This window comes from Pseudochaenichthys georgianus, chromosome 24, assembly GCF_902827115.2.
Source record: "Pseudochaenichthys georgianus chromosome 24, fPseGeo1.2, whole genome shotgun sequence".
Taxonomy (NCBI): domain Eukaryota; kingdom Metazoa; phylum Chordata; class Actinopteri; order Perciformes; family Channichthyidae; genus Pseudochaenichthys; species Pseudochaenichthys georgianus.
The window spans coordinates 5939332-6011420 of record NC_047526.1 but is presented as its reverse complement, the minus strand read 5'-3'; the positions used below and the strand labels follow the sequence as shown (position 1 = coordinate 6011420).

General features: G+C 41.2%; 3 protein-coding genes across 4 annotated transcripts in view; 1 reads left to right on the top strand and 2 right to left on the bottom strand.

Moving 5' to 3' along the window:
* The window catches only part of cep85l (centrosomal protein 85, like), a 15414-nt gene extending 10226 nt beyond the window's left edge, over positions 1 to 5188 (bottom strand). For both annotated transcript variants that reach the window (XM_034076244.2, XM_034076247.2), the window contains exons 1-3: positions 4851 to 5188; positions 3684 to 3809; positions 2541 to 3388 (exon numbers count right to left, since the gene is read on the bottom strand). In XM_034076244.2, coding sequence (XP_033932135.1) covers positions 2541 to 3388; positions 3684 to 3809; positions 4851 to 4899 — 1023 coding nt within the window. In that variant the 5' untranslated portion in view covers positions 4900 to 5188. The remainder of the gene's footprint in view (positions 1 to 2540; positions 3389 to 3683; positions 3810 to 4850) is intronic.
* A 13748-nt stretch (positions 5189 to 18936) lies between these two features.
* On the bottom strand, positions 18937 to 29729 carry LOC117440139 (B2 bradykinin receptor). The gene is made up of 2 exons (XM_034076406.2): positions 29633 to 29729; positions 18937 to 28326 (listed from the first exon to the last, which is right to left on the bottom strand). Exons 1-2 carry the CDS (start codon positions 29657 to 29659, stop codon positions 27226 to 27228), a joined length of 1128 nt encoding a protein of 375 aa, XP_033932297.1. The 5' UTR covers positions 29660 to 29729; the 3' UTR covers positions 18937 to 27225.
* An 18380-nt stretch (positions 29730 to 48109) lies between these two features.
* On the top strand, positions 48110 to 57879 carry LOC117439483 (uncharacterized protein C14orf132). Its single transcript, XM_034075374.2, has 2 exons — positions 48110 to 48257; positions 57646 to 57879. Exons 1-2 carry the CDS (start codon positions 48231 to 48233, stop codon positions 57877 to 57879), a joined length of 261 nt encoding a protein of 86 aa, XP_033931265.1. The 5' UTR covers positions 48110 to 48230.
* The last annotated feature ends 14210 nt before the right edge of the window (positions 57880 to 72089 follow it).

The window sequence follows — 72089 nt, the reverse complement described above, 5'->3', positions numbered from 1 at the left end:
CACACACACACACACACACACACACACACACACACACACACACACACACACACACACACACACACACACACACACACACACACACACACACACACACACACACACACACACACACACACACACACACACACACACACACACACACACACACACACACACACACACACACACAGTTTTAAGTCATCTTTTTTTTTGAATAATACAGATCACAGTGTATTTTTGTACGGTCAGTTGTCATTGTCGGTACTTCAAATGTGCACACGGTGTGAAGTAAGGGTGAGAATCCTTTTTGAATATGGATGTTTATATTTGTGGCGAGCACAACACTTTGGATTCATTGTGGCTAAACTGTCCACAGTAAAGAAAAGGAAAAGAGAACAACATCAGTGATACCCTCATTTTAAGTTCAGTTGTTGTTGAGTTCCAGCAGTTGGTACGTCGTGGAGCGGACTATTTTTTTCTTAGCCTAAGCAATACAATCCTGTTCAAATCAATATGTCGTGTCAAATGATGGATGTATATAGTAAACGTGTACCTGCCTAAGTACCCGTGTAACAAGCTGATTCGGAAGTAGTACTTTGATGTCTGTTTTGTGTGTTGGGAACTTTAAACTTGGATATTTGAAGGATACCTTCTTTGCAGTACATCCTCTCCTTCTTTGCTTGTCCCTCTTTCTCTATGCTTGTTGCTTATTCTCCATAACATTACATTACATGTTTAGCTAATGCTTTCACCAAAAGCAACTCACGTGCACTTCAGTACCGTAGATATTAGGGAGGCTCCGATCGATCGGCCGCCGGTCATTATCGGCCGATATTCACTCTTAATAAGTTTGATCGGTGCTCTCTATAAAGGCCAATCAGGAGAGCCGATCAGATGACGCAAAATACATGACACTTTCCTCTGTACAAAAGAAGCTCGCAAAAATGGCTTCACCGGTCTGGCAGCTTTTCAAGGAGTCAGAAAAAGACAATAAAATAGCGATATGCAACGTGTGTGAAGCAGAAAGAGAGAGGCATCAGATCTAGGGATGTCCCGATCACCTTTTTTTGCTCCCGATCCGATTCCGATCATTTGATTTTGACAATCTGCCGATACCGATTTTTCCCGATCCGATCTTTATGCAATGCATTAAGAGAAAAAAAAGGTAACAGATAACGGCTGGTCATCCAACGCGATGAATTCAGCTATCTTGGCTGTTATTGTGTTGGCCTTTTCACTGTTCTGGGGCAGTTTCTCTTTCCTTTTAAAAGTCTCTGAAAGTGTCGGTTGTTTCAGTGCCGTTCCCTGAGTGGCCGCTGTGTACTCGTCGTGTTGTTGTTGGTGTTTGTTTCTCAGGTGGCGTATTAGATTGGTCGTGTTGAACGTAGCTCTGTTATTTCCACCACGCGGAACCTCCGCCTTGCAAACATTGCATCTGGCTGTTACACTGCCTTCGCTTTCAATTTCATAATACTTCCAAACTCCTGACATTTTCTCTGCCCTGACTCCCGAGTCACCAGCTGAACGTAGCCTCTCGTTAGCTTACTGCTACTATTAGACACTGCGCCCACTCTGTTGCCAGATTTCAGAGAAATAAGCAACCAGGTCTGAAAACAAGCCCAAAGAAAGCAACACATACATGATGTTGTGTAATTTTAAACCAAAACTATGTCCTCAGGATGACTTTAAGATGTGAACATGGTATTTTTTGTTTTGTAACATTAAATAAAAAAAATATTTTATATAAAAATGTTTAAAAAAAAATCCCGATCCTCGATTTTTTTCTCCCGATTCCGATCTTTTGAAAATCACGTGATCGGCTCCGATCCCCGATCACGTGATCGGATCGGGACATCTCTAATCAGATCAGCTGCTGCTGACGGAGACACGCAGCACTACGGGATCACAGCTCCGCCCGCTGTGACGGACCGGTGAGCGGAGCAACACACACACTAAGAGTTAGACCTAACACACGTAGCTATTTTATCTACCTCTGGGACTAGCTAAACTAGTTATTTCTTCACGGTCGGGTCACTCATTACTGGATCAGCGAGCTGCATGAGTCTGATACTGAAGAGAGAGAGGATACGTTTCTCCCGTGTTATTATCCAAAGTTAATGTAAACTTTTGAATAATATACTTCATCTACTACAAGTAGTTTGTTTGAATGTAATAATTATGTTGTTTGTTGTTTGTGGAAGCGCATCATTTATTGAAAAATGAATCTGAACTTTTCGATTTGTTACGATTATAAACTGAAGCAATATAAAAATGAGCCCCATTAACTGAGTTTTAAACATCCGCGTTATATTACCGGTCATAGTCCGGTAATTACCGGCTAACGGAAACTCTGCTCAACAATTCCCAATACAACACATTCAATGGAAGACCCCCATAGCCCCCACCCACCCTATGAGCGGTCCCAGAAACCCTGATGGGGGCATCCCTAGTAGATATGCTAACAGGAGAAATGAGCATCTTGCCTAAAGACACTAGGAATGAAACCACCGACCCTCTGACAGGAGACACACATTTACCCCTGAGGCGAAGCCGCTTACCTGGTGAAGCCCCGGTTCCTGTTGACATGGCGATGGCCCATCTCCACAGCCCTCTGTTCCAGCAGCACCAATCGGACCCAGTTGACCTCCACCCTCTACTTTGGGCCTGTACTCCATCTGCTCAGCGAGCCACATCTGGGTGCGGACCGCCGGCTGGATGGGGGACCCTCTGTCGGTCTGATGATCCTTCAGCGCTGGGTCAGCTGGTTTGGGTAAGCTGAGGCCATAGAGCTGTGCCCCCCCCCGAGCCACTTTAGATTCCGGCAAGGCGCTGTAGTTCATGTCCAAACTGTTGCGTTTCACCGATGAGGACGGACTCGAGGGCACGGACCGGTTCTTTTCCAAACCACTGGATCTACTGCTGTGGTTGTAGCGGTAGCAGGGCCCGGCCCCCGGGGAGCGCTGCAGGAGGCTGTTGTAGAGCAAGGAGGAAGATAAGGGGAGGTACAGATCCACGTTAGAACCGAGGGGCTCCTTCCTGTACCCATGTGGCAGTCCTCGGTCCAGGGAGCCTTGGGGGTTGTACTGAAGGCCTGATGTCCTGCTGGAGCTTCTGTCCGCCCCAGAGGGCAGCTTGGTGAGAGAGGAGCACCTCCGCAGGGGCTGGTGGTCCTTCATGTCCAGAGAGACCCCCGGCAGGGTCACGCCGGGGGTCAGTAGCTGGCAGGATCTGCTCCAGCGCCCGGTGCTGCTGCTGGTGGAGGCTGGCGTACTATAGCCGGTGTACGGGGAGGAGGATGGGGACAGCATGACGTGGACCAGGGGGACGGACCCTTCATCCTGACTCACGAGATGCTGCAACGTGAGCGGCTGAAGAGACAACGGTGTGGTACTGGAACTGGAGTCATCTGGAAGACACAGAGCATTAGAAGAAAAACCATGTCGGACATCCTCATCGACACAGAATCATAACGAATGCTTTATTCAGTCTGCATAACATTAAGCTGACAAGGCTTTTTCTGCTTATAAAGAAAGATATTACAAATTAGATGGATAGATACTTTATTTATCCCAATTAGGAAATGATTGTTGTCACATCAGCAGTGTGGTGTATACATTACAAGTGTGCAAAGATGTCAGTGAGTAATAGCCTGCTGGTTTTGGAAGAGACAGACAGTCAGATATAAAGATAGGTTAACAGACCTTCCACGCTGTTGGAGCAGTAGGTCCCGATCCCGGTGTCCCCGCTGTCGGACACGGTGCTGTGCCGGCGGGCCCCACAGACACCGCTCCCAGGGACCCATCCTGGAGAGCCCCCCCCACTGGAGCCTGGAACACATTGTAAAAGGCTATCTGTCACACAAGGTATTTAGTGATTATACAGAAAGGTGGTTATCAGATGGAAATATTATTCTTGCAGTATACAAATCAGCAGGGCATAGAAAACAGTCATAAACCCAGACACCCTTCCTTCTCATGTCCTTAATGTATCTATTCAATTAGTAAATGTCAGAGGTGGGAAAAGTACTCAGATCGTGTACTTGAGTAAAAGTAAAAGTACCAGAGTGTAGGAATCCTCTGTTACAAGTAAAAGTCCTGCATTCAAAATGTTACGTAAGTAAACGTAGAAAAGTATTAGCATCTACATATAGTATACATATATAAATATAGTATCCATCTAGTTAAAGTACCAAAAGTAAAAGTATTCATTGTGCAGATTGTTCTATTTCATAATAATATATATTACATGTTTTATAATGATTGATCTAATGATCAATCATTATAACTTATTATAACTATAATTATAATTAATTATAACTTAATAAGTGTTCTCAAAGCTGGTAAAGGTGCAGCTAGTTTGAATGACTTTGTAGACTGCAGGGTAGCTTGTGAATTTACTCCAGGTGGAACTAAAGTCTGATTTAACACTTGCTTATATTTCACATCATTAATCCAGATATGTAAAGGTACTAAAGGTATACATGTAGTGGAGTAAAAGTACATGATTTACCTCTGAATTGTAGTGGAGTAGAAGTACAAAGTAGCATGGAAATACTCAAGTAAAGTACAAGTATCTCAACATTGTACTTGAGTACAGTACTTGAGTACATCTACTTAGTTACTTAACACCACTGTGAAGTATTCCTAAACCGAGACACCCTTCTCCCTCATGTCCTTAATGTAACTATTCAATGTGTTCTTGTAGCACAGCATCACAGAGGCAGATAGCATCGTGCTAGCTGCTGTACTGCAGCTATGGGCCTTTAAATCTCGTGGATGTAGCTAGCTTACGTGTCAGAAACATAGACTGTCTATATAAAGTCAGAAATCATCCTGTACCGTCACACTTTTATCGAATGTGCGTCTCACCTGTTTTATTAGATTCGTACCCATCCTCTAATTCACTTCTGTACCACATCCCGTCTGACTGTGAGGCAGAAACACGGCGGAGTGATCACAAGACAAAAGAAAAAAGGCCAAAGGTCTGAAAAGACGGGGTGTATATGTTAAACTACATTATGGAAGAAAAGATCGAAAGATCTATGAGGAATGAGTTATGTCTGAAAAACATTCTTCCTAATAACCTTCCTAGAAATGACGTCCGGAGCTGAGCTTCCTGTGAGAGGAAGTGACCCCCGCAGACTCCTCGTCCTCTCTCTCCGCAGAGCAGCTCCGCATCAGGAGAACGGAACGGACCGAGGAGAGGTTCACTGCTGGAGCATGGGGACGTGTTTTCACTAGAATCACTCAGAACCGTAATGTTCTGATAGATAGGGCGTCTTTTCTTGCAATTACGGTAACCTTAAAAGGCTTTTAAAAAATATTATTATTATTATGTATTTATTTTATTCAAGAACATATATGAACAAGATATTATATCTAAAAAATAAATCATCATCATATATTTTGTATACAAAAAAGTTCATATCAGGGGTAGACATATAAAGTAATACAAAATGACATTAAAAACAAAAAAATACTGTTTCATATTTCAGATGAAATATCACTATATTTTATATTAAAAATTGTATTAATTCAAGAACATAATATATGCACATCATATATTTTGTATTAAAAAAGTTCATCAGGGGTAGTCATATCAATTAAATAATAAAAGAAAGGAAGAAAGGAAGAAAAATAGAGTTTCATAATTCAGATTAAATATTAGTTAAATGCATAATAGTTTTTATTGCCTTTGTATCACCTCTGAAGTAGGCTATGTTAATGTCTCTATCCTGGAGTCCTACTTTTTTCCCCCCGTTTTCAACAAATATATTGTACCTCATATCAAAACATTTTACAATACATACATTCATAGAATACATGGAAACAATATTTTTCTTATTTATTTGTTTATTTCATGTTTTAATATTATTTTATATTTATTCATTCTGTCCTATGCCTTCCTTTATTTTAGAGAGGGATCATTATTTATTTTTATTGTATTGTATTTATCACTATCATATGTGACCTGCTCCATCGAAATCAGTCGCATTGACACGAAGACACATTTTGAATTGTATACTGTTGGAAAGAGGAGGTTGCTAGCTTTCTAATGATATCAGAATTGTTGTTCTACTCCAAATATTAAGCAAAATATGTCACATTATATAATGACTGTCACCGAGTCATCATTTTGAGAAAAGGGCCTTTAAAGTTTCCTCTTCTCTGGAATCCATCGATCTGATTGATTATTAGCAAATGATCAAAGTAGTACGGAGGGAAGATATTTTCGTTTGGATTACTGGTCTGGGGGAAGCTTGCGAGTGTGTGCACTGTAGCCTACGTTAGGGGTGTAACCAGGGGCAGACTGGCCATCGTGACTTTCGGGACGAATCCCGATGGGCCGGTACTGAAGTGGGTCGGTCGGACGATGTGGGCCGGTCGGATAAGTCACTAGCACCCCCCGTCCCGTCCCGTCCCGTCCCGTCTGCCTGCAGACCTCCACTCTCAGGACAGTTCCGGTGCAGACCTCCACTCTCAGGACACCTCCACCATAGATATATATAAACACTAGATGGCTCACACGCGCTGCTGGCCAATGGAGACCGACGTTGCCACTTGGCCGCCATCTTGCTACAGGCAGTGCTCTCATTCATAACATTATGGTTTACTATTTAAATAACCATAGCTTGCTCAATTTTCAACCGATTTTCAAACGGTTTGGTTTTTTATAAACATCAAAGATGTAGTTATGATACTGCATACTTATAACCATGGACTTTCATATGAAAATAACATTAATCAGATAAAGCAATAGCTATACACACACACAAGGTATTTATATTAAATATTTGCCGGTGTATATATTTCCATTTATTTTATTATATTGTCAATATTTAAAATAAATTATAAAATTAAAATACATTTATATTTTATATATAAAAATCGGTCTCATGTTACCACTCTGTAAACCAAGAGTTGTTAATTGAGCAATGCCTTAGCTTGAAGAACAGGGACACAACTAATGACAATAGCATATGTTGGTATATTATTTAGATATTCACACCTTTATCAGAAGAACCAGACCAACATAAAATGTGCTCACAGACAGGCCAGTTCTGTCTAATTTATCACAATTATTTTTGACATGAGATCTTATCATCCTAGTTTTGTATTTAGTTTCTAGATTTGTAAACAAATCCAGAACCTTTGAAATATGTTATTGAAAAAAGACCAAGAATAATATAAACTGTACCATATGTCCTTCTGTAGTCCATTTGTGGTTTGTCTTGACTCACCCCGGCTGATATATCACAAAATCCACTGTTTAAATTGTTCCCTATATTGCCCCTATAAGGTGTCCTTGGGTGTTATGAAAGGCGGCCCCCCAACATAAATGTATTATTATTATTAAGAAGAACAACTTGGTGTGGTGTGGAGGGGATGTAGGAAGCAGGAGCAGGTGGGGAGAGATGGGGCTTCAAGGTTCAAGGTTATTTGTTTTAAATGTGTCTTGCACACAATAAAATAAAATACAGTATACCACAAGACCAATAAGACACACAGTGACACATGGCACACTAACAATCAATCATCGTCTAGCCTCAGCTTTGGTATTCTTTCACAACCATGTTATGGGTTTATTAGACTGAGCAAACATAAACACATGTGGTGATCCCACGGGTTCTTGTTTGCAGACAGCGGCGATTGGAGCATCCGTAGGCTGCACAAAAGTCCGGCATGGTCAGGTACTTCTGTAAACACAAAGCCAGCAAATTCCTGTATCATAATGCAAGATGTTTTTAACAAGCCAAACCACTTGGAATAAATCATGTGTAACTTAAGTTATGTTGAAAAGAAAGAGCAGTTCTGCCTCTCCCACTGGTGTAAAGTTGCTGGGTGAACTTTGTAATACTAGGTCTCACTGACAGCCTCTTGTTATTAGCCAGCTAATAAATACAACCACATACACAAAGCTGCAATTTCAACATGTCCAAGCATCCTGTATCATAGCCATGCTAATAATGTTTATAATAAACCAAACCGTTTGTAAATCAGTCAAGATTTCAGCGAGTTAAGAGTATTTTTGTGCAGATCACTCAGAGCGAATCAGAGTAACTGTTGACTGTAGCAAGATGGCGGCCAGTCAGCTACGCTGGAAAATCTCCCATGAGCCATCTAGTGTTTATATATATATCTATGACCTCCACTGTCAGTACAGGAAGTGCACGCTAAGAATTCCAAAATAAAATCACCACTATCAGTACAGTGCCACTTTCCAAACAGGAATGCACGCAAATACAAAATAAAATCGGATCGTGACACTTATTATATACATATGTATATATATATATAGATATATATCTATATATATATATAGATATATATATATATAGATATATATATATATAGACACCTTGTATTGTAGTTACTATCAGTAAAGCCGCAGCGCCACTTTCCGAAAAGGAAATGCACGCAAATACAAAATAAAATCGTACTGACACTTATTATATACATAAAGTATATAGATATATATAAAAATAGGGACACCTTGTATTGTTTACTCTCAGTACAGCACCACTTTCCGAACAGGAAATGCACGCTAATACAACATAAAATAGCACTGACACTTATTATCTATATATATATAAATATATTTATTTATTTATGTATATATATATAAATACGACATCTTGTATTTTAGTTACACCCGCTAGACAACAGTGGAAGGTTCGAGAAACAACCGTGTTTGCCGGGTGCACCGCGGCGGAGCTGGGGAGGTTCCAGCTGGGAACCTCCACCCCGCTGCGGGACGTGGGACCCCTGGACGGTGCGTCTTGGTCACGCTTCATATCGGCCGGCGCGGAGGCCCTCCGACAGTGGGTCGCGTTTGCCATTCGATCAGTGAGAGGAGAAAAATGCAACACAAATTGTGAAAATCCGTTAATATATGGATGAGTGTGGGGGGGGGGGGCTGGACACAGGCCGTGGGGGGACACCGGAGACCGGGCAATGTCCCCGGTAGAAACCGGGTGAAATAGCCAAAAAAATAATAAAACCGGGGAAAAGTGAAAAAAAGTCTCCGAAAATAGGCACTCGTGAGGAGGGCAGAGTCCCCTGTCAACTCCCGTTACATTCCTCCATGGTGTCATTTGAGCGAAACACTTTTACGAGAACCAGGCTGGGGGGGTCAAAAGGGCTTGACCAAGGCCGACCCAAAGTACACGGTGGTCGGATTCATCACCTCCGTGATGAGTCTCCATTGTGATTTGAAAACTTCCATCAAACGAGTACTTCGGTGCGCGGGAAAAAAACGCGTCAGAATCGTCACTTCCTGTACTGACAGTGGAGGTCATAGGTAAGGGATAATGTGCTGCGACGCGGTCATTATGGGGAAAAGAACACCGACAGGCTGATCAGGAGCCCGACGCGAAGCGGAGGGATCTAGATCGGCATGAAGGTGTTCTTTTCCCCATAATGACCAAGTCGCTGCACATTATCCCGCTTATTACATGGCCACATTCTCAACAAAGTAACGTTATGACTCCCAATATTAATTGAAATGCTTTTATGGATTTAGAAAATGATTTTATTGATTTAAAAAATAGTTGTATGTATTGATTTAAATTGACATGCATCCGCGAAGAAAAATAGTCCGATGTTACTGTTTGAACTAACGTAGCAACGGCAGGAACTGCTTCGATAGCGTTTTTGAGGAGCTTTCTGATTACAGATTTGAAAACATCGCTGCTTGCTTTAAAAGTAGCACAATTCATTATGTCAAACCTTGGAAAGTATCTCGATATCCCTGCCCTGATGCCAAAGTAACTGCACACTGTATGTTTTGCCATTTGATGTATATGTCTGGACCGCTGCGTAAAAAGGAGGGTTTCTGCCCGTTACTTCTCCGCTGTTTTCTTGTCCCTCTTGTCTTTTTCTTTTCTTCACTGGGGACTCATCAGCCACTAACTATTACTCCAAATTACTGTGCTCTCCAAATATATTAAAATGAATGTTAAAATCCTCCATGTTGCTATCACACGACAGCGGAAAACTAAAGACAATCAGACAGTTTGCTTGCTTTTCAAACTGTTACATCTGAAAAACAGTGAGAGCGTCTCTTGTCAGTTTGAAAAGCCAACGGTAGGACCTGCTTGCGTTTTTGAGGAGCTTTTTGATTACAGATTTGAAAACATCGCTCCTTGCTTTAAAAGTAGCACAATTCATGATGTCAAACCTTGGAAAGTATCTAGATATCCCTGCCCTAATGACAAAGTAACTGGCAAGTGAATATGTGTCGCCGTTTGATGTCTATGTCTGGACCGCTGCGTAAAAAGGAGGGTTTCTGCCCGTTACTTCTCCGCAGTTTTTCTTGTCCCAGTTCCAAAAGCAAACTGCATGCAGTTTGCTTTTCGGCCCAACTGTATACAGTTCAATCGACCGGACTTCTTTCTGAAGATGTGAGCGTCCTTAACAACGGTCAATAAGTCCTTGACAGCGGTCTGTCTGTTCGGTATTAACAACGTGTCACGTGTTCTGAATTGACCAATCAGAATCGAGTATTCAACTAAGCCATGTAATAAATATATATAAACACTAGATGGCTCATGGGAGATTTTCCAGCGTAGCTGACTGGCCGCCATCTTGCTACAGTCAACAGTTACTCTGATTCGCGTTATGGTAGCTGTTGTAAGGTGAGTGATCTGCACAAAAATACTCTTAACTCGCTGAAATCTTGACTGATTAACAAACGGTTTGGTTTATTATAAACATTATTAGCATGGCTATGATACAGGATGCTTGGACATGTTGAAATTGCAGCTTTTCTTTGTGTATGTGGTTGTATTTATTAGCTGGCTAATAACAAGAGGCTGTCAGTGAGACCTAGTATTACAAAGTTCACCCAGCAACTTTACACCAGTGGGAGAGGCAGAACTGCTCTTTCTTTTCAACATAACTTAAGTTACACATGATTTGTTCCAAGTGGTTTGGCTTGTTAAAAACATCTTGCATTATGATACAGGAATTTGCTGGCTTTGTGTTTACAGAAGTACCTGACTACGCCGGACTTTTGTGCAGCCTACGGATGCTCCAATCGCCGCTGTCTGCAAACAAGAACCCGTGGGATCACCACATATGTTTATGTTTGCTCAGTCTAATAAACCCATAACATGGTTGTGAAAGAATACCAAAGCTGAGGCTGGACGATGATTGATTGTTAGTGTGCCATGTGTCATTGTGTGTCTTATTGGTTTTGTGGTATACTGTATTTTATTTTATTGTGTGCAAGACACATTTAAAACAAATAACCTTGAACCTTGAAGCCCCATCTCTCCCCACCTGCTCCTGCTTCCTACATCCCCTCCACACCACACCAAGTTGTTCTTCTTAATAATAATAATACATTTATGTTGGGGGGCCGCCTTTCATAACACCCAAGGACACCTTACAGGGGCATAGGGGCAATATAGGGAACAATTTAAACAGTGGATTTTGTGATATATCAGCCGGGGTGAGTCAAGACAAACCACAAATGGACTACAGAAGGACATATGGTACAGTTTATATTATTCTTGGTCTTTTTTCAATAACATATTTCAAAGGTTCTGGATTTGTTTACAAATCTAGAAACTAAATACAAAACTAGGATGATAAGATCTCATGTCAAAAATAATTGTGATAAATTAGACAGAACTGGCCTGTCTGTGAGCACATTTTATGATGGTTTGGTTCTTCTGATAAAGGTGTGAATATCTAAATAATATACCAACATATGCTATTGTCATTAGTTGTGTCCCTGTTCTTCAAGCTAAGGCATTGCTAAATTAACAACTCTTGGTTTACAGAGTGGTAACATGAGACCGATTTTTATATATAAAATATAAATGTATTTTAATTTTATAATTTATTTTAAATATTGACAATATAATAAAATAAATGGAAATATATACACCGGCAAATATTTAATATAAATACCTTGTGTGTGTGTATAGCTATTGATTTATTTGATTAATGTTATTTTCATATGAAAGTCCATGATTATAAGTATGCAGTATCATAACTACATCTTTGATGTTTATAAAAAACCAAACCGTTTGAAAATCGGTTGAAAATTGAGCAAGCTATGGTTATTTAAATAGTAAACCATAATGTTATGAATGAGAGCACTGCCTTTAGCAAGATGGCGGCCAAGTGGCAACGTCGGTCTCCATTGGCCAGCAGCGCGGGTGAGCCATCTAGTGTTTATATATATCTATGGTGGAGGTGTCCTGAGAGTGGAGGTCTGCACCGGAACTGTCCTGAGAGTGGAGGTCTGCAGGCAGGCTCCCATGTCCCGTCCTGTCCACAATTTACTAGCGGTATTGACTTGCGGCACCGAGGTGGGCCGGTCGGATAAGTCACTAGCACCCCCCCGTCCACAATTTACTAGCGGTAATTACTTGCTGCACCGATGTGGGCCGGCGGTACCGAAGTGGGCCGGTCGAGAGTCCCGGGCTGATTTGTAGTCCCAGTCCGCCCTGGTAACAGTTCGCAAACATTTCGGTTCAGTACGTACGTACCTCAGTTTTTAGGTCACGGTGCGGTACGTTTTCTGTACAGCAGAAAAAATGATCACAAAACATAAAATATTTTTTGGGGGTTTTGAATCATTATTAAACTGTGAATAATGTATTCACTCAAATAAATACAAAATATAATACAATAAACATTAAGTTGCAGCATTTCGATGAACTGAAATAATCTGTATTTGAACTTTACTGTACTAGTAGGCTACTCACAAAACACAACATATTTGTTTTGGGTTTTTAATTATGATTAAACTGTGAATATTCCCTCAAATACAAAATATGATAAAATAAACAATAAGGTGCAGCATTTCGATTAACTGAAATAATCTGTACTTGAACTGTACTGTACTAGTTTGACATTAAGACTTGCTTGCTTGTCATTGCATTTTCATGTTTTTTTTAAAAGGTCCCATGTCATGCACAGAGGGAAAACCCAATAGCGATAGCCACAGAGGGCGAAGCCATATACGAAATAGAACACCGGCTGTTGTTATGCCTGCTGCTGTGACGTTAAATTACTCCGTTCTCCGCTTGTAGTTATGCCGTTACAAGCTTCAAAGTTGTATTTATCATCTGAATTTGCCGAAACAAGTTTAATATTCTGAAAGCCAAGACTTTGTTTATTTGAAACCAGGGGCCTATACTACGAACCTGGTTCAACCTAACCTGGATATGTTTGAGTTAGCCGGTTGGCCTAATCCAAAACATACGCGCTAAACTGTACTACGACGCTGGTTATCAAGTGGATCGCTCAAGCCAGCCGTGTCCTATCTAGTTAGGTGCGCGTTCACATGAAAGGGGTGGTATTTGGAGCATTCGACCAATCACAAACATGGAGAAGCGCACTGACAGCGCAGCGTCATACTTCCTGAATGAAAAGTGAACTTTAATACTAGTCAAAAATGAAGAAGTTAAACTTTAAACATCCATGACTTAAACACTTTATCCAGGATCAAAGCCACAGAGCTGCACCTACAAGGTGAATACAGCTGGAAAAAGAAAAAGTGTTTGAATGAGTACATTAACAGGTTTATGATATCACTGCCCGTCTAAAACACGATCTGACTTCAATTACATTTGTCTCGAGTGTTTCGTCAACTTATGTGTTGCTTAAAATAATACTTCTGCATACAGTATGTGACACTGTGAGTGTTGCACGGCCAGATACGGCTCAGCTGACTCAGATAAGGAGATATATGATACATTATGAAGTGATATGCCGCGGACTGTACTTAATGTTACTCTGATCCGGGTACTTATGTTGTGGCCGATATTTAAGTAAGCTTTCTTAACGCTAATGTTATAATAGTCAGATTGCTCTGAAGATGGAGGTGATATTCTATTCATGTTCACATTCACACAGTCGGTGATTTTTGCCGGCCGTCTTTCCTGCGACGGCAGTTTTTCTGTATTTCCTTTCTCCTGTAATATGCAGTGGCGACTGGTCATTAGGGGCAGGTGGGGCACAGCCCCACCTAGTGTCAGCAGAAAGTATTAAAAATAATGATTACAACAAAATGCAAAAAATAAATTAAAAATATATAAAATATATTTTAAGATCATGTTTAATCATCCGATTAGTCTGTACATTGCTGTTTTAGTATGTGTTCTTCTAATTAGTGTCTACAGTGTGTGCCTATTGAGCTGTTTAGAGCCATGTGGGACAAAACCTGATCCTGCCCCTCCCTCTGACTGTCTAAGTGAACGATGACTGCAAAAACTACACTGCGCATGCTCAGAGTATTTTCCTATTTAATGTGTGTGGCAAAAAATAATGACCATAGGGGCAAAGTGCTGCCATCCCCACCATACGTCATCTCACATAATTCAGAGCTGATTGGCTGTAAGTACGTGTGCCGCGAAAAGTGTGGTGTGTGAAGAGGAGGAGAGAGAGCTGCAGTGAGGCGTCCTAAAACCAGGAAGTAAGCTGCGCATGGCTTCCCTCCACCAAAAAGCAACGAGATTTCTCCATAGGATTTTAGAAAATAGCTCAAAATAAGATCTGTAGGAAACGTAGCTGTTAGATAAATGTACGTTGTGTTCAGCCGGATAATATCCACATGTCTACCCTACTTTTATCATTTTCGAATCAAAAATCTATTGATTAGATTAGATTTATGATAGACTTTTGAAACTACAAGAAGATAAGGAGGACTTTTACAAAAAAGTAATAGAGATTTTTGTCCAGAAGGATAGGCAAATGGACTTAATCTTCAAGTCAAGGTAAGACTGCAATTTTATTGAAAATGGGATCTTACTAAGAGAGAACAATTCAATATTTAAATGATAAAATTACATTTTTTTGGGTATCCTTCTGTTGAACTGTCTGTTTAAAAGTAATTGAAGCATCAGACAAAAAAAGCTTTTGAAAATAATATTATATTTTGATTTAATATATTTGTAAACCTGAAGAGTCAGATTGGACTCTGATTGGTCAGCAGGCGGTGCTTTCACTGAGTTGAGCTCTTAGCCTGCAACCTAACCTGGTCCCGACCAGGTTAGCTGCTTAGCATATATTACCATGGAGATCTAGCCTGCTAAAAAGAGAACCAGCTTCGGATGACTGGAAAGCCGGAGTTTTCCCTGAATTTAGCCGGCTAAGCGAAAATCCTGCTTCGCAGTATACCCCCCAGATGAAAACAAACTAACGGACCCTGCCGTGTTATCTATGATCAGTGGTGTTTCTATATGTACAAAAGTGGTGGGGCACAAAAAACTCAGATGTCTAAATATAAGCTTCTGCAGTGAGGTTCATGGCTGCTGAGGCACTGACTCTTCAGGTTTACAAATATTATATTTTGACCTAAATCAAAATATAATATTATTTTCAAAAGCTTTTTTTGTCTGATGCTTCAATTAATTTTAAACAGACAGTTCAACAAAAGGATACCCAAAACATGTAATTTTATCATTTAAATATTGAATTGTTCTCTCTTAGTAAGATCCCATTTTCAATAAAATTGAAGTCTTACCTTGACATGAAGATGAAGTCCATTTGCCTATCCTTCTGGACAAAAATCGCTATTACTTTTTTGTAAAAGTCCTCCTTATCTTCTTGTAGTTTCAAAAGTCTATCATACATCTAATCTAATCAATAGATTTATGATTCGAAAATTATAAAAGTAGGGTAGACATGTGGATATTAACCGGCTGAACAAAACGTGCATTTATCTAACAGGTTTGTTTCCCACAGATCTTATTTTGAGCTATTTTCTAAAATCCTATGGAGAAATCTCATTGCTTTTAGGTCGAGGGAAGCCATGCGCAGTTTACTTCCGGGTTTTAGGACGCCTCACGCTCTCTCGTCTCCTCTTCACACACCACACTTTTCGCGGCACAAGTACTTACAGCCAATCAGCTCTGAATTATGTGAGATGACGTATGGTGGGGATGGCAGCTCTTTGCCCCTCTGGTCATTATTTTTTTGCCACACACATTAAGGCCCAATCCCAAACCACTCCCTCGACCCTACCCCTCCGTGATGGAGTGAACTCCGTCTGTAGCCACACTCGCAGCTCAACGAGGCTCCCTCCTGTCAGATGGAGGGAGTAAATACAGCAGCAAGCTTTGGGACGGCCTCCCCTCTCTCCGGCAGAAACAGGAAATGCCATAACTATATGTAACAATGGTTTCAAAGCAGCATCTCTTAGACAAAAAGTTTAAATGAATAACTCAAATAAAACTCCAAACATCTTTCATTGTGTTTCAAAGCTCTTTTAGTTTTAAACCTGATGTTTATAAGCTTCTTAGTTTTTGCAACGGTCTGTAAATATACACAACTTTATAATAAAATGCACACATTTACCTTTTCTAGACTAAACACAGGTATGATCCTAAGTTAAAAACATATGAGGTTATCATGAGGTTGTTAACATCGCAATTTATCAGTGGATGTTTGCTGGAACTACTTGTAAACAGCGTGTTTCCTGACGGACACACACAGCGTGACTCCGGTCAGGTAGAGACCGGTCTCAAGTCTGCACCGCTGCAGACTCGCTGTTTGAGGGCTTGATAGCCCACTCCCCCTCCACACTCGTTGCTTTAGAACAGCCCTCAATATGGCGGACCCTCCGCGTGAACGCGCAAACGGAGGGGTAGGGTGTAGGGGTAGGGTGTAGGGGGCGGTTTGGGAATGGGCCTCAATAGGACAATACTCTGAGCATGCGCAGTGTAGTTGTTACAGTCACCATTGACTTAAACAGGGAGAGGGAGGGGCAGGATCGGGTTTTGTCCCACATGGCTCTAAACTGCTCAATAGGCACACACTGACAGTGTGTGCCTATTGAGCAGTGTGACACTGTAGACACTAATTAGAAGAACACAGACTAAAACAGCAATGTACAGACGAATCAGATGATTAAACATGATCTTAAAATATATTTTATATATATATATATTTTTTTTTGCATTTTTTTGTAATCATTATTTTTAATACTTTCTGCTGACACTAGGTGGGGCTGTGCCTGCCCCTAATGACCAGTCGCCACTGTCTATGATTATTATACGCCTTACATTCATAATTTCAGCGGAGGGAGGGGGAGCGGCGCTGCGGAACAGCCGATGCGAGTAATCGTCCCTTTACAAGCTTCAAAAATGTATGTATCGTGTGATTTTGGAAATAAAAGTTTCATATTCTGAAAGCCAATACTTTTTTTATTTAAAATCAAACAAAACACCCGAACCCTGAAAAACTATTTTTTTACTCAAATCCACGTTTATTTTAAAATGATCCGTTGCGACTTCCGACTGATTTCGATAGAGCGGGTCACATATCATGTCCCTTAAACTGTTTTATTTATATTTACCTTGTAATTGTGTGTAAAATGACTCAAAAAGGGGAAAATAGGAGGAATAGTAGCCTACATGTTTAGCCCAGTTTTGATTTTTGTCAGATTTGATAGAGATTTGGCGCCATCTGCAGCCTTTATTCCTTTGTTTGCTTGCCTGGATGATTCATCATGTATAAACCTGTTTTACTTGTGGAACCTTGGACATTAATATAAATGGCAGCAAAAACAAAAGTTTGACTCAGAAATGAAACAGGTTACATTATATCCAACACACTCTCAGCGATACACAGTTCTGGTATTTTTGTTTAATCCTGTATTCAATCAGGTAGTCTAGTTGAGAAAGATCTCTTTTTCAAGACAGACTTGTGTACAATAAAAACCAATAAATATACATAAAATTCAAGCATAGACGGAATGATATTTCACCAACAAATATTATACATTCAAACAATTAAGAAAACAAATGGTTGATTGCAGAAACATAAGTACAACCTTTTCAAATGTTCAAGTAAGAAAAAACACTTTAACTTAAGTGTAAACTGGGAGGTACAGAACAAGTTAAGATGTTTGTAAAAAACAGAGTTTCTGCATTCTGTAACATAAACATTTCCATATTCAAATAGTAAATTGGAATCGCCATTGGATATGCACAGATAATTTGTAAGTAAGGTCAATTAATTGGTTTGCACGTTTTGTTGACCAGGCTTACGAGTTAAATCTCTGAGGAAAAGTAAGATGATTACTTTCCGTGGTGAAATTATGTGTTGGTTTAAGCACCTGAAACTGCAGAAACATTTTATAAACAAGACAATGTTACTGATTATAGATAACATTGGGATCCATAATCAGCACTCCACACACTAGTTATTTAGCATCTCATGTATATCATTGTACATCTTTGACAGGGTATACTTAATATGAGTATGTTAAATATGGTAATAATTCTCAGCATGTCAAAGATATAATGACAAAGACAATAAAACCAGAGAAACAGAAGGAGGGCACAGACACTAATCCAAGTGGACTATGTTGGCTAATAAGTCCCTTGGCATTAGTGGTGCCTCCGGTTATTATAACTCGTTAAGAACCATCTGGAACACATCAATGTATATTTTGTTAGGTCACAAATAGTACACTAAGCTGCACTTATCCTAATTTTTTATATAAAAAACATCAAATCATTTCCCAAACCTCAATCAACTCAAAAGACAGAAAAATAAAAAAACTCAGCTCTCATCAACTTCATTTCCAGCTTTCAGCAAACAGCATTCAGACGAAGTTAGTGTCTAACCTGTGATTTACAATGAAGAATACATGAAGGACAGAAACAGACAGCATGGACAATGTCGCCGATGCACTAAAACCTTATTTCCCCAGCAACACATATATGTGCTAATGATGATCATATTATACTGGGCTGTTTAAAAGAAGTGGACGTCATGGTGACGTCCACCATAGGTTTTGTGGAGACTCAAGTTTAGCATTTTGGTTAGCACCATACCGCCATTTGGTTATTTGTGACCATAGAGTGGAGCTGGGTAAGAGCAAGGTAGAGATTCGTACAGTTAGCTGCTAAAGCTAGCTCTAGCTTGGTTAGCAAGCTTCATCCATATGGGTCGTCAACTGTTCAATGTTAATTGGGATGTGTAGTGGAACATTTTATTATTATCATCCTTATTATTATCCTTATTATATCTTTCATATGTTTAAACCAAATGCTTCTTATTTCCTCTTGTTGTGCTTTTACCATTATTATTCTATTATATTCTCTTATGAGTTTCCCAGTCTCTGCAAGGCCACAGCTGTTTCAGCAGACTGGGAGACTCATACACAGTCAGACACATCACGAACTTCCCTGCTCTGAGAACCGTTATGCTATCTACTCAAGGCCACTGGGTGTCTCATCAACAATCTGACTGTGTGAACCCAGATTGTTCTCTTTCCCACTCCTTTTCTATATAACCTTTGCTTTTCCATTGTTCTGCGCACTCTCGCGCAGACTATCTTATACTCTGTGCGACTTGTGACATTATTATATTATTATATCGTGTATTTGAAGCTTCAAATAAATAACCAAAAGACAGCTTTGCTTGATTCACCATTTATTTGTATTGTTCATTTGACTTGTACTCTCCAGCCGTGTTTGGGCCCTAGATTTCCATAACAAATGGCGTTGTCGGCAGGATCTCTGTAAGTTAGATTGTGAACCACTCCACAGATTGGAACTCTACAGAAAAGAACACCTCCAAAAAGGAATAACTACATGCCCTGCTTTCCCTGGCCAGCTGACCATGGTCCAGGCTATTACAACCACCTGGACCCAAAGTGATGGCCGGGGCAGAGGAGGGGGTTTCCGAGGCCGGAGCAATAACTACAATCGCTGTTTTAACTGCGGACAGACGGGTCATCGGTTCGCTGAATGCCCACACGAGAAGAAGAAAAAGAACTTTTGATCGGATAAATCGGACCACAACAAAGACAATTCTTCAAACTAACAGTCGAGGGAGGGAGTGGAGGAGGAAGGAATTCGGTCGGGGGAGACGGACCCCATGCCAAGCAGCATCGAACCAGGGAAGTGACACACACACACACACACACACACACACACACACACACACACACACACACACACACACACACACACACACACACACACACACACACACACACACACGCATCATACATGCTATTGAGAAATTAGAAGAATTAGAGGACATGTCTGTGGTTAAAAAGGGTACATATTTGAAATATGACAGTGAATGTTTGCATTAAGAAATGTCCCACACATTTTTGGTTGATTCTGGGGCTACACATTCTGTGGTAAAAAAAAAAGGGGCAGATTTGCCTGAATGCAAATTTAGTGATAGATTTATTCATGTGCTGGGTTTATGAAAAGGAGAAGTTTCTGTACCACTTCAGAGTGGAGATAACGGTGTTGACAGTAATCCATTTCCCACATCAGTAAAAAACAGTTATTTTATCATCTGTCTGCCCAACACATTTACTGGGCAGAGATCTGGTTCTCCGGTTCGGCTTGGACCTCATTTTTCCACAAATGAGGGTCTTAAAGTCCGACAGCCATCTCCTACGATGGTTCAAAAAGTGTCATTTGATGATAAAGAACTGGTGAATGTGTATCAATGGGCTGCTGACATATCCTGATTTTCAGGAGTTGTTGCGTTTGACTGGTCAATGTGGTTTTCCACCTGCTGTGTGGAGGCTTCTCATTTTGCATTGTACTGCTAACGTGGTTGAAAGATCCGTGTAAATGCTATGATGAGAGTTTTACTGTTAGAATGTGTGAATGATGAGCTCATATTTAAAAATGTATTGGAATTCGCTGGGTAGCACTATCTCTGTTAGACTCACACACACACAAGACACAACCAGCTGTGTCAAATCCCAGGGGCGGTCCACACATTTCACTAGCCAGGGGGCCCCACTGATAGATGGAGGAATTTGGGTCCAATCGTTAAAGATTGGGAGTCAGTCACTGATTAGGCACCTACACACACAGAATATGTCATGTACTCTATGTCACGTGACATGTATCAAAGGAAAATGTGCACGAACGTAGCCGTTCTGCGCACATTGCTGTTGGTTGAGGATAAGGTAATTCTCATATCTCTGAGCTTCCTGCCGCGCTTTCAGATGTGCCATACTCACTCTGGGCAGCTCACAGATATGACGTAGGGTTAATGTCCACGTTCACGTATCGTACCCATTGAAACGTGAAGCTGTTGATGGCCAGTGTTTACCTCTCTGCTTAAACAAGGGGTCATTATTCCGTGTAACGATTCCAGTGTTTCCTGTCAAAAAGATCAGAGACAAACCTCCTGACGAGTGGAGATTTGTCCAGGATTTACGATGTAAATGCAGCTGTGCATGCACGCTCGTCCGGAATTCTTATCTGATTATTTCCCAAGTTCCAGCCTCTGCAACATATTTACTGCCATAGATGTCTCAAATGCATTTTTCAGTGTTCCGGTACACAAAGACAGTCAATTTTTGTTCACATTTGAATATAATGGTAAACCTTACACATTCACACGTTTGTGTTAAGACTAAATGTTAAAAAAGTCACTAAGCGACAGATGATGTCATTCTTGCGTATGTGTTCATAACACACGGCTGTTGTTATGCTTGCTGTGATGTTACCTTAGTCCGTTCTCTGCTTGTAATTATGCCGTTACAAGCTTCAAAGTTGTATTTATCATCTGAATTTGCCGAAACAAGTTTAATATTCTGAAAGCCAATACTTTGAAGATGTATAAGTGAGGTGTCTTGAGTAGTCAAAATTACCTACAAATCATTGTACACACGTGTACATATTATTCTATTTTTATGCAGCTCTGTGTGATTTTGTAGCTACAATTCAGACTAATATACTACCAGAAGTGGAATAAGTACTCAGATATTGTACTTGAGTAAAAGTAGAAGTACCAGAGTGTTACAGTAACAGTCCTGCATTCAAAATGTTCTTCAAGTAAAAGTAGAATCAGAATATAGTGAAAGTAAAGACAGTAAAAGTAGTCGTTGTGCAGATTGGTCCATTTCAGAATAATATATATGATATGTTTTATAATGATTGATCATGAAAGTGTTCTCAAAGCTGGTGAAGGTGCAGCTAGTCTGAAGTACTTTGTATTCTGCAGGGTAGCTTGTGGATTCACTCCAGGTGGAACTAAAGTCTGATTTAACACTTGATTATATTTCACATCATTCATCCACATCTGTGAAGTAACTAAAGGTATTACATACATGTAGTGAAGGAAAAGTACACCATGTACCTATGACTTATGTTCACTTCCAACCTAAAAGTACCTCAAAAATAGTAATCAATAATGTATTGAAAAGTTATTTGCTGATTGGTTTTTATATCGGCTCAGCCAGGTTATATGGGAGGCCCAGTCTACTTACACTCTAACAACAAATGCCTTGGCTAAACAAAGAAAATCAAGGCAATAGGTTGCATCGATGGTTATTGAGTTAAGACAACTTCTATTGAAATGTTGGTAAAGCAACAAAGTTATTTGGGTTAGGGGAGAAGGCTTTTCCTCTGCAATCAGAGGTGTTTTCAATTACCACTCACTTAATAATTGGTAGCATAAACACACGTTTTTAAGTTGATTACTCCAAAAGTTCCAACTTGTTTTACCGTATGATTTAAATCTAATCTTAAATTGTATGTACTTAATTACCACATGTTGAACATGAACACATGTTTTTAAGTTGACAACTATTTATAAATTAAGTTGCTCCAAATAATATTGTATCAATAGGGTTTTTCTCTTAGCTTTTTCATGTTTTTGCCTTTAAAGAAAGAAATTAATTGATTCCACAACAAAAATATTAGGCAATTCATTTTTTTTTGAACTGCAGGTGTTTATTTCAACACATGATGTTTCAAAAGGAGAGACTTCATTTAGTTTGAACATTGCCTGAAGACGGTTGACGTACTTTCCATGGTGTGCACCTAGACCGGACTTAAAGACAGACAGGTTTTTATTGTTTGGACTTAAAAGACGTTCCTCTGACCAACGCTGACCTCATTTTGTATGTTGATGGGTCTGCCTCTCGCGACCAAGGGGGCACTAATTTATTTGTTTGTTTTTTTTTGTTGGTTTTTTTTTTGTTGTTTTTTTTTCCTGTTGTTTCAGATTCTGCTGTACTCCGTTCTGGACCGCTTCCATGTCACCTCTCAGCACAGGCAGCAGAGCTCATCACACTAACTGAAGCCTGCACGTTTGCAGAAGGCAAAACCGTGACTATTTACACTGACTCACGATATGCTTTCGGGGTAGTACACGATTTTGGGGCTATTTGGAAGTGTAGACAATTTCTGAAATCTGATGGCAAACCAGTGCTTAACCATGTACTGGTTGCAGGCTTACTAGACGCCATTTTGCTCCCATCTGAGGTTGCAGTCTGTAAATGTGCCGCACACGCAAGCAGTACAGACCCAGTTTCCCTAGGAAATGCGTCTGCTGACTCAGCCGCAAAGGCAGCTGCCCTGATGATTCTCGCACCTCACGCACACTCATTTGTTAAAATCCCTGTCTCCTCCTTTACTGACAAAATGTCATCACTGACTTCCATGCAGCAGCTAGCTACGCCAGTTGAGAAGGCTCAATGGAAGGCTGCTGGGGCTGTTTTTGGGTTGGCCCAAATTCCAATCCATGTCTTCCCAGACATTTTTTCCCTCATTTCGCTAAGTTGACACATGGGTGGGATCATGTGTCAAAAGGGGGGATGTTAGAGTCTATAAATCAGGAGTGGTTCACAAGGGGGTTCACAGTAACAGCTCAAAAGCACTGTGAAGCATGCTAATCTGCATTATGCAAAATTACAAACTAACAAAATGCTGTGCAGACACAGGTCTGTCATGGACACAAGCTCTGCCCATTGTGCTGATGTACATGAGGATGCGGAAAAGAACACGGAGTCAACTCAGCCCATTTGAAATCCTTTTTGGGGCTCCTCCACAGATTCAGGCTCCAGGATGTCCTCTTCCCTCCACAACTTTGTGTGAGGATGCTATGTTGTCATATTGTGTTAACCTATCATCCACTTTAGCGACTGCCACTGGTCCGCTTCACCGCCTTCAACCGGGCGACTTCGTGCTGGTCAAGGATTTCCGGAGAAAGAGCTGGAAACCCAATCGTTGGCAAGGTCCCTACCAGGTGCTTCTCGTCACCCAGACAGCAGTCAAGGTCGCCGAGAGCTACATGGGTCCACGCCAGCCACTGCAAGGTCGTAGTCACAGGAAAGGAGAAACGATAGGAACAGACGACAACAAGTGACATGTCCAAGTCACCAACAGATGACAACAAGTGACATGTCCAAGTCACCAACAGATGACAACAAGTGACGTGTCCGAGTCACCAACAGAGATGACAACAAGTGACGTGTCCTAGTCACCACCAGCACCACACTTGCACTACATACACCAAAACACACTACACACAAGGTGTCACGAGCGAGTGCCAGCTGAGCGGTTCCATATGCTCTCTGGTTCCTCGTTTGTGTTATCAGTGTGCGGAGTCTGACGGTCCGTGTCACGAAATCGACCGAGAGAATACACTCACACACTCCATGGAACATTTCCCCCTCGTGATGAGGGCTCGCCTGGAGAGACGACAACGCAACCGTGAGCAATGTGAATGCTACTGGAGAGCCTGGACACTCATAGAATGGTTCCTCTGCATACATGCCATGATAGTTGTGTTAGGACTAGTCCTATATTTTATGTATCTATTTCAGCATACAGCATGTCAGCCAAAATCGAGGTATCTAAGAGGTACATGGGGAAAGCAGGGCGAACCACATTTATTTTATTTTGTTGTCTGTATGTATGTATCCGGCGCCGACCCGTGTGGCACATTTTACATAGACATCGCGCCCAAAACTCAGACCCGGAAAAACGTAAGCAACCTTTGACGCCACTATTGACATCCATAGGTACATCTACATTTAATCTATACATAGGCGATAATGACCATAGCAACATTGATGTGGGTCAGACCAGTAATGGGATCACCGGTAACGTCTAGTGGCACACTCTGAGATCATTCTTGCAGGCCGCAGGACAAAATGGGTCATGTTATGCATGCACCCTTTTCAACCAGGACTCATCAATGTCCGTGCCAGTTCGTCCGCGCTCTCTGACCCAGGTTGAACACCTCTGCGCGTTTATGGCTCTGACAAGGCCCATCAAGGGTGAAGACAGCGTAACCGAGTGGCGTTATGCTAGGCAGCTTCCCCCACCATGCAGCAATCGGTCTGACTCCTCTTTGCGTGCATCCACGCTTGACACCACATACGCAAAGTACCAACCCGTCAGCCATGTGCACCCCAGTCATTTGAGAGGGATGAAACACAACCTCTGCATCCAGAGAGTGTACCACAAAACGTCTCTTACACCACATTATTTTTTCCTAGGCACTACTACTGGTTGTACTCGCATCCTACGGAACACATGCGGTGACGGTGCTTACAAAATCTCGTATTGTCACATATCTGGTGCCCCTGAGAGAATCCTTTCTAACGTAGCATTCCCAGATGTTGAACATATTTCCCTCCAACTGGCCTGGCCCAGTGATGCTGGGTTTAGCGCGCCAGAAGATTACGTTTGGTTGTGCGGCAACAATCTCTATCAAGTTCTGGCTCCCCTTTGGATAGGGACATGCACTCTAGTGGATTTGAATCCAGCAGTCACTGTACTCACGTCCTTAATGCACACGACACATCATTACCCAGAGTTCCAACACCCCGACCACCACAAGGTAAAAAGAGATATGACGTCCGCTGGAGCTAAATTCATGGGTGGCCTGTTCCCATGGTGGGGTACAGTAAACAATGCCCATAAAATAGATACCTTACACGTCCGGCTAGAGAACCTCACTTAGGAGAGGACGCAAGGCTTCCAGGCTTTGACCCCATTCATAATAGCCTCTAGGAACATGCTCATGCAGCACCAATTCGCTCTTGACCTTTTGTTCGCCTCAAAGGGTGGCCTGTGTCATGTGATCGGTGACTTCTGTTGCACTTACATTCCCGACGCCACCAAGAACATCACTGACACCGTGCTGCATCTTAACAACCTGTTTGATTATCCCAATACTGAAGAAGTGCGTTTCCAGCATGGTGTCCTCAGCTTTCGTTCAGTATACTACTATTCCATTACAAGACAATCCTTTGCGCCACAGTGAGATAGATCAGCTAGAATCAGAAGAGTCTGATTCCGATTCATCAATATAATCATGTGTGTATCTCCTCTTTTATGCTTACATTATATTGGAGTCTGTCCTCCACAAAAACAGCCAGTTTTCTATGATATATTTGTGATGTGTTTACTTAAACCAGCGATGGAGTGTATTCATTGATGTGTTATATCAGTCTATCCTATCATTTGTTTTTTTCTATTGATCAAGTATGATCAAAAGGGGGGAATGTAGTGGAAAATTTTATTATTATCATCCTTATTATTATCCTTATTATATCTTTCATATGTTTAAACCAAATGCTTCTTATTTCCTCTTGTTGTGCTTTTACCATTATTATTCTATTATATTCTCTTATGAGTTTCCCAGTCTCTGCAAGGCCACAGCTGTTTCAGCAGACTGGGAGACTCATACACAGTCAGACACATCACGAACTTCCCTGCTCTGAGAACCGTTATGCTATCTACTCAAGGCCACTGGGTGTCTCATCAACAATCTGACTGTGTGAACCCAGATTGTTCTCTTTCCCACTCCTTTTCTATATAACCTTTGCTTTTCCATTGTTCTGCGCACTCTCGCGCAGACTATCTTATACTCTGTGCGACTTGTGACATTATTATATTATTATATCGTGTATTTGAAGCTTCAAATAAATAACCAAAAGACAGCTTTGCTTGATTCACCATTTATTTGTATTGTTCATTTGACTTGTACTCTCCAGCCGTGTTTGGGCCCTAGATTTCCATAACAGATGCTTAACTTAGCTGAAAAAACGACACGTGAGTGATAAGATTATAAAAAAAATGAACAGCAGACTTCTTAGTGTTTCTTAACTGAAATCTTAATGCAATCCTGCTCTATGCTCTATTTCACTCAAAATGGGACGATAGCAAACCAAACATCATGCTGTAGTGAAGACGTTTTAGAACTAGCAATTGAGACTGCAAATCCATTAGTAAAAGTATTACTAAGGTAATGAATCCAGTGAGAACAGGTTCATTTTTCCTATACATTTCTTTATATAATCTTACTTCTATCAAAAAAACATCAGAGACTCAGACAAACAAGAAATAATGCAACTGCTCCTATGTTCCCGCTGGATGTCGTATCAAGCCGCTTTTTCCAAAAGTCAGCTTGTTGTGCTGTCTCCAAATGGCCAAAGAATCAATGAGCCATCAGCCATAAAGTGCATAACTGCAGGCGTCCCTTCAGCCACCGGTCATGTTATCATTGGTTTTAACCCAGAGATTTTCAAATGGTCAATACTTATTCTGTGCTTTTCATTCAGTCTATGTATTGAGGTGAAGCTCACAGTCAGGTAGGACATGTCTTTTGACCAGGGGCTTAAAGTCTTTCCAAACACCTCTTTTGCACGTTTCCTGAAATGCTTCCCTACAATGACAAACAGGAAAGGGTTCACTGCGCTGTTGCTGTACGCCAAATATGTGGACAACTGTATGCCGATGTCCAGGACGTGACCCCAGAGGCATCCGGGTGTGACCTGGAAGTAATCCAGAGTGTCCAGGATGCGCATCACCTGGTGAGGTGTCCAGCAGAAGAGGAAGACAGCGAGCACGGCCAGAACCAATGAGGTGGCCTTCCTCTCCACCTTCACCCCAGGGAGCCAGAGGACTTCCCGGTCGCTCAGCACAGAAACAATGTGACGAGTGCAGTACCCCACCACGAGGACAGGGATTAGGAAGCCCAACACGTTCCTGGTGATGTTGTGGTGCAACCTCCATGCTGGGTGGGGGTAGGCTAAAATGCAGGCATCCACCCCGGGATCCTCTACGTACATCATTGTGCGGAAGAACAGTGTGGGGAGAGTGAAGAGGAAGCCCATCGTCCAGACCCCAAGGCAGATACGCTTGGCCCAGGAGGCTCTCCTTAGACGACTGGTGCTCATGGGCTTCACCAAGGCAAGATATCGGTCCACGCTGACCAGCATGAGGAACAGAACACTGCAGATGTAGTTCATAGAGATGGCCACATTGACCAGCTTACAGAGGACCTCTCCAAAGTCCCACTGGTAGCCCCGGGCGATGGTGACGGCCCAGAAGGGAAGGCAGGTCATCATGATGAGATCGGCAGCTGCCAGGTTCCCCAGGTAGATATCTGCCACGGTGCAGGGCTTCCTCTGCAGGCAGAACACACAGAGAACCAGGCCGTTCCCTACCAAGCCTACCATGCTGATAAGAGCCAGGTAGGCCGGCTGCAGGGAGGACAGCCACAGCCAGGCTTCAGTGTAGTTACTGCAGGGGTGCAGCTCTGGGGCCAGCGTGGGGAAGAACCAGTCTGAGGCATTCACACCCATTGGAAACTGGGAATGATAGAAGTAGTCATATTGAGTAAGTAAAGAGGGGAAACATCTGCAACGGGTGGTGAAGTGCATTGTCGAGACATGTTGTTACCTAAATACAACTCAGGACAAGGTTTTAAAAATCAATAAGTCCATACAAATAAATGCCATAAAATAAAATATTAAATTCAAAAGTTTTCACTATTAAAGTTATTATTTACTCAAACTGCAGCTCCTTAATGAACCTTTTGTCTTGTAAACGAATGCATCTTTTGACATAAAGTATGACTTTTCAAATTGACTCTTGACTTACATTAACCAAAAGACCTGGAGGAAATCGTGTTTACATTGTAAAAATGCAAAAGAGTTCCAAACAAAAAACTAAATATTATACATGCATTATGTAATAATCAACCAAATGGATCTAATTTATCTGTACATATCTGTTATATTCTTATTTGTATTCATGAACATTTTAGGAATGTAGCAACAATTGATGTTTCTTCCACTGAAAGATAATCTAATAATTGGGGAAAAACAAGTCATGAATCTCAAAGACTGGTTATTGTAGCCTAGCCCCACTCTTACATTCCTCTCAGGATTACATACTGTGATGAATACCTCTGCCTCCCTCACAGTTAGTGTGGAAATAAGCAATGTTTCATCACTTACGAGAAACAGATCGCAGAATGGATCAGCACAGCAGTGTACAGTACTCCCCCTCTACTGCTGGAAAAGCAACCTAGCTGTGTCAAACCTTTGTAGTTTTACCAGAAATCACTCCGCGTCTATTGTACATTACATTTCATTAAGCTGACACTTTTATCCAAAGAAAACACAAACAGGTGGTATTCCAATGCCCCAAAATCTGGTTTACTTTGGTCAATAGTGTCAACAAATGTTTTACCGGACTCCACAACTAGTCCAGCATTCAGCACTCAATACCAGTCTAAAGGTGTGCTCTCTTAAGCTATCAGTACATACAAGCACAAAGTGTATGAAACTGTCTTTTCTGTACATCACATATTAAACGTAAAGTCTAATCTAAATGGAAACGCTCGTAACACTTACTGTTTTCATTTTCTAAAAATTCCAAATAGGCCTATATAACTTCAATGTTCATCATCCTGGAGCAGATTAAGGACAAAATAAAAGCTTATTTTTGCATCATACTGCAATTTTTTAAAAACATTTTCCTTGACAGAATCCCTGGCTCATCTTGTCCCTATCCAGGCACTGAAAAACAAAAGGCCAGAAACAGCCGAGAAATATAATTTATTTTATTTATTTTCTTTATCTACTTTGTGGAAGCTTTTGTTACACTCACCTTATCTCCGTGGCTTTGCCCTTCCATCCAGATGTGCCTCAGTTCATTCCCAGCAGCTAATCGTCATGGTGATGTATAGCCTCCGCTGGAGTGAGCACTTGAAGACCGCTCACTTTTATAGATGCAGGCCCAGAGACCAACACTGCGTCATCAGCTCCCATCTGTTTCCCTCCGCAGCGCCTCTGTGTGTTCTGCCTCACCTAAATGGTATTTACTGTCCTGTCCTGCTTTCACTTCAACCTGACTCAGTGTTTGGGTTTAGTAATGCATAAGAACACACGTGTGCTGATATAAAAATAGAGTGACTATTTTTATTTTATTTTATATTTATGCATTTGTTATTTTGAAGTCCTAGCCTTTTTCTAGACATTTGAGTCACCACCCTAATTGTAGTATCATACATAATTCAAGATATGTTTTCATTTAATTGAGTTTTAAAGAGCTTATTCGGCAGAATAGTAAAAAGTATGTATAATGTCAGGTTTTTGTGCATGTAAATGGTCTGCAAAGACTAACATCCCAAAGTTCCCTCCACGGGGAGTTTCTCCCACACACTCAAATGCGCATGCTCTATGTGCCAACTACGGGTACTTTTGCTCTCGCAGGCAGGCATGATGGGTAATTTGAGATGTTTTGAGAGCATCAGGCCATTTTGTCTTCATGCGCCACTGAGCAACTCTCATAGGAATGAACGAGGCCCTTCCTCCAACGCTGTATACAGTTCTCTTAATACATCCATGCTGGTCATGTTGGCTTCATACGCCAACAAGCAACTTAGAAATGAATGGGGTCCCGACTCCAACGCTGTTTCCAGTTCTCTTTATTCATCCATGCCTGACCTCAACAACCCCGTCTAACACCTTTTGGGTGAACTGGAATTCTAAATGTCTGATCTTATCTTTCAGTTGTGGACCTCTGTCTCCGAATCCGAGCAAATCGCTGCAGCCAGATTCTGATTATTGATCTTATTTAATTATTTTTTATTGGATTTGAAGCTATTATAGATAGTCATTAGTGCCCGGTGTGTACATATAAAGTTGTCTCAATAATATGTCCACTGGCCTTATTATTTGTTGAGCTTTCAGAGTTTTTAGAACACTGTTGGACACATTTAAAATGAGCAAATAAGCACAAAAAGCCACGAGCCCACTTAGTGATGTCAGTCTGCAGTGCACAGGATAACAGTAACAGACCATAGAAGGGCTCAGTATGGCTAATACAAGATATTCCAGATAAGAATCTGACAGCAGTTCCACAGTTTTAAGTAAACTCTTGAGTAAAATATGCTAAACAAATGAAACTTTATAACAATAACACTAATTGAAACTGAGGTCCAAAATACCAATAAACCATGCAGAGTGACCTCACACAGAAGGCTTGATGTTTGACCGGAGTCCAAGTTTTCATGCGTCAGATTTAATTCTTCTCAGTGTTTATGCCAGTGTACCAATATTCAGACTTGGCTATTTATCCAAGTTTATTTTTGGAGCTTTACTGTTAATGTTACTGTTTGATGGTCTGAAGACAAAAATAAAACATTCCTATATAACTTAGATGGCCAAATGTATCAGGTTCAAATCTATCAACACCGTAGGTCATTTTCCATCCACCTCCAATTCAGAAGGGTAGTTGGACAAGCAGCCACAGTTGTCATAACAATTTAGATGCTGTTGAATTAAATGAAAAGAAAATGTCACACTCATGTATACTCTTGTATCAAGATGTAAAATAATCTGGCACTGAGGACAACACAATCAGAAAACAAGACATTTTATTCATGTTAAAAGTGATACCTTTTTTGCACACATGCAGTGCAATTAGCTAATAGGCAAGATAATCAACCTGTTAAGGCCCCAAGCCTGTTTTTCAGGTTTCAGGCTCGAAAATGACATTCCCAGAACAAATGACCACATCTTCCCTTCTAAAAGGGTTAAATCAATAATCTTTTTTCTCAAAGTAATGATACACCTGTGAGTTGGATGTAGAAAAGTCAGAATCAATATAGATGTTTTTTATTTTAAAGAAAATTCAGATTGAACATGGTAAAAAACTGTAAATTATAGTGTCCGTCCAAAATATATTTTGTATTTATAGTAAAAACTAACCTTGGATGATGGATTAGTATAACAAAAGCTTTAGAAATCCAAAGTACAACATATAATAAGTACCCTGTATCAATATTGATGCAAAACAAGTGATATTTGACCTTTTTAGACAGATTTAGCAAAAAAAAACCTCTTCTGGGGCCATTTGGGTTGGTTTTCCATATCTCTGGCCCCCCTTGTTCAATTTTGACATGTGACATCTCTTTCTGACCGTTAGAGCCAATAGAATCCAAGGGAAATCATCCGGCACACACTCATGTTAAAAAAAGGTAGCTTCTCTGCACATGCTAGCTTACAGCAGAGGGGAGAAATATCGCTGCACTGATATCAAGCAACGGAAAAGCTGTTTTATTGCTTATGGATTATCAGAACATTTAAAAGGGGACGCAGTCACATTGGATTAACCTATGGATTAACTACACCATCGTTTTTATCGTTTTAATGCCATTGAAGACCAGACAAAGACGAAGGTAAGCCATGTTAGCATTGTGGGCTACCTAGCGCCACTTGTTTTGATGTACGTTTTTGTTGATAACGTTCGAGTTTGTATCTTTCATTGTTGAGGTGGGCACCGTTAGATTCTGTGTCTCCTTGCGATCATAAACGATGTGTTGGATGTGCACCTAGGATAAATAATAAGGGAGCTAGGAGTGATTATCGGTAAAGTAATAGGTTAGCATTTTTCGCTCAGGTCATTTAGATGCTTCTTATGAGACTTGTGTTTTGTTTTGGTAAAAATGGTTTATATCGTCAGTTAACTGAGATTATTTGCGTTAATCTGGTATAACACATTAATAGGTTCTTAAATATTAAGATCCCCTGAGACACAGTGTCGTGAAAAAAAAACTAAGGTACCCGCCGGCGGGGACCTTCGGGCTTAACAGGTTTTAAACAAAAATATAAATAAAAAATATATAATAATTAATTAATAAAATAACATACAATATTATTTCTTGGGTAAATAAAGCCTAAAAATACGGATCATACATTTTTGGGAATATTGAATAATTGCGGCTCTAACTTCACACCTCTCATTTACTGCTCTCCACATACATTACAGACTACCACATTTACGAACATTTTCTTTGTTTGAAAACGTTGCCTTGAAGGATAATTCAGACATTTGTCTCTTTGGAACTTGGAAAATAAACAGATCAGTCTGTACATATCACATACTCACACACGAGGGGGGAGAGGTGATTAGCATGATGACACAGCAACAGTTAATGATCACTATCTCCTTCATTTCCTGCAAAACCAAATTATACAACTCTTCCCTGAGGAGTCAGAAGCATTCCTGGAAAAAGTAGGTATTGAAAAAAAATGAACCCAGTTAAAGGCCATCCAAAGCAAAAACAATAACTAGATGACTATTAATCGTTTTAAAAATATCACTCTAACTCAAGAAGATGGGCTGACTCCAATTAACAGAACGTTACTCTTTGTCAGTGTGAATCCTCACATACTTATATTTTTAGTTCTGGTTTAGATCCGTCCAGGTCAATGGCCCTCTAAAACTTTAATCTGGGCTTATTTTTTTAATTGACTATTAAGAAAACCTTTTTCACACAATGGCAATATAGGCAAGAACAAATTCTAGCATGCACAAAATTGTTGAATAAACATGGGTTTAAGAATTCTGAAGTGTCTCTTGGTGTAGATAGCTCCTTCCTTCTATTAAAAGCACTGAAGAATATAAGCACTCCTAGTGTAACTAGATTGAATCCGTACTAAAGCAAGTTGACAGTGTTTTTGTAATAACATTTACGGCATAACAAGCTGGCTAGCTTGAGTGAGCTGTCAAACAACCTAGCTAGGGTTGGCTATCTATCTATCAAGACTAGTGATCAATTAAATAAATTGTCAAGCTAATGCTAGATAACTAGCGCGCCAGTTATGTTATCTAACTAGCTAGCTAGTAGGGTAGTTTCAATTCGATTCAATATTATTGAACTCACTATATGGTGAAACGTAATGTGTGAACCTGTGTCAACCACTCAAAACAAAACATTGTCAACATGTGATAAATGCATGCTGACCAGCAGCTCTCAAACAGCCAACAGCTCCAAACATCAGCGCAAATAAACACATATGCATTATTATGATAAACTAAAAGCAAATTGTTAATATAAATAGTTATTTTATGTCTGATAAAGTATTACAACTAGATTTCCTTTATTATTAATTTAACAGAACAGAGTGAATAGTTAACTTATACAGTATTCGGTTTAATTTTGTGACAAAATAAAGCTTTTTCATTTTGAGGCCTTGCCTCTTCTGTGGGCCTGTTTGACTTTAAAGCCAACAATACTGTTTTTATCAAACTTGTTCCAAGCCACAGCAGGCAGCTACTAACCGACAATACCAGCCAAGCAGAAAGACAACGCTAGCCAGATATTTGCTTTAGGAGTTAGTGGAGACTAAAAGAGGTGGGACTATGTAATGATTGGTAGTGTCAGCACTCAATGATCCTATTGGAGTTTTCACGGTAAAAACTTGGAAAGGGATATATTGGGCCTTTTTTAGTTCAGAGTAATCTTTTATTGTGATACACCTGTGCAGGAAGATACAGTATACCGTTTTTTAGCATTGGCATCAGTGGTCAAAATGACTAGGACTAAAAACAGAGAGAATTCTTACCAATATATGACCAAATATAAGTTTAAAGGGGTCAAAGAAGTGTGAGGAAAGCCCTTAATATTGAATAAGTGTACCTTTGAGCGTTTATTCTCGTCACAATCTTATTTCCAAAGGTCTTAAATAAACCTCTGTGCACATATCAAGGTTTTCTGTTTCATGTCACAACTGTGAACTATAACAGAAATATGGAACACACAAAGAAAATCCCCGTTAGTCATTCTGATTTGGACTTCCTTCCCTTACTCACCGATGACGACAGATCGTGAAAGACAGGGAAGCAGACTTGCAGCAACACACATCTCTGGCTAATGGCTTCTCTGATAATCACCGGAGGAATTTTCTCTCTACTCCCCTGACAATTCCAGTAACTGAGTCGCATTAGACTATTCGAGCAGGCCAGACCTCCCCTCTGTTTCAAAAAGGAAGAGCTGCAAGGTATGGTGATGCACAGCAGGGACTGAGAGGAGACGTAGCACACAATGTACAGTCAGGGTTGGGAGGGATGTAGCCTATACACCAACAATGAAACACATGAGCACATTCTACAGTTTAAAAAAGTATAAATACAAATCCATGCTGACAGAAAATGCTCCGTTTAAGTTTAATTCATACAGTTAAGCTCACACACACTACTTTATGAACATATAGGTTCACCTACTGAATTAAAACCAGAACAAATGAAGCAAAGAAAGTGAAAACCATAAAGCAGATTCAGGCAGGAGGCGTATAGATTCACACTTAACGTATTAGCCTACAGAACAGAACAGCTCACAGAGAAGAGAGAACATCTGATCCTTTACAGCAAACACTATATGCTCCTTTTAGTTTTTTACTAACATTGTAATATAGACATTTTAAGGAATATTAAGTCAAATAGATATTTCTTATGTAACTGTAAGGGATTACAGTTATGTTTTTGCTTTCTGATAACGTAATCCCATTGTATGTAATCCGTTACTCTCCAAACCTGTGAACAATTCATATTATTTAAAATGATCTATATAAACATGGGTATAGCTGGGTATACATGTATATGTATTTATTTGTTCAACCCATGATGAAGTATGAACTACTAGAAGACATAGTGAGAACATGTCTGTCCCCTCTGCATAGCCCTGCTTTGTAATCAGCTTTAAATGAACTTTAAATATATTACTGTATTACATGTTTTTTTATTTTTATCATTTAAATGTTTATGTTCTATTACATTTTTGCTTCTTTGTTTTACTTATACTTTGTGTAAAAACTGTGGTTCTGAGCGAATCACATCTAGAAAGTATTATAACAAATACTTCCTGTGATTACTTTGTGTCAGACTCAGAAACAAACATATTTAAAGATGTATATCATTAGGAAAGCTGTAGGGCCTCTTTGTACTGCAGCTTGATCTGTTTACTAAACGCCTGCTCTGTGCAGTGCCTCCATAACCTGTTTGCATCTTACTGTTTATTTATCTAAATATTTATCACTACAATAATAGTATTTAATATTATTTCAGTGTACAATATTTAATGTTACATTCAGTTATTGTACATCTTATCTTATTTACATGAATATAGACTCCTGCATTTACTTGGTCACTTAGAACATTCTCTGCAACATTTAAATTATTGTATTTATTTATTTCTGACATTTCTGACATGCACCCGCACTGCGAGGGGGACCCAAGTTCCCATCAGCAAAAACACGTCGGTTTGCTATCCTAGCTCCAAAATGGTGGAATGTTTTGGAACGCTCTGGGGGGCCAAATGTGTCTACGACCTATAGCCTACGATAATTCCCTGATAATGAAAATACTAATGGGCTTTCAGGAGAGGGGGAGGAAAAGAGAGACTCCGTATTATTCTTATATTATTTTATAGAGTCATTATTAATTTGTTTTAAAGCTCAATAAATAACAAAGTAGACCTTTGACCGGCACTTTTATAATTTTGTCGGCGGAAAAAATTCTAACGGAAACTCTGCCGCACGGTTCCCTCGTCCCTTGCAAGAGTCGGAGAGGTGGGTGTTTTTCATCTGCTAATGGACTACCGGGGAGATTTACAGCAGGAGCACACGCTTGCCTCGGGGAGGGAGAAAAAGAGCCAGATCCCTGCCTCTCCCCACCTCTGCTGCTAAATCCACCGCGGAGAATAAACAGAAGGGCAACCATGGCAACCATGCATGCTCGTGAATAGTGCTGCGTACCGGTACGCCGAACCGGTACTGGACTTGTAAAAAGTTTCGGTTCAAGTCCGGTTAAAACCGGAACGTCAGGAACCGGTACTTGGACTCGCAAAAAAACTAGCACTTACGTATATTCTGGTGTCTGTGGTTATTTAAACATTCCCTGATGAACGTTATTCAGCGTCAATAAATGAGTGCTAATCCCAGTGTGCTCAGTGTACAACATCACATGTCATTTCACCTTCGACTCACGGTTTGAAAACGGAGCATTTCGCCACATGCTAATGTTAACCGGAAGTGAAGCATTTTCACTTCCATAAGTAAAAGAATAAAAGTATTAAGTAAATAGTGTGAACTTCCGATTTTTTCAGAATAAAACTGATTTAAATTAAATAGTGTATTTAATTCAAAATTAGGCCATATCAACATTGATTTTAATTTCTAACAGTATGTATGTACATCACTATGTATGTAGTATGTACTGTATAATGTACACATGTAGAGTTGTAGAAAATACATGGTGTACAGACAGTACAGTACACTCACAGTGTAGCCTATACTGTATAGTAGGTGTGTAACAGTGTAATGCGTATAGTCTACACTCTACCTTTCAGCAACGTTTTAGGGATTTAGGCTCAGTCAGCTCAGGGACTGTTTGGTTACTTTAGTTTGGTAAATGAAATAAATGTTTGAACTTTGTAGTAGTTCACTGTAGTTGCTGTCATAAGTCATTTGTAGACTAAGTGGCAAAAAGTGTTATTTTTACATTTGTACTTTGTAGAGAAATGTAGACACAAGTTGGAACGGAGCCCAATAAACCTGACGAGTTTCAATTTGAGTTGATTATGAGTTAATTTTCAATTGATAATTAGCTCACAATAAGTTCACTTTAGTTACTCACACAACTTGACACAAGCCATGGGTTCAGGTCCGGACTTATAAGTCCGGACCTGAACCTGAACCTCTGGACTTGAGTCCGGACCTGAACCTGAATGTGAGTCCAGGTACGCAGCACTACTCGTGAAGTCTTCTTCACTGCTTTTGGTGTATTTTGTTGCAGAAGTACAGCACCACTTACAGGCCCAGCATATGTAGCGTCTCCAGCGGGTCGAGCGGTCTCGTGCGGACGGACACGTTTCTGGTGCCGATTGTGGACGCAAGACTTTTTTGATATTGAATTCAGTCGGTTTTCGTTACCGTCTCCGTGTGGCTAGGGCCACAGTGTGAGGGTTTGTCTTACAAACTGCTGTCCTCCCACTTCTTGATCTCTTCTGTTTACTCAGACACATTCTCCAGACCGTATGAGGACTTCCTGCTGTCAGCCCCCCCCTCTGATCACAGCTGCAGGAGAAAAGAACAGCCAACTCATCGCTGTTAGTTCACTCTTTCTGGAAACCACAAATGTATCCCGCCCACACATCCCTGACAGGATTTGGAGAACTTCCATAACTTTGTTTTCATTTTTTTCAATTCATTTCCAGTTCAAGCAGCCCAGAAGCAGGAAGCATCATTTAGTTTAACGCTGTTACTATAATAGCTTCTGTGTTTCTTGATGACCTGCATGTCTGGAGGAGAGGGGGGGGGGGTAACACTAACAGAGTAACAAGGATGCTGTGAGGGGAAGCCACCTGTGGAAAAGCACTCCTGTCAGCCTCCTGGTGGATATCACATTGAACTGCACATGCAGGGTTGGGAGGGTTACTTTGAAAATGTGCTTACAATAACTAGTTACATATCAAGAAATGCGATCAGTAACCTAATCTGAGTGTCAAAATAGAATTGATTTAGATTTCTTTCCAATACTTTGGGATTACTTCAATATCAAATGCAATGCAAATAAAAACAAGACAAAATAGCATTAAAATGTTTTTTATTTAAATGTATGTAACAATGTAACCTTAGAAAAGATTACAATATATTAACATATTTAATTAAAAAAAAATTAAGTTAGAGTAATAGTTTACAAATGCTGTTTAATAGACCCTCCAGAAAAACGCGGGCAAAAATCCTTGATTATGTGATTAAACATGCGGGGTTTTTATGTGATTTTATGTGGTGAAATTGCGGGAAGTTGAGAAAAATGCGGGCTGTCTTATTTATTCTCTCTCACACACAACCTGCCACTAACGTTAAACCCCTTTACTATTCAATTAAACACATTCAATGTTTATTTATTGTAAAAGCAATTGGGCTATTTTAATCACACTCTCTCTCTCTCAGCAGTCCCTCCTTCACCTTCACCAAAGTGTGTACAGGAAGAGAGGTCCCCATCAGCACCTGGATACACACACACACACACACACACACACACACACACACACACACACACACACACACACACACACACACACACACACACACACACACACACACACACACACACACACACACACACACACACACACACCAGGGTTTCCGTTAGGATTTTTTCTCGCCGGTCAAATGTCCGGGCAGAATTCATTTTACCGGACTCATTTGAAACTTACCGGTCATATTTCAATAATAATAATAAGAGTTGTGTAGCAGAGTTTCCGTTAGCAGGTAATTACCGGACTATGAGCAGATATGCTTCAGTTTAAAACTCAGTTCACGGGGCTCATTTTTATATTGCTTCAGTTTATAATCGTAACAGATCGAAAAATTCAGATTCATTTTTCAATAAATGATTCCACAAACAACAAACAACATAATTATTACATTCAAACAAACTACTTGTAGTAGATAACGTACATTATTCAGAAGTTTACATCAACTTTGAATAATAACACGGGAGAAACGGATCCTCTCTTTCCTTCCCTCTCTCTCCCTCTCTCTCCTGACAGCCCGTCAGTTTCTCATGCAGCTCCTGCAGCCCAGAGGGCGGGGCTTCAGGTGATTATGCAGAGCTGCGTGTCTCGGTCAGACTCAGCAGCCGATCTGATCTCTCTCTCGCGTCCGGTTACACTTCACTCGCGTTTATGTCCATATCGATCAGATCCAGCTCTCCTGATCGGCCTTTCTAGAGAGCACCGATCAAACTATTAAGAGTGAATATCGGCCGATAATGACCAGCGGCCGATCGATCGGAGCCTCCCTAATTATTACCAGACATTTTGACCGTCAGGTTTTGAATATACCGTTTTTTTATACATTTTACCAGCTAAAAACCGGTAATTACCGGCTAACGGAAACCCTGACACACACACACACAGGGGCGCCGTAAGGGGGTGAAAAGTTAGGACGATTCTAAGGGCCCGGGCCGTGACTGACAGGGGCCCCAAAATGTTCAGAACATTAAGAAAAAATATGTAAGTAACCTTTCATCAATTCTCAATAATTAACATTAATAGAACGTTATATTGATAAATTACTCACTAAACTTTCGATTCATTTAACTTATTCTCTACCAAAAGTTAATTACCCAAAGCCTCTGTACACCCCCTTCTATTTACGTGTAATGGTTTGGTCCTGCCTCCAAACGAGGTGCGGCACCGGCACTTGCAGAGAGTAGGGCTGAAGTCGAATAGTCCATTTAGCGAACCTTCCTAAAGGAGTGAAATGACCCGGAAGTCCCTCAGTGGCAGCCATGATAAGTGCCGTTCGAATTCTCTAGAATGATGAGAATGAAAGGAAAGGAGGTTTCAAACTTCCTTTATAACCTCCTTTAGCTTAGGAACCACTGGACCTCCCTAACCAACAGGAGAAGCGAAAATGCTGCCCCACAATGCCTTGCAGCCGCAGCATTTGCCGTCACTCAACAGTCGGCCGTTCACGGAAACAACCGATTATGACCGAGAAATTATATCATGAAAGTTACGGTGCTTATTAAGCATTTTAAAACATAGGTGGTAAGTTGCCAAAGTGCTTTGTTTTGAACGTTCATCAGTATTATAATCAAAAAGAGAAATATGAACGTTAGTTTTCACTGAAATTATCAAATAAAGTCAACATTTCAGTCTTCACTGAGCTGTGTGGGGTTTGTTCAACTTCTAAAAGATGTTTGAATGGTGATATACACAGTGATAGATGGTAAGGACTAACGTTTATAATAAATACATTTGTATTGATTTTAAGATCTTTAGTTCATACAATCATACGTATTGGGATCATTTGTATTAATGTGGACCGGAGGGAGAGGGGGACGAGCAGAAGTTTCACTTTCCTTTTGTATTTCAATTCCAACTTTGGTCCTGAAGAATATGTTTCTCTGTTGTCCCCGTTCATAAAGCAAAGCAGCAGCATCAGAGCACGGTGCAGAGTCTCTAGATGAGTTCACAGTAGTCCCTCGTTCTTATTAAACATCCATGTTGTAGTCCGCTGTATAGAAAACTGTGGTTTCCATGGTTTCCCCACAGCAGCAGACGCACACAATGACGTCCGCTGGCGCATCATAAACACGTCGGATAGTGAAAGTGCATTCGGATTTTCTAAAGTACCGCAGTCTCTTCTCCTAAGTCCTTTTGAATTCTCCTATCCACTATCCCTTAACCCCGTGACGTTTCACTCAGAGGTCAAGGAATAGACGATAGGGTTAGAATTTAGGAGCTGATTTTTAAACTATCCGACTGCAGCCTAGGCTTGTTTGAGACACATTGCGGCTCGCCTCGAAAGTAGACGAGAGTAGCCGATCGCAGCCGGGGGAGGTGTCAAAAAGCTCGTCTTAAGTCGGACAGCTCGGACTCGGAGTCGGCTTGACTGGTTGGGTTTGCAATGGCGGAAATTAATTTAATCTTGCCATTTTAAATGATGTATTCAATAAATAAGGTTAAACCAAATCATTACATTAGATTTTATTTTAATGATTTGGTTTAACTTAAAGAGAAACTTTATTGTTATTGCACATATTACAGGTACTGAGACAACGAAATGCAGTTTAGCTTCTAACCAGGTGCAACAAGCAGTGAAGTGGAAGGTAATGTACACAATCTACAGAATAACATATAGAATGAATTGAATGATGAATAAACAGTGGGGTATGAATACACTAGATATCAGCCTGTGAGCAGTATGAACATGGGCGGCGCCAGGATTTTTTTGCTGCAGTAGCTTAGCAGTTGCTATATGACAGCACGGCGTTGCTAGTTCATTTTCAAAATAAACAAACAATACCAGTGGGCCAAGCACGAGCCTGTTCATAGTGTAGCATTCACCGCTATTCAAGATCACTCAAGCCTTCAATGTCAAAAATGTTCTCTTTATTTACAGAACCAATCAATAGCATAACACTCATGACTTTCACGTGACACACACTGGAAAACGCACACACATACACACACCTGGAAGGGGTGGTCTCTCCCTAACTCCCACCAACAACATTGCCTCCTCCTCCTCCTCCTCCTCCTCATTCACAATTCCCCATGTTAGATCTCACTGTCAGCACGCCTCGAACAATACGCCACGTTGGAAAATACAACACATTCTTGATTCATTTAAAATGACAATTTGTAACTGAGAGGAGTGACTGCTCATTTCTGCCGAGATGCTCAAAGGGTGAGACGCTGTGTCTGAGAATCACTGACTAGCATAATTTGTATATTCTGGAGTGGAGCTCTGCAGAGAGCAGGGTGGAGGAAATGAGGGCAGTGGATCATCACGGTGTGGAGAGGAGCAGCGCTAGTTCCACTAGTTCCACTGCAGCTCGTGGTAGCAGCTAGCTGGTCCTGCTGCTGCGGGTGCAGCGGGTCAGTTGGCGGGGGCACCTGTTCTTCATGGTCCCAATCCTCCCGGTTTTCATAGTGAACATCGGGATCCTTGTGGATAGCAGGGTTGTCCGGCTGGACCGGCTCCGTTGGAGATCGCGGTCGTTTACGCTGACTTGTGACTGTGAGAAATGTTTCCATTTTCGATCTACTGAGAATTAGCCAAGTAACAGTTCACAGTAAATTACAACGACCGGCCCCTGATAGATCCCACGAAAATGTATCATATTTATACACATTCTCGCAGCCCGCGAGAATGTGTATAAATATGATACATTTTCATATCAAAACAATGGGGTTGCTAAGCCGTTGCTATGCCAATTGCTGGAGTTGCTATAGCAACTCCTAGATACCCCCTGGCGCCGCCCCTGAGTATGAACAGTGTGTATGAATATGCTAAGATATATAAAGTATGAAAACGGTAAGCAGTATAGTATAAAATATATAGATATTAATTTCATGATGATAAACATTGTGGAACAATGATGAAAAATGGGAATGGATGTGGCGACGTAGAAACTGACACAAAACAACAACAAACTTTTGCGAGCCAATTGGAGAGTTTCATCAGCAGCACGTGGTAAAAACCACCAATGAGCGCTCAGCTCGAGATACCAGCGAGCCGTTTCCCATCAAGCATTTCGCTTCCGCAGCTCGTGGAGAGCAACTGCGCCAACTCGCCTCGCCTCGCTCTCAAGGCTGCGGGCGTCTTTGTCCCGCGAGATTTCAAAGTCTCATGTGGGCGAGCCTCCAGAGCAAGTCGGACAAAATGACTAACCATCATGCAACGCACTAGCAAGACGTTGATCGCAACTGCGCAGGTCTTGCTTGTCTCAAACAAGCCTAGTGAAAGCAGGAGGGATGCTAGTACTTAGCATACATACGTGTGTTGTACCATGTTTCAACGACCAACAAAGTCAGGCTCTAAGAAAAGAAGAGAAAGGAGAGAAAGAGAGAGGGACTAAAGGGCGACAGGATGTCACCCAGTTTTTCACAAGAAAAGGTGGGTGGGGTCCATGAGTGGTGGAAATTAGTCTGTTAGCTAATGTTTTTTTGTTTACTAAGCTGACATTAAGTACTGTTAATATCTTTACAGCAAATTCACTGCTCTTCACTGCTCTTTTAGCTGACATTTAAAGGTATGGTAGGTAATTCACTTCAGAAGCCATTTTTGTTATTTTCCATGGAATGCTCTTAACATCCGGTAGCAATGAATATATTAAATGCTTTGACAATAATTACAAAAAATTCATCTGTGGAAGCCGTGGCGCTGTAAAAAGCACGACCAATCATCTGAGCCGGCCCGGCTAAAGTAACTGGATGGCCTACCTGCCTGTCAGCCTTCCATCTGTGCACAAACTTATCTCGTGCCCTCATTGGTTATGTGCGCGTTTGTGTGTGTTGGAGGAGGGGCTCTGTAAGGAACTCTGAAGGAAGGGGCAGATTTTTTTCGGTTGTGTACTTTCAAATTCATGCGCACTCGAGCAGGTTTCTCCATTCTTACCTATAGTAGGCCTACCTACCTACCTTTAATAAATGCAGGCACATTTTTAGCGCCTATTCATACTAAAGCCGAGAAGGGGGACTCGGGCGGAGGGCCTGGGGGAAAGGCAGAGTCCAAGGTGGGGGTCTCGGTCGGACGGCCTGGGGGCAAGGCAGAGTCCATGGTGGGGGTCTCGGGCGGACGGCCCGGGGGCAAGGCAGAGTCCATGGTGGGGTCTCGGGCGGACGGCCCGGGGGCAAGGCAGAGTCCATGGAGGGGCGAAGACCACAGCGGGCGAACTCAGGGGGCCGAGCATGAGGGCGAAGGCCGCGGCACTCAGGAGGCCGGGCTTGAGGACGACGACCACGGCTCTCAGGGGGCCGGGCTCGAGGGTGAAGACCGCGGCACTCAGGGGGCTGGGCTCGAAGGCGAAGCAGGCGGAACAACTCCGGAGGACGGGCAGGAAGGCGCTGATGGGACAGCTCCGGAGGTCGGGCAGGACCCGGTGTCGGCCGGACAGGAACCGGAGCCGGTGGGACAGACTTCGGCAGGATCCCCCACGGAAGAGGACCAGGAGTTGGCCGGACCCCCGGCGAGACAGGTGATGGCGGGACCTCCAATGGAACAAGACATAGGGTTGGCAGGACCCCCGGCAGAATAATCGGCGGCGGGGCCTCCAACAGCATGGGACATAGGGTTGGCAGGACCCCCAGCATAAGAGTAGTCGGCGGGGCCTCCAACGGCACAGGACACAGGGTCGACGGGACCCCCAACGGGACATGACACGCAGTTGGCAGGACCCCCGGCAGAAGAGTAGTCGGCGGAACCCCCAACGGGACAGGACACAGGGTTGGCAGGACTCCCGGCAGATGAGTAGTCGGCGGGACCCCCAACGGGACAGGACACGGGGTTGGCAGGACCCCCGGTAGAAGAGTAGTCGGCGGGACCCCCAACGGGACAGGATATAGGATTGGCAGGACCCCCGGCAGGAGAGTAGTCGGCGGGACCTCCAACGGCACAGGACATAGGGTTGGCAGGACCCCCGGCAGAAGAGTAGTCGGCGGGGCCTCCAACGGCACAGGACACAGGGTCGGCGGGACCCCCAACGGGACATGACACGCAGTTGGCAGGACCCCCGGCAGAAGAGTAGTCGGCGGAACCCCCAACGGAACAGGACACAGAGTTGGCAGGACTCCCGGCAGATGAGTAGTCGGCGGGACCCCCAACGGGACAGGACACGAGGTTGGCAGGACCCCCGGTAGAAGAGTAGTCGGCGGGACCCCCAACGGGACAGGATATAGGATTGGCAGGACCCCCGGCAGGAGAGTAGTCGGCGGGACCTCCAACGGCACAGGACATAGGGTTGGCAGGACCCCCGGCAGAAGAGTAGTCGGCGGGACCCCCAACGGGACAGGACATAGAGTTGGCAGGACCCACCGTCGGAACCTCCAACAGCACTTGAGTAGGGACTTGAGTGGAGACTGGAGAGAGGACTTGAGAGGTGAACCCGAAATGTTCCCACACAGCTGATTTAAAAGAAGCAGGTACGTTCTAGCGTGTGTGTTATCTGAAATCGCCATACTAACTTTTCTTCTTCTTGTATTTTGTTCGTTTTGTTGTGTTTTGTTCTTGTTCTTGATTTGTTGTTTAAGGGCGGCTGACAAACGGCTTTCAGGCGCAATACCGCCCCCTGGATTATATATAGTGTAGTGGATACTGCCCTGAATGATGGACTTTTTTCCCACTCGTAAAAAAAAGGCGTATTCGCCGTGTGACTGCATGTGCCGAACCGTGATGGTACGGGACGAATACGGATACCGTTACACCCCTACTTTTTACACTTAGAGACATGCAAACAGGGGTTTGAGTACATTCTCATTGTGATCGATCATTTCACTGGTTTCGCCCAAGCCTACGCCCCGAAAAACAAATCTGCTTAAACAAGCTATTCAATGAATTTGCACTCCGCGTCGGATTTCCAGAGAGAATTCACCACGACATGAGGAGAGAGTTTGACAACCAGTTGATGGACCGACTACAGAAGAGCTGTGACGTGCGGGGGTCCCACACAACATGTTACCACCCCCAAGGCAACGGGAAGTGTGAACTGTTCAATAGAACTATCTTATCAATGCTCCACGCCCTCACAAGTGAACAGAAGGCTGATTGGAAGAGCTCATTGACAAAACAGGTGCACGCGTACAACTGCACCCGCAGTGGGGTCACAGGGTTCTCTCCCTACTACTTGCTCTACGGAAGGTCACCTCGTTTGCCAGTAGACCTGCTTTTCAACCTACAGCCCAGAGAGGCAAAAGAGACTTACACGGAATATGTACAGAACTGGCAAAACCGAATGCGACAAGCCTATGAGATCGCATCCAAAACAGGGAAGGTCTACGGGGCAAGAAAGGCTATGACAACAGAGCACATGGAGCCGACCTGCAACCTGGTGGAGCCCCAAAAGTGGCCTGGCCATAAACTGACGTAGATGATACCCTCATCTATGACGCATGTGGTAAGGCCCGGACACACCAATCTGACAACAAAGAACTGACACAGACAGACCCCCGACTGTTGCGTCGCCTCGCGTCTCTGCGTTTTGGCCATGTGTCGCACTGGAACACACCGCAAAGACTTCAGCCGACGGCCAAGAAGCACGTACGAACTGCTTATGCGTGAGTGGCACTAACTCTCCTTACCAGCAGGTGGCGGTAGTGTGTATTCGTCATTCAAAAGAGGCAACAACCGGAAGACAGACTGCGTGATAACCGAGAGAAGAAGAACAGACTGCGTGATATAAACAAACAACAAATAGCGATTGCGTTCCATTTTCACTCTACAGCGAGAAGCTCACGGGGCTTTCCCGAACCTGTGTCGAGAGCTGGAGTTAAATGAAATCTCAGATTTGCCTTCTTAATAGTTTGTTTGGGTCCCTCACCTCCGTTTCACTTCTCATGCACTGATTCGCTAGCTGAACAGCCAATCAGAGTGATTTATTTTGCCGACTACCTTTGGCCGACTGCCCGGTGCCCGGTGCAGGTCACACCAATCTGAGTAGGGCGTGTTGACGCTCATCGTCGGCCTGACGCCCACCGACGCTGATAATCGGCATGGTGTGTCCGTGCCTTTACTCTCATGTATAGTGGTTAGCATAGCTGTATTCCAAGCAGCGCTCGATTCCCGGCCAATGCAAGGGTTGATGGTTCAAGTCCCAGCACGGACCATGAATTGATTATGGACTGGTAGATGCCATTTCTTGTCCTTGGCACATCCGAGGTCTTAAAAAACAACATGAAAAAAGAGAAACACTTGCTAACATTGTTGTGAAGTGACCAGAAAGATAAATAGAATGGTGCAAGAATGAGTCCCAAAACCTCAGTCAACATTTTACAACATAAAGTTCCATCGCCTCGAAGTAGAACATTTGTTGTGCGTGTTATTGGAGGGATGCTTATATTAAGGTCTATTTCAACAAAGACTTTTGTTTTTATAAATTCTTCTTTTGTCACAGCAGCTTGCAGACAAGGCATTACACATGAAAATACATAATAAACATAAACAGTATGTATGTATTTGCAAAGCCAGTGGCAACAAGACAACAGGTGGGGATATAAAGTGTTCGTAAAGTTACATTTTTAAGTGATTGTTTAGATTTGTAAGTGAACCTTTCTCTTATATAGTCAAAAACTAAATAAAATAATAAAAAAAGATATGAGTTATTAACAATTGAGGGCTGCAGTGCATTATAACATGCACCAGGTTATTTATCATTTCCCCCCCAGGTTTTAGCATTAATCTATTCCATTCTGCTTCACCAGGACTCACATCTCACGTCTTCTATAATTAGTTTCTTATTCATGTATTATATGAATTGACTATCAGCATTATACAGCACAATAATTAAGGCATTCTAGCATCCCATAAACCCCTCTGTTTCAGCCCTGTTCCAAAAGTGCTGATACTGTATCTGTAGCTTTAAATGCATGCGAGTATTGGCTAATGGTTGCACAACCCATACAAACATTGTGACATCACAAAGTGGCTACAATCTGATCAGCTCATATTCAGACAGGTTTTTATATAGATGGATCAGGACAAAAAGAAAGGATCTTTTTTTCCTGAAATGTGCAGGATCTCATAACACAGAGGGGAAACATATTAATGTATAAAATACATGAAAAAGGGGATTTTGCATAATAGGTGACCTTTAAGCTAATACAGCTATTTGAATTAACCTGAGTGTGATCTCCATAATTATATAGAATAATATTCAAATATAATCCCCCCCCCTCTTCTCTCTCTCTTTCTCTGTCTCTCTATCACAATGCTACATCCTGCCTTCTCTCTATCTCTCAGCAGACTGTTTGCCTGGAGAAGCGTTGATGTTGTATGTTGGGCATGTAGAAGATGATGCATTGTGTCTCCTTCAGCAGGGGATCCTGTCCTTCCCAGCTGCCGTAGGACGACTATCCACAACGTTTCAGTAGGACCAGACGCCGGAAACTGCCATCAAAGACCCCGCCACCATGGATCTGTCCTTCATGGCAGCGCAGGTAAAACACTCACTCTTCTACTATTTATTTGTATCAGTCTAATTAAAGTGAGCTGAAAATATATGCATTAAATAAATATTTTAAAAGATACTCTGCAAAAAAATGTACAGTTATTTTTGACACGTTATTGAAATGTTATTGATGTCCTAGGTGTGATTTCAAAACTGTGACGTAGCGATGATGGCAAATATTAATAAATGCTGTATGTTTTTATTACGTGTTAAACCAAAGCGATTTATATTTATATATTTAACTCCAATGTCATGTAGTTAAAATAAATTGCAAAGTCCATGTAACATCTACCATTACAACTTTTTCTGTGTATTCAGAATCAGAATCAGAATACCTTTATTAGTCCCACAGAGGGGACATTTGCATCGTTACAGCAGGAAAGAGCCACAGACAGCTTAATGATACATATGTTAAAAAAGTACTAAGTTATGATATAATAAAAAAATAAAAGTAAAAATAAATACTTTTCAAAATACAAATTCTGTTGCAGTTCTTAGGATTTAGCAGCCAGGTATATATTACACAGTTATTAATGGCATATAATAATGTATATATTGCACATATTGCACATAGTTTGATGGTATTTAACAGCAGCAAGTTACACAATTTACAAAATGCAAAAAACACACCTTGTAACGATTCTTGTAAAGGATTTAGCAGCCAATTACACAGTTATTAACGGCATATATATATATTGCAGATATAGCACGTATTGCACATAGTTGATTGGTATTTAGCAGCAAGGGGTGATATAGTCTGTGTTGTGGTGAGTGTAGTGGAGGGGGGGTCTACTAGGGGCTGTGCTGGTTGTACAGTCTGACCGCTGCAGGAAGGACCTGCGGTATCTCTCCGTGAGACAGCAGGGGTGCAGCATCCAGGGTGTCCTGGAGGGGGTGGGACATATTCTAAACATAGGGAAAATACATCTGCATGTATCAATACAACAATGTAACAGTTTAAACAAAAAATAACTTTGAGATGGTGTTGAACATTTCAGATTACAATACATTCAATAATTCAAAAATACAATTCCAGTTTGTTTGTGTCACTGCTTAGGACATGGACGTAGCTCCTATAGCAGGGGCCATATACACAATTTATTTAAACATTTCCATATAAGCTAGAATCCACTTCAAGACCCTGGTACTTGCGTACCATGCTGCGAATGGATCTGGCCCTTCCTACATCCAGGACATGGTTAAACCGTACACCCCAGCACGTGCACTCCGCTCTGCATCAGCCAAACGACTCGTTGCACCCTCGCTGCGAGGGGGACCCAAATTCCCATCAGCAGAAACACGTGGGGTTGCTATCCTGGCTCCAAAATGGTGGAATGAGCTCCCCATTGACATCAGGACAGCAGAAAGCTTACACACCTTCCGGCGCAGACTGAAAACTCATCTCTTTCGACTCCACTTCGAGCGATAGAACTATTAACAAAGCACTTATATACTAATAAAGGGCTGGCTTATCTAAAGCCAGTTGAGTAGCACTTGAAATGTTTTAGCTCTATGAAGCCTGATGTACTTATATGATTCTGTTTTTTCAAGTTTGTATCTTGTTGGTCGAACGCACTTATTGTAAGTCGCTTTGGATAAAAGCGTCAGCTAAATGTGATGTAATGTAATGTAATATAATATTTTGGGCTGTTTTCATATGTCGTTGTGCGAGTCACTAACAGAGGACGAATGCTGTAAAACCATCCGATCACTGCAGTGAGATTCATTGTTCACAATGCTGCTAGTGCTAAACAGGAAGAACTAAGACATAAGCTATTGAACCGGACATGAGACAAGGGGTGGGTCTATATAAGCTGAATTCTCATTATTCCTAACTGTTACCAGAGGAATGTGCAGCAAGAATAATAGGGCCCTTTAAGTAAAACATTCTGCAGGAGTTACCAGGCAGCGTTTTGTAGTCGGGCACATTTCTCCGAGGGTAGAGATCAGAAGTCGCCAGGACGCTCTCTGATTGAGGGATATCATTTCCTGATTCTGCAAGAACACAGTACATTTTGACTTACTTTTCACAGTCAAAATACTTAAAGTGATACAAATTTTACAATTGTACTATTTGGTCCCAATCGAAATAGTGAGTTATTTAACTCTACTACGACAGTCGCTAAGAGAAGGAGAGTTTTGAGTGCTTGAGCTGTACTATCGTGTGATTACAACGTGAAGTAAGTGCCGTGATCAAGGGTTTTAACACATCTATATTTAACTTAAGCTAATATAAGCATCTTTGTGTGTCCTGAAAAGCGCTATATTGATTAAATGTATTATTATTACTATATAAATGTAATTTATTACAAGCTAGCAACACAAACATGAAGCAGCACAGACACAGAGGAGACCCGAGAGTGACGATACGCTTATTCTATCTCACTACTGAACATTATCTGTCCTAGTTGTTGGACTTTGGGAGGACGCTAGGTTGACCTCACACTTACTCACATCCAGTGAACAGACGACACAAAAAGCCTTGGAGCTGGAACTGTGCCCGTCTTTTTGAGTTGTACCAGAGAACAAGCTTTTTTGTGTTTCAGGCGGCCATCATACAAATCTTTGTACATTAAGTGTTCAGCCAGGGGGCTCTGTGAAGCAACACATGGCTGATGGATTCGTTATATACAACTCCCAACAAGTGAAAACCTAATATTTTACCTTTTCAACGTTTACGTTTTGACTTGAACTTTTCTCAAGTCAAAAAAGTCCCACTGACTTTTGTTTTGTTTTAACCTATAAATCAATCTATTGCATTATTTTTTCAAAGTTGCCGTTGGAAGCAGAAAATGATTTAACAACCAGCAAAGTATTTGAGTATCAATAAGTAGAATGGATGCAGCAGTCTTTCGAGTAGATGCAGATATTAAAGCGTTTTAGTCATTTGAAAAAAGCCCTCAAATACAGATCAGGCTCAGATATAAGCCAGCAGGAACATTTGTGAAACTTGTTATAATACTGCAGATCAGCCAGAGTCACCCGTTGTATACGAAGTCATAGTGTTGGTGGAATATACAGTTCGGAGATTCAGAGCAGCTCACTCTTCGAGCGGCAGAACCGTTTAACAAAACTAGCTAACTAGGCTAGCTTAATATTATTTGAATATTATTACATATTAATACATATCACATATTATAACCAGTGTTGGGCAAGTTACTTCCAAAATGTAATATATTACATGACTTATTACTGTCTTTTGAAAGTAATAAGTTACATTACAAAATTAATGTCTCTGAAATGTAATGAGTTACACTACTTTTAGTTACTTTTTAGTTACTTTCACCAAAATAACCGCAAAAGAATGGCTCGGTATTTTAAATGCTAAAATGTAGTTTAGTGCAGCTCATTATTCCAATCATTTTTAATTATTAAAAAGGATTGGAATAATACAGAAATGGCATGTTTAACACAGATCGGTTGAACAATCTTACATAAGATATGTATTTTATTGTATTTCCTTTATTTGTATTACTTTTCGTTAAAGCTACATCCTCACTGATAAGAGGCACTAAATGTTATGTTCTGTTTCTCTTATGTATTTAAATTTACCAATTAGTTGATTCATGTAGAAATATAACACTATGTTTTATATAACAACCTTTGGATAACCAAGTGCTCCCTGACTGACATAGAACATTCTGTTTTCAGAATATAAAAGCATGAAGTGAGCACTCAGCCTCAGTGGACACACAGCTGCAGGCTCTCACTAGCGCTTCATCTCTTCACAGGGTGGCCCTGCAGGGGAGGGGACACACAGAGGAGCATTTAAAACCCCTGACTGTCCTCAAACTGATTGTGTGTTGTTCAAAGCAACATCAAGATGTTCAGCTTGGGCCACAGCTGCCTTGTAAAGAGCACTCTGGTCTGTATGCATCAGACCCCCGGCAGCGAGAGTGTGTGTCTGTGTGTGTGTGTGTATGTGTGTTTGTGTGAGTGTGTGTGTGTGTTTGTGTCTATGTTTGTATGTGTGTGAGAGTGTGCAGAAGTGAGTGTGTGTATCTGTATGTCTGTTTGTCTGTACGTGTGTGTTTGTGTGTGTCTTTGTTTGTGTGTGACAGTGTGCAAGTGTTTTTGAGTCTGTATGTCTCTGTGAGTCTATGTCTGTGTCAGGGTTTCCGCTAGGATTTTTTCTCGCCGGTCAAATGTCCGGGCAGAATTTATTTTAACGGACTAATTTGAAACTTACCGGTCATATTTCAATAATAATAAGAGTTGTGTAGCAGAGTTTCCGTTAGCAGGTAATTACCGGACTATGAGCAGATATGCTTCAGTTTAAAACTCAGTTCACGGGGCTCATTTCTATATTGCTTCAGTTTATAATCGTAACAGATCGAAAAACTCAGATTCATTTTTCAATAAATGATTCCACAAACAACATAATTATTACATAGATAACGTACATTATTCAAAAGTTTACATTTCATTTGAATAATAACACGGGAGAAACGGATCCTCTCTTTTCCCCTCTCCCTCTCCCTCTCTCTCCTGGCAGCCCGTTTCTCATGCAGGTCCTGCAGCGCGCTAAACAGAGGGCGGGGCTTCAAGTGATTATCTCCGTCTGACTCAGCAGCTGATCTGATCTCTCTCTCTCTCGTCCGGTTACACTTCACTCGCGTTTATGTCCATATCGATCAGATCCAGCTCTGCTGATCGGCCTTTATAGAGAGCACCGATCAAACTATTAAGAGTGAATATCGGCCGATAATGACCGGCGGCCGATCGATCGGAGCCTCCCTAATTATTACCAGACATTTTGACCGGCAGGTTTTGAATTTACCGGTTTTTAATAAATGTTACCAGCTAAAAACCGTTAATTACCGGCTAACGGAAACCCTGGTCTGTGTGTGTGTGTGTGTGTGTGTGTGTGTGTGTGTGTGTGTGTGTGTGTGTGTGTGTGTGTGTGTGTGTGTGTGTGTGTGTGTGTGTGCGTGTGTATGAGTGCATGGATGTGTGTGTGTGTGTGTGTGTGTTTGGATGTGCATTTGTGTGTGCGTGCATGTGTGTGTGGATGTGTGTGTCTGTGCATGTGTGTCTGTGTGTGTGTGTGTGTGTGTGTCTGAGTTTTTTCCTGTTCACACCGCAGCGGATACTCACCAATAACACTCAATTATCCTTGCTTTTATTTATTGGTTTAATTCCATAATCTCGGGCTTTTTTGGCGTCCGTCAGGAACTGAATTTCAAAATAAATATAACCGGAAACAGACGTAGGCATTTCGAGCGATTACCCAAGATCCTCAGCTATGGTTTTAAGCTCGCTGATTGGATGTGTTAGCCGCAATGCATGCTGGGATTTGGTGTTTATATTATATGAAATCCGGAAAACATTTTAAAAGTATAAAATAATACTTAATTCCGAGTGCTCTTGCTTTTCTCTTTGAAAGTCATCACATAACGGCATTGTAATACACGGTTCGGCTGCATTACATATTACAGATCTGCCGTAGTTCTTTATTTAGAGAGCCCTGATGAGAAGACCTTTGGAAAAACTGGAAGAAATGGCGCCGAAACTGAATACTTGACGTGGATCATAAATATATCAACAATTAAACAACATCTTCAATTTCTCTTCACACAATACGTCTCCTCGCAGTATCAACACTAATTCGGCCGACTTTTACATTTGATCTAATTCATAGATAGGTTATATTTACACCATAACGGTGCACAGCTGATAGAAAAGGACTGTAGTTTTCAAAGATATTACTTATTTTCTTTGAATGTAAGAATGTAAATACTGAGTCTGAAATAGTATAGCAATATGCTGTAAAATGATGTGAAAGCATGCATAAAACTATACATCTTCAGATGTTGTACATACACACTAATAATACAAAGTTATTATGGCTGTGTGTACCTTGTGTGCACCTCCTAGTGGTTAAAGCACGTTATTGAATTATTGTTTTTATGTGTTATATTTGATTAAAAAAATATTAAGAGTACATACTTTCATAGGGGGAAAGTATAAATATAGAAATATAGAATATAAAAAATCAAGAAGATACTATAAGTGATCTCTACAATAAAACAGTTTAGTGCAGGATGTACACAGATATTAATAGGAGGATGTGCAAAACAGAAAAACGGATTAACCTTTATTTAAACATTAAATATTAAATATTAAGCCTGGCAAAGTAATTAACGTCTAATATATACCTTTCCTGCAATGTTAACTGTGTTGAAGCACTTATTTTAACTGATATTATACACATTAATTATACTCTTATGTATGTAGATAGAATAAGAAATGTGCAGAATATGACAGTTTAATGGTGGAGGTACACACATATTGATAGATGTCTTGTAATGCACTGTTGAGGAACCTGTGACCCAAGTTTTTCATTCATTGCATAACTACACCGTAGTTGTGTATGATATGTCAATAAACCTTTGAAAATCTTGAAAGGGATGTGCAAAATAGCCATAATATACAGTCTTTATTAACTATTAGTAGAGCATAACGAGTAATGAATATACTTTATTACTTGTTTCCATTCATGTCAATTGCAGATACATGTTTAGTCTTCTTAAGCACCAACTATCCAATATCTCTCCTGATTGTTGGCACTTGACAATCACCTTACCTGAATTTTACTCAGGTGTAACTAAAGTCTGATTTAAGGGTTGTTTATATTTCACATAATTAATCAGAATCTGCAAAGTAACTCAAATAAATGCAATGCTCTGAATTGTAGTGGAGTAGAATTACAAAGTAGCAATGAGCTGTCATGTGGGTATATATTAATGCTGCGCATTATGGACACAAGCGATTTTCACCCATTTATTAATTATATGTTTTACATTTGATAACACCAATGTGTTTAATAATGGCAACTTCTAATTGTGGGAAAAACGAAAACGTTCAGTAGAGACGTCCCATAGAACATTTTGCGAAACACAATAGCCAGCATGTGTAGTTCTGGAGGGGTGTTCGATTCCAGTTTTGGATAGTCTGGCGTGGTTTCGTTCCATTTCACACAGCTGTTTGACGCTCTGCGTAACCTTACGGGAACTGTAGTCCTAAACGATAGCTGGGGATTATGGGTAGTGTAGTGTCTTCGGCCATCCTAAACTCAGAAATGTTGACAATCGCAATGATGCTCGAAATGTCCCTTACAGGCCTACGTCTGTTTCCGGTTATTTTTATTTTGAAATTCAGTTCCTGACGGACACCAAAAAAGCCCGAGATTATGGAATTAAACCAATAAATAAAAGCAAGGATAATTGTGTGTTATTGGTGAGTAAATAACAGTGTGTTATTTTGAAAAGAATAACAAATTAGAAGGAAAAAAATATTTAAAAATACAGATTTCAGTATCCTGAGGCTCTGAGCCCTATTTATTTTCCTCACAGACGGCAACAAAAGTCCGAAATTATACGATTTAAAATAAAAGCAATAATTGTGGCTTGATATTGAGTAAGAACATGTTTTTATGAACCACACAGCTTCCGATCTTCCACGACCCGACCGGAGAAAAAGACGTGCTGCAGCCTGAAGGCACGAAACACGTTACCAGTAGAAATACATTGCTTTTAAAATCGTGCTGTGCAACACGAAAAAAAGGGGCAAATCGTGTTGGTGAACACGAATCAATAGATTAAAAATCGTGTTGGTGAACACGAAATGCCGTGAGACTGGGTTGGCACAAATGGTTGACATTATACATTAAAAAGATCAGGCAGTTCAGAGAGAATCAAAGGAAGGCAGGCAGGCAGCTTTGCATGACATTCTTCTGGACGTGTTTCATTGTGGTGATAGTGAGGGTAGTCAATCGTTTTGTTGACAAGATAGTAGTGACGGCCATCTTGGTGACGTGTGTTGTTGTGCGAGACCAGAGATGTGGTTCATTGAGTGTTTCACACAAAAATGTGTTACTTCACAGTTTTACGACAACATTTTTTTTGACTTGCAAAATTATCTTTTAAATTGACAAACATCATATGTGTAATTCGTGGCACAATTCAAATGGGATCGAAAGATAATCTTTCTCTCTCCATTGACTTCAATACATAATTTTTCCGAAATAAGGTCCCATGGAGGTCCACCAGAAGGGGAGGGACTTCGCCACTCTATAACGCGCTGATTGGCTGTGGGTGGGCCAGACGTGCATGTGGGTGGGCCCAGGCCCACAGCTACGCCACTGGTTACAAATAACTGGTTCTATCAATTGAGATGTAAAATGTCCATGTCAGAGTTCGGTACCTTTCTCCATGTTTCTGTCCCCGCCACTTCGTTTCTGTTTCTGTTCATGTGAGCGCTGCAGCAGTCTTCGACCCGCCCCAAATGCTCTCATTGGTTAAAACGCATGATACGCCCATTCTAAGACAATACTGCTTTCATCGCGCCCCTCCTGGGACCATTGCTGTGTCTGTATGTGTATTCAGAGCCAGTGAGCAACGGACTTTCAAAATAATAATAATAATTAAAAAAACTGTTAGTGTTTATTAATAACACATTACAGTAAGTTGCCCAGCCCTCATTTGTATATTTGTATTCTTTGGGATGGTGAGAAACAGCATTTAGATATCCCTGTATGTATCACACACGGAGGAATTGACAATTAAGTTGACTTTGACTATTTTTGATTACCATAAACTCTTTGAGGGACATGCACGTTACATAGCTTTGACTTCATCATAATAGACACCAAACGTAAATACTTGGGCAAAGACTTGACTGTCAGCAGATTATTGTTGTATTTATTTTGCAAATACTAGAAGTCCTTCAAGGTGAGATAATCCAAAAACCACACCTAGCGTTTAACAATCTTAGAAACCAAGTTATAACGAAAAGGTACATTCTAAAACTATTAATAGAACACTTAAATATTAATAGAACACAAAGATTCATAATAGAAACGATTAACGGCCCTATAAATGAACTTTAAATGTGTCTTTTACCATAAAATAGGCAACATTTCCTTGTTCCTTGTGAGGAGATGTCAAACAGGTTTGACAGAATATTCAAGATAAAGGCTGGCCATCCAAGATTAGAGTTTTTGCAGTTGTTACAGTAGCCAAGTTAAATCTTAGGAAAAGCACCAGACATACAAATGTCATTGTCAACGGTTTGTGTTAAATATAAAATACAAGCTCCCGGCTCAGTAAGGTAAAGGACTCTGAGTGTTTAGATAGTTAACTTAGTCTAATATCTCAGTAGCTCTCAAACGGTTTGGTCACCATTTATGTAAACAAGTATTTCCAAGGCACGCCTTATGACATATTGTTTTTGCTCTGATTATTATTATTAGGGCCTGAGCTCGACAGAGTTAACGTTTTTAAACCTTTCTGAACATTTGAAAAGCAGCTTTATCATATTCTATAAAGTCCCAGTCGAGTTTGTAACTGCCTTGTTCTTTTTCTTTGGGCCCAAAGATTCCAATGATGACGGGGGTCTTCATGGACTCATCGCCTAATGATGACTACAGCACGGACCACTCTCTGTTCACTTCTTCTTCCAGCGTCCACGCTGCCTCCATGGCAGCTCAAAGCCAGCCTGAGGAACCCCCCCAGTCCATGTCCAGGGACGCCATTTGGCTCTGGATAGCCATCACTGCCACCATTGGGAACATTGTAGTCCTGGGTGTAGTGTACGCGTTCACATTCTGAAATGAGTACTCTGGGCAGTATGTATGAATATATTTTATGACTAGACATGAGCTGTGATGGGCTTTGGGGGCGATCTGCAAGTGGATGACTCAGACATTGGAATTGCATTTAGTCAATAAAATACACATCAGCAAAACTAACCGGAAGTTACAAAGCACTTGAGAACTTCTGCCAGCGAAGCGTTGTGAAAAGTGGTGATAGCAGACAGAATGTACACATGTCTTCTTTCCTGGTTAAGTGTATGTGCTTCAAAGTACATGTGCTTCAAAGTACATGTGCTTCAAAGTACATGTGTATCACTGAGTGTGTGTGTGTGTGTGTGTGTGTGTGTGTGTGTGTGTGTGTGTGTGTGTGTGTGTGTGTGTGTGTGTGTGTGTGTGTGTGTGTGTGTGTGTGTGTGTGTGTGTGTGTGTGTGTGTGTGTGTGTGTGTGTGTGTGTGTGTGTGTGTGTGTGTGTGTGTGTGTGTGTGTGTGTGTGTGTGTGTGTGTGTGTGTGTGTGTGTGTGTGTGTGTGTGTGTGTGTGTGCTGGCTGTGTAACACTTTGGCACAGTGCCCAGCAGAAGACTAGCAGAGACGGGTTGTGATTGATTTTTTTCCCTTTTTCATTCAATATTGATAAACGGTTTTGAGGACACATTTTTAACTTGTAAAGCCCTCTTTGAAGTCCTGTGTAATTATTGAGTGTTTTTAGTTTACTGTTAACAATGTCTGTAAAAATGTTTTATAATAATACGTTTCTTTATTATAGCACCTTTCACAGAAATAGAATTACTTACTTCACAAGTAAGATCACAAGTTAAAATGAAGACCACAGAAACATGAATACAATAGCCACATGAGGCGGAAATGTAAGGTCAACATAAACACAAAACACAGACCACGTGGAGTCCTGAAAGGAACACACACATCACACACATTTCAAATAGAAGTAAAAGGTAGGTCTTCAGTAGTTATTTAAAAGCTTCTACAGAGAGTGCAGAGCGGATCACTATAGGGAGAGAGTTCCACAGTGTTGGAGCATCACCTGAAAGGCATGGTGACCTTTAGTTTTGAACCCTTGGGACATATTTCAGGGTTTAAAAAAAAATACAGATCTAAATTCAACATGCACAATTCCTTATATATATATATTGTCTTTAACTCATTCCCCAACAATATAAATGAAATATGATTAGTTTTTGAAAAATACTCTTTGCTAGATCAAATGTAACAATGGAAGTGTCCATCTTTTTTTGTGATAAAAATGTAATTTATTTTAAAAAAAATACACTGTAATAAAAACTAGGTTTACATTTTGCTCATGCTTTTCTAGGACAAATGTATAATGTTTATTATTTTTAATCAAAGCCCTGAAGGAAATAAAACAATTTAACAGCAATTGGAACACAAGAACCACACATCCAAAAGTATTTGGCTGTGAAATATAGAGAGAATGAAACATCCATATAAATGACAGAACAGATATAAACAACAGCAAATAAAAACAATTAACAGTCACTATTCATAAAATACATTATATCTGAAAAATATATTGATGAAGTGACACTGCAGAACATCATGTGAGTCAATGGGCAAGTCCGTTTAGGAAACACATGATGTACACAACTTCTTTGTGGGTATAGCACAGATGTACTTGTTGCAGTTGCTGCATGTAGTCTGTGTCTTGGAGTCCTTTGAGGGGCCACAGACCTCACAGCGCTTCCTTTTGCCGGCACAGGGTGCAATCTAGAACAGTACAATATGTATTAGTTCAGAAAATGTTTTCACCACATCTCCTAACACTGGAAAAAACACACACACACACACACCTCCCCCCCCCCCACACACACACACACACACACACACACACACACACACACACACACACACACACACACACACACACAGGTTGTGGTTGTGTTGGCCGTGCAGGTGTAGCAGCAGGAGTTGCCACCATCTTCCTCAATATAGCAACAGAGGCTGGGTTCCTGGCATGTGGTGTCTTCGCTGCATGTGAGGCCAGTGCCTTGCCAAGCTCCTCCAGAAGCGTCTTCTTTGGAGCTTCTTTTGGTTCCATTCTGGGTTTATTGCCATCCAAAGTGCAAAGGCATTGTAAGCAGAGACATCCAGGATGTTGTAGAATATCACAAGTGGCCACCTCAAGGTCCTTCTAATGTGATGTTATGTCTCTGTTTAGTCCCTCTAAAACATCTGTCATGGCAGAGCTCAGGTAAGGCAAGTTTTGTAGACAGAGAGCGTTGATCGATTATTTGGCTATTTATTTACATTAATGTGTATGTTGCCGTTTATTGTGCACCCACTGAAAAACTGTCCAGCATCAGTAGCATGGCTTAACGTGGTAACGAGGTTACTTGTATAGGTTGAGGTTGTTCTAGGCTGTTGCTTGGCGTGGCGAGAATATTGCTCCACTTTCTCCGGTCCCCGAGATTTGGCTTCCAGTAGCTCTGGAGAGAGCTTTCGCACCTGTGGCTATTAACGCAGCGTGTGTTGAAGCTTGCCGGCGGGCGTGTCTGAAAGTCGACCAACAACCAAGCTTCAAAAGTTGAGAAACTTTTGAAGCGAGCAACGCGAAGCGACGGAGCCACAATGCAGTTCGGCAAAGAGTGACGTCACCCCATTCAAAGAGAATGGGCAGAAGCGTTGAAGCTTCAACGCACGCCACCGTGTGGACGGGCCGTAACGGTCATCGTGTCTCTGCTTTGTTTCAAGACCCGCATCAGAAAGCTTTTGAATGGTGGCACTTCTCCAGTTGGTCTACCTGCTCTTCACGCAGCTCTGCATGTCGTCTTTAGGTGCTTTTTTTTCTGGAGATAGGCTCTCCTCAATCCACTCCTCCATAGTAAGGCCCCCCCGGAAGTCGAAGTTAATCTTAAATGTTTCCATGTTTAAGCTTTGTTAGTTAGTTAGTCTCGTAACGGACGTAATGTAACAGTTGTAACGGTTGTAGCTTTTCTCAAACGCGGAGGGATACATGACTTTTGAAAAGTAACTACAATTCTAGCCGTGATATACGCTCATTATATCACGGCTAAGAAGCAATCAGATTGCTTGATTCAACTTGTCCTTTTTGCAATGTGTTGTATTATTAAGTAATATCATACATTAACCCCATTATAGCAGATGCCACATTGAATGGATGAACACATTTATGCATCAATAATTAAAACGGAGTATTTCTAAATATACTTATATAATAATAATACATTATATTTATAGCTCTTTTCTACAACTCAAAGATGCTTTACAGTATGAGGGAGGGTAGACAAACAATGACAGGCAAACAAAATAAAGTAAACAGAAAAGGCAGTCAAGAGGAAGTTGATTGAGAGGGGGGGGGGGGCTTATGGGTAGACAGAGTTGAAGAGATGGGTTTTGAGGAGGGACTGAAAGACTGTGAGGGACTCAGAGTCACGGAGATCTTGGGGGAGGGAATTCCAGAGCCTAGGAGCTGCCACTGAGAAGGCTCTGTCCCCAAAGCTGCAGAGTGTGGATGTGGGAGTGGATAGGAGTCCGGCTGCGGTGGAGGACGGGCTCCAAGGACGGGATGCAGCATCTTCTACAGAAAGCAGTTCCCAACTCCAAATGTTTTGAGCGATGTTCGCTACTTGAGCTGGGAATCGTGCACAGTGCACACGGATGCCGGGTAAAAATAAAGAAACTCAGGCAGGACTATAACAAAATTAAAGACCACAATAATAAGAGTGGTAACGATTTTCTATTGTTATTATATATATATATTGCCACTGTTTTTTAATACTGACACCTAACTTGCACTAAGGCGTGTCTGCTGCTACTGTATATATATTGCCACTGTTACATTGTTTTGAAACTACTTACACTTTATTTTACATTTCACACTGTTATTTAACTTCAATTTACATGCATACGACACACCTGGAACAGCATGATGCCGTTATTGTTATGTCTTGACTGCGCAATAAAACAAACAAACTGGCGAAGCTTTATTTATTGTGTCCCACCCCAAATTTTCAAAATAGAAGAATGTGAGAGCAGACAGGTGTCGGTGGTTGAATTTATCAGAAACACAAGTCTTACACACATAAACACAAGTAATGTATCATGTCATTTGTTTTAGATAAATAAGGGAAAAACACCAAACAAGGGTTGATGTCCTTTTCCAAAATCAGCCTGAGGGGGTAATATATAATAAATACATAAAGATAAAGTCCATTGTTATAATGGGGTATTTTATTTGTAAATTACCCTTATGAACTCCATCATGTCTGAGGTCGGAAAGTAAACAAACGCCTCACACAGCGGATGGGCTTTATACCCCCTCCCCCCCCCCGTGTAGTTCTTCTTCTCTCGTTTTTTTGTTGTACTCGCCGTGAAGTGGTTTTGCGCATAGACATATAAAGAGTAGACGCCGCATCGACCGCTGCTGCCTATTGGCGCTGACGAGCCGTGGGGCCGCCATCTTGGACCGGTCACCCGCTCCACTCAGTGTAATCTGTCTGGCAGGCGCAATGAAGTGTCAGCGCATTTTATCAATCATAACTCGCTGAATACAAAACTGATTTTCACGGGGGGGGGTTTTCTGCAAACGTCATATATGTAGGCATGATACCGGACACATGATTCGGCGTATTTTAATATTCATAGTAGGCTTAACAGCAATAGAATATTCTGGTATTTGATAGCCTATGTTATGTATGATAGGTATTTTGCAAAAGACACACGATATATAATATATACACACACACACATAAAAAACCACTAATGGTCTATATATGATAGAGAAGCATATTGTGTAGGCCTATACTCAGCTATTTTAATAAGTTGAAAAATGAAGAAACAATAATACATTATACATAGACAGAAGTTATATATCAGTAAAAATGAATATCTATGTCATAAAAAATGAAAATGTACTTCTACATCTATATAAAAAATGTAAATGTTCAAGTTAAACACAAGAACATGACACCACCCCGCCCAAACCATATTTACACAAAGTTGCTCATGACACCCGAATGCCCCGTGCATGCGGCTCCTCCAAAGCATGACTGAGAACCTCTTTCTCATATCTTTGTCTTTGGGAAACCATCAAAATAAAAACGGGAGATTTGAGAGTCAACACAAAAACATTTTAAGAAGGAGGTCAAGCTTATTTTCTTCCTTCTTCTTCCTAGATAGATTAGATTAGATTTTAGATTTAGATTAGGACCCTTTGTGTTTCAGGTGACAAAGACTTCGTCAGGTAATAGGCAATGGGAGCCTTCCAATGTCCGTGTAGGCCAACCACCATGAACACAAGAGCCTCAGTAGCAGCATCGGTCTCATTGTTTCCATCACCCATGTCTACAAAAGCAGACATTGACTGGTTATGTGGATTATATTGCACATGTTTTCTGATGGCCATGTCATCCAACATGAGTGAAACACATCCATATTTAGCCTGGTCGTCCTGGCATCTTCTCTCCAGCATATCCAGCATCATCTTGTTCAGGCCAGGCTTGCCATCCACCGAACACAGCCACCTGTAAAAAAATTGAGAAGTAGCTATTTAACGTACTTGCAACCGTAATTTCCAAAAATGAAATTGAACAACATTAAGACTACCTTTTTGTTGTATAAAATGAATATCAACAACAGAACAACATATCTAACCACATGTACAGGTGCCAACAGCATCTGATTGTGTAGCATCCAACCAAGCTTTAAAAACATGTAGTGGTACTAGCTTGGTAATTTTCCATTTTTTTTGCAGACTGTTCCATGTTAGTGGAGCTGCACATCTAAAAGCTTTCTTCCATAAGACAGTCCTAGCACTTGGCACATTTAATAAAACCACATCATGAGATCTCCGGCAATAAGTACTTTCAATTCGCAGAGAGATCAGGGAGCAGATGATCAGTGGTGCCTTGTTTTTACTGAATGATGTGTTTTTTTTATGGGGAATTCAAATATGAGCTTATTATTAGGATTTTCGGAGACTTTGCACACGTTTTCACAAACATGTTCACGCTAGGAGTACTTCCATTCGCTTCGTCTTGATCTGTAGATGTGATTTGATGTGTCGTGTGTCTCCCAACTCCTCTCCAAAGTTCAGATACTATATAAAAATACTAAAAGGTAAATAAAACATTAAACAATGACAAAATAACAACCTGAAAGATATGTATTCTATCTACACATTTCGTAATTATCTAATCTCGTGGCCTTATAAAAGTGTTGGCTAAAGTAACGCAGAATATATATTTTTTTAATTGTAAATAATTAGAAACATTATTTATGTGCACAAGTACACACACATAACAAGCTGGACCGAGTTCCTCCGGCTGCAGTTCCGCAGACGGCCGGTGTGTGGCAGCAGAGCGCTGGGAGCAGAGGGAGGTGAGTAGACGGATATGACTGATGACGGGTGCGACGGAAATACACCCGAACATATCTGGTAGGCCGAACACATCTGGTACTGACACCGGGGCTGCAGTCGGATAGTTTAAAAATCAGCTCCTAAGTTCTAACCCTATCGTCTATTCCTTGACCTCTGAGTGAAACGTCACGGGGTTAAGGGATAGTGGATAGGAGAATTTAAAAGGACTTAGGAGAAGAGACTGCGGTACTTTAGAGAATCCGAATGCACTTTCACTATCCGACGTGTTTATGATGCGCCAGCGGACGTCATTGTGTGCGTCTGCTGCTGTGGGGAAACCATGGAAACCACAGTTTTCTATACAGCGGACTACAACATGGATGCTTAATAAGAACGAGGGACTACTGTAAACTCATCTAGAGACTCTGCACCGTGCTCTGATGCTGCTGCTTTGCTTTATGAACGTGGACAACAGAGAAACATATTCTTCAGGACCAAAGCTTGGAATTGAAATAAAAAGGAAAGTGAAACTGCTCGTCACCTCCGGTGACGAGCAGTTTCACTCCGGTCCACATTAATACAAATGATCCCAATACGTATGATTGTATGAACTAAAGATCTTAAAATCAATACAGATGTATTTATTATAAACGTTAGTCCTTACCATCTATCACTGTGTATATCACCATTCAAACATCTTTTAAAAGTTGAACAAACCCCACACAGCTCAGTGAAGACTGTGAAATGTTGACTTTATTTGATCATTTCAGTAAAAACTAAGGTTCATATTTCTCTTTTTGATTATAATACTGATGAACGTTCAAAACAAAGCACTTTGGCAACTTACCACCTATGTTTTAAAAAGCTTAATAAGCACCGTAACTTTCATGATATCATTTCTCCGTCATAATCGTTTTTTTCCGTGAACGGCCGACTGTTGAGTGACGGCAAATGCTGCGGCTGCAAGGCATTGTGGGGCAGCATTTTCGCTTCTCCTGCCGGTTAGGGAAGTCCAGTGGTTCCTAAGCTAAAGGAGGTTATACAGGAAGTTTGAAACCTCCTTTCCTATCATTCTCATCATTCTAGAGTATTCGAACGGCACTTATCATGGCTGCCACTGAGGGACTTCCGGGTCATTTCACTCCTTTAGGAAGGTTCCTAAGCTAAATGGACTATTCGACTTCAGCCCGGCACTAAAGTACCACTAAAGTACCACGGCACTAAATCCGCCAGGGGGCTAGTGCCAATCACATTCACACCGCAGTACTTTCCCTGAGGCACGATTACGCTGACGTCACTTCGTCTTCTTCTTCTCTGGGTTTACTGGCAGGCCGCAAAACCATAGACATATAAAGATCTTATCATATATCATATATATATAAGATCATATATATCTTTATATGTCTATGCCTACACCGGTGTTGTGTCACATTATGCCTCTCCGTCATGAAATGCCCCCCTTGTCACGGGAACGCGCATTTCTAAATGATACGTTTACGCCTCTAAATGACACGTTTACACCATAGGTTTACACCTTAAAAAGATGTTTAAAACGAAAAGTAAACGTTCAGGGGTTTTATTAATGGTAATATTCAGACTGTGAGTTGTTTAGTGGTAGCTCATAGTCTGATTCTTATGGTTTAACTTTCGCTCCGTATTTGAGATGTCGAAATTCATTCGTCACTTCCTTTTCAGTTTTTGTTTTTTTTAATCTTTTTTTTATCATTATTGTTACGTCCTGTCTGTATAAACGTGCTTTAAAATGTATTGTTTAATTTTACATAGTTGTCATCTGATAATCAAAATATGTTTACAAATGTTACATAGTCTTTGTCAGCATATTATTATATACGCTATGCGTACAAAATAAAAGTGTGACATTCCTGAAACGTGCTCCATTTATTGGTGCCAGTCCTAGAACCATACCCTGAAAAATGCTTGAGGGTGGGATTCATAGAAACCTCTTTTTTGGGGGGGGGGGGCATTTTATGACAGGCCTGGCCATCACGATATGCCCCCCCTTGCTATCTTACAAAATAAAAGTGTGACATTCCTGAAACGTGCTCCATTTATTGGTGCCAGTCCTAGAACCATACCCTGAAAAATGCTTGAGGGTGGGATTCATAGACAGGCCTGGTTTATCATCCGAGTCAGAAATAAAACCAATATGGAGTGAGTGCTAGTCCTGCAATTGTCCATACATTTACATACACAGTAATTAATAATACATGTTGAATGAAATAAAGAAATAAAGTGACATATTATCCATACTAAAATTGTGTACATTATCCAATTGGGGTTGTTTGCGTGGTGCAGACACGTGAATGGAACAAAGTTAGTGACTCCACCACGCAATGCGGTGTTAAGGAGTCGTGCTGGAGTCACACATTCTGGTGAGATCAGGTTTATCACACATAAAATAAACATTTATTTTGAAGATTTATTAGATTTTTATAGGCAAAGTTTAATATAAGAAACCTTGCAGTCTCCCTGTAGCAGCCAAAATCATATAGAAATAAAACGGATAATTAACTTTAAATAATACAGCCGCTGAGGCAAGTTAGCGGATCTTACGCAGGGCAATGGTCATCCAAATCCAGACAAGAACCTCCATTTGTGCATTTTATTCCATTAACAAAGTACAATGAACAGGTTTCCTATATCTCTTCCTTAAGCCTTTCCTATATGGCTTTCCTTTATGTGGCTTGAAACACCCTGCTAAAAAAACCGTTTGCCTACTAGTGCTCTGGCTCCCACCACCCACCTGTCTCCAATATATACAATTACACCAGGTGCTCTAACCACCCAGTGCCCAAAACATGCCTTCAAAATAAAAGCATATAAATTACTTTAACTATGAGACTAACTAAGAATATATTTACAATAAACACTATAAACAGCAAGAAAATAAATGTTAAACTATTAAATAATATTAAGAGATATATAGCTCCAACACTCCCCTTAGCCCAGATCAAGAAAGAATGTAATGCAGGTAATTGCTCCTGTGGGGATTGTCCTGAATAATCCCCACAGGTAAGTCGCTTTGGATAAAAGCGTCTAACAAATGACATGTAATGTAATGTAATAATTATCATATATATGCGCACATGTCTGTCTACTGGATTAATTGTGCGCATTACCAACACAAGCAACTTGCACACGCGCACCCCAGAGCTATTTAATAGAAGAGTTACGACACCGGAAGTCCAAAAACGGTTATCGTCACGTGGTTCATGTAGACGAGGGATCGTTCCCCGGAAGTTCATGGCGGGCAATGTGAATGCATTGATAACAGGAGATAGAACTACGATTTTTGGTAATTATTAGTGAATAAAGGTTTTGATTTGCAATATTTATACAACAAATCGATATGTGTATGTATTTACATCAATAGTTTTAAAAAATAAAATCGAATTTGCTAATATTAAGTGATAATATTAGGATTAGTGTGAACAACTAGTTTACATGTTACTAACAGTGCCTTGGTTAACGAGCCTGTTGTTTATTTATAGCTTTGAATTCTTTCAAACCAATATTATCTTCTTAAACTTATATGGTAGTCAGGAGGATCACTTTCTAATGTTTATTGATACATTTAGAGGGAGGGGATCTAAAGTAATGCTTTAAAATTCAGATTGGATTCATTTCTACCATTTTCTTAAATTCATGGTAGTTTCAGTAATCCCCTGGTAATTGAGGACACAAGTTATCTAAATGACTAATGTCATCTTTATGGCTTTCAGAAAGGACAGGAGACCGACAGGATATGATGATGATGTTAAATGTGTTGCTTTAGGAACATCCATTGCAAATACATGGAATTCAATAAACATAGAAGAGCATATCATGCAGTTTGTCGGTGCCTTTTCCTCCGTGTTGTCCTGGTTTGCTGTGCTGCCTCCTAGTCGCTACCATGGTTTGCTGTGCTGCCTCCTAGTCGCCACCATGGTTTGCTGTGCTGCCTGGGGATGCTCAAATCGCTCAGAGAAAGGAGTACGAATGTACGGCTTCCCCACTGACACAGAGCGGAGGAAAAAATGGCTGGCTCAAGTCAGCAGGAGCAATTTCACGACCAACAGCACCAAAATATGTGATTTATATACAAACACTGCATTTGCACTTTTTCACAAAACGAAAACCACACCATTGGGAAAGCTTAATGTTTTGTTTAATACAAAAAAACAGGGAAAGGCTTGAAAAACACTGAGAGTTGAGACTCAGGGTGCAGGGTGAGGGTCTCAGTGCAGGTATTCAGGCTCCATTGAATCCCCCTCTGGTTCTTGTGCTGAGAGAGGGAGTAACAGACAGGAGAAAGGGTTATACACACCTATATAGCACACCTATTGCCTTGGGGAGATAACATGTTTACTTATATAAAACAGTAGTATTAAACGTACCTTGTGTTTTCACTCTCACTTAAGTCCCTCTCCCTTTGCCATCAATCCAGAATCAGCTGGGCTGCAACATTATACAGACAGGTAATACTCAACAGAATCACAAGGACACAATATGGCTCTGCTAAAAACACTCACTCTTACACGCACCAAAGTTATATTTATCTAATATTTAACTCCCTCCACCCCCGCATACAATCCCGTTTGGAAGCCCCTCTTCTCTAATTCAACATGTTGGACGAAATGACATAGAGAGAACGGAATTTACAATTAAAAGGCTGTTCAACGTGTGTTGCTAACTTGCTTTGGTATGCTAGCTTGATCTGTTATCTGTAAACGTTCCCTAAATCTACTAATTTAGGGATAATCCACTGACATCCTTTAATACACATGTTCATTTGAATCAGATGTACTGATAATATCCGCAATATACATCTTTAAACTTCTTCTTACCTTTAAAAGTCCGTCACGAACGGTGTATTATGCTGCAACTCCACAGCTCTGCCAGCCTTGGCGCTAACTTCCGGGGAACGATTGAGAGGCTCCACGATCCGCCATTGCTGTAAAAAAGTGGTCCATTGGAGTGAACGGAGATGTCGTAACTCTTCTATTAAATGGCTCTGGCGCACCCCACTCGTTCCCGCGTCCCACAGTCATTAGTGACGGCGCGAAAACCAATTTGCGGGACAGCCGACAGTTACACCGTGAAGCTTGCTCTGGTAAAATGGAAAACAATGTGTACCAAACCATTGTCGATTACAAGTGTAAAGGCCAGTATCCGCTAGACAGCACAAAGACATATAAAAAGGAAATAAGAAGAAAGGCTTGCACTTATGTCCTGGATGGTGAGTTTTTGATTGATTGTTTAAGTAACCTATTCATAGACACCCCACAAACTTTTGTAAGTCAATATACAGATTGTATAACTGTCATTTATTTGATGTCAACGAATATTACAATTTATGTTAAAGATGGAGCCCTGTATTACATGAAGCCACCAAGACCAAAGTGGTCAGAGGCGCGGAGGAGGCAAACGCGATCTTTCGAGATTTCCACGATAGCGCCACAGGTGCTCATACAGGCCAACACAGGACCAGAGACGCCATGTCGAAACGATTCTTTTGGCCTGGGATGTCTTTCGGACATACATAAATGGGTAAGCACTGCAACTGCTGATAAGCAAGCTGTTCACTTTTTATAGCTTCAGCTTATCGCAGATAAAGTTATATACCCTGCCTATTTGCATTTAAGTTTATGTATTATTTCCTTAAATTACAGAAATGTAAGAACCTGTTCTATTTGGTCCGGTCCTGTGTGAACTGACAGAAAAAGGTATTCAGATAGTTAACCTGTGCTGTGTATGTGTTTTGAACAGGTGTCAGAATGTGCAGTGTGCCAGGCAGCTGCTCATCCTATAAAACAGGAGGTGGAATATACCCCAATAAAGGCAATAGTTTTTTACCACATTCTCAAAATCAATGTCTGTTGTTGTATCACAAAACAAATTTACCTCACATATATCACATCCATCTCAGCAGATAATGTAGAAAGGAAGAAAGCTCTGATTGATTTAAGCAGAATTATTTTCCCTACACAACATGCTCACAAACATTATATCCAGAATAAAATGTATAATTATTATTTGTCCTTTTTTTCAAGGTTGAACATCCATTTGAGCTCATTGGCATGGACTTGATTGGCAGGTTAAAAACTACCAATAGTGGGAATGTTTACATTTGCGTTATGGTAGACTACCTCACCAAATGGCCGCAAGCATATCCTCTGAAAACCAAAACAGCAACTGAGGTGACAGAATGTATTGTGAAGTTTTTCCATCAGTTTGAGGTGCCAAAAAGAATCCTGACTGACCAAGGAAGAGAGTTTGTCAATGCGGTAATTTTGAAAATGGTTTAAACATTTTTTGCAAAAATATTTTATATTTTATTTTGTGTTTTCATCTATATAAAACGTTATACAATGTTCTTTATATTTACAGATCAACAAGAATGTATGTGCCAAGATGGGGATTCAGAGAAGTCTCTGTTCGCCCTATCACCCTCAAACCAATGGGCTGGTAGAGAGGATGAACGGCACCATACAAAGGTGAGGCAAATGCCAGTCGGACCATATATATATATATATATACAGTATATATAATGCCTATTATCAGTACAAATTCAGTTTTGTTTATTTAGAGCTCTCAGGAAGCTGGTGGCAGACAAACCAGAAGACTGGGATGAGTACCTAGATGCAGTCATGTTTGGCTTGAGAACAAAAAAGCAGATGACAACTAAGTTCTCACCATACTTTCTGATGTTTGGCCGAGAGGCTCGGTATCCAACCGAGGTGCCAGAACACTTCATGGTTGGTAAACACGTCTCAATATAACTTAAGGTATATCAAGTTAATGTTGAAAACATTTAATGAAGGAATATCAAAACATTTATTCACAGGTAGACAGCAGTGTTGAGGATGTTGTGGCTGAGGAAAAGGTTTCCCAGGGCGTTAAAAACCTTGAGGAAATCAAGGACATTCTCCATGGCAATATTTCCAAGCAGGAAAAAAGCACCAGGGAGCGCTTGACAAAGGGCATTCCTAAATGCCACTTCAGAGTAGGTGACCAGGTGTGGCGACAGAATGTGCGGAGCCAACAAAGAAAAGGTGGCAAGCTTGAGGCAAACTTCCTTGGCCCTTTCCAAATTACAGCACTAGAGGGGAAAAGTGCTGATCTGCTATCGGAGGATGGTAAAGTTTTTTAAAAAATCAATGTGGATCATTTGAAAATATGCAAAGCACAGCTGCCCCGAATCCCTCACCAAATTAAAAAAACAGCAACAACAGCAGCACCCTCCACATCACCAGCCTACATGGAAGCTCCATCAGCGCCAGCCCCACCTGCTGCCCCATCAGCCCCACCTGCTGCTCCATCAGCCTCACCTGCTGCCCCATCAGTCCCACCTGCTGCTCCATCGGCCCCACCTACTGCTCCATCAGCCTCACCTGCTGCTCCATCAGCCTCACCTGCTGCCCCATCAGCCCCACCTGCTGCCCCATCGGCCCCACCTGCTGCCCCATCAGCCCCACCTGCTGCTCCATCGGCCCCACCTGCTGCCCCATCAGTCCCACCTGCTGCCCCATCAGCCCCACCTGCTGCCCCATCAGCCCCACCTGCTGCTCCATCAGCCTCACCTGCTGCCCCATCAGCCCCACCTGCTGCTCCATCAGCCCACCTGCTGCTCCATCAGCCCCACCTGCTGCCCCATCAGTCCCACCTGCTGCCCCATCAGCCTCACCCGCTGCTCCATCAGCCCCACCCGCTGCTCCATCAGCCCCACCCGCTGCTCCATCGGCCTCACCCGCTGCCCCATCGGCCTCACCCGCTGCCCCATCGGTCCCACCCGCTGCTCCATCGGCCCCACCCGCTGCTCCATCGGCCTCACCCGCTGCCCCATCGGCCCCACCCGCTGCTCCATCGGCC

Excerpts from the sequence above, each read along its gene's own strand:
- LOC117439483 (XM_034075374.2), top strand. The coding sequence starts at position 48,231 with ATGGATCTGTCCTTCATGGCAGCGCAG. Across the intron at positions 48,258-57,645 it reads TGTCCTTCATGGCAGCGCAG|ATTCCAATGATGACGGGGGT; the intron begins GTAAAACACTCA and ends TTGGGCCCAAAG.
- LOC117440139 (XM_034076406.2), bottom strand. The coding sequence starts at position 29,659 with ATGGAAGGGCAAAGCCACGGAGATAAG. Across the intron at positions 28,327-29,632 it reads GGCAAAGCCACGGAGATAAG|TTTCCAATGGGTGTGAATGC; the intron begins GTGAGTGTAACA and ends TATCATTCCCAG.